The sequence below is a fragment of the Triturus cristatus genome, chromosome 7, assembly GCF_964204655.1.
Source record: "Triturus cristatus chromosome 7, aTriCri1.1, whole genome shotgun sequence".
NCBI classification, from domain to species: domain Eukaryota; kingdom Metazoa; phylum Chordata; class Amphibia; order Caudata; family Salamandridae; genus Triturus; species Triturus cristatus.
Genome location: NC_140590.1, coordinates 210,866,786 through 210,938,874, shown reverse-complemented (window position 1 = coordinate 210,938,874; position 72,089 = coordinate 210,866,786). Strand labels below are relative to the sequence as shown.

Below are 72,089 nucleotides of genomic sequence, written 5' to 3'. Positions count from 1 at the left end.
GGCACTCAGTAGCCTTGATAGTGAGCCCTGCCTTCTGCAGGACTTCCAAAACTTTCCTCAGGAGGATCAGGTGACCCTCCCAGGCGGAGCTGAAGACAGCAATATCATCTAGATATGCTGCACTAAAGTCTTCCAGGCCTGAGAGGACTTGGTTCACCAACCTTTGAAAAGTGGCAGGTGCATTTTTCAAACCAAAAGGCATTACAATAAATTGATAGTGCCCACCAGGGGTAGAAAATGTAGTCTTGGCTTTTGCAGATTCAGCTAACCTTATCTGCCAGTTGCCTGCTGTCAGATCAAATGTGCTCAGATACGTGGCTGAGGCCAATCTATCTATGAGCTCATCTGCTCTGGGAATTGGGTGTGCATCAGTCTTAGTGACTGCATTGAGTCCCCTGTAGTCAACACAGAACCTCATCTCTCTCTTACCATCCTGGGTGTGAGGTTTTGGTTCAAGGACTACTGGACTAGCCCAAAGGCTCTCTGAGGGCTCAATCACTCCTAATTCCAACATCTTTTGGACTTCTGTCCTTATGCAGTTCCTGACATGGTCAGGTTGCCTGCAGATTTTATTCTTGACAGGCAGACTGTCCCCAGTGTCCACTTCATACCCTTTAAGGTCTTGTTGAATCTCTCAGCAAGGCCATTGCATTGAGGATGGTAAGGGGTGGTGAACTTATAGTTAACCCCACACTCCTTCCACATTGCCTTGAGGTAGCTACTCATAAAGTTTGTACCTCCCTGGAAAAGACACCCAGGAGGGCCCTTGCCACCACAGGTGCTGTGATGGTCCTAAGTGGAATAGCTTCTGGGTATCTGGTGGCATGATCCACTAACACCAGAATGAACCTGTGCCCAGATGCTGTTGGTGGGTCTAGGGGACCAACAATGTCAATCCCCACCCGTTCAAAGGGCACCCCCACCACAGGCAATGGTACCAGGGGGGCCTTTGTGGACTTGCCTGCCTTGCCACTGGCTTGACAGGTAATGCAAGAGCTGCAAAAGCTCTTACAGTCCTCACTCATCTGGGGCCAAAGAAAGTGAGGGACAATTCTGTCCCACATCTTGTTTTGGCCCTGGTGTCCTGCTAAGGGAATATCATGGGCCAGTGTGAGTAGGAAGACCCTAAACTTTGTTTTCATCATATGATACTTGCGCAGTTTGAGCTTTCTCACTGCTTTATAAATGTCCAATCAGGTGGTAGTATAATCAAAATTTCTATGAGGTGCAAAGGAAAGGCCCAATTTTAATATTTTTTCCTCATTTTCTGTGAGTTCTAGCTGAGTCAGATTGACAACAGTACAACTATTGCTGTTACTTATTGTTGGTTCTTGGGTACCCATTGGCCCCTGCCCCTCCTCTTGTTTTGATAGGGAGCACCTCTTCCTCGCCCTGTGCCTCTGACGCCATTTGTAATTTGCGAGTTTTCGCTGTAATTTCTTTGAGTCCTGGGCCGAAGAGACTGCATCCGCTCGTGACATAAAAAAGCTATCTCAGCTCCTGGCGATGGTTTGGCAGACTGGCCTAGTACTTCTACATCACGGAGCTCTGATTCTGACCCACTGCTTATTGCTGAACTCAAATCTGATGTTGTTGTGTCCAATTGGTCTTTATTTCTATTAGGTATTTTCAATTTACTCTGTGTTTTTGACACCGGACCTCGTAAGACATCATACTTTCTTGAAAAAGTAAAAATGTGGCCTAACTAATAGTCATTGCGATCTCATTGGAATTTGAAAGCTTTGCGTTCCATTAAATCAACAGTAATGCACAAAAAAAAGACAACTCAATAATCCACAATGACCTCAAGCAGAGGCGGGCGCGAGGCTAGAACACTGCTAGTGAAGGGGAAAAAGACTATAGTGGCAGGAGTGCTAAGAGCGCTAAATAAACAGAAATGCACAGGAAAACATAACTCAATAATCCACAAAATAACCTGAAGCAGAGGCGGGCGCGAGGCTAGAACTCTGTTGGTGAAGGACTGAGGACGTGCGAGTAACCGTCGGAGCTGCCGGGGAGAGTGCTGCCTGGACGTCAAGGCATTACACGTGCTTCCCCGCAGCGGTAGCAATTATGTAGGGGAGGCGGGAGTAGAGGTGGAGGCGGGAGTGGGGCAGGGTTAGGGGGCTGGGCGGTAACAGATTAAGAGCGGTGGCGGGGATAACGGAGTAATGAGCAGGACACAGCATGAGAAGCGGGAAAAGACTACAGTGGGAGAAGCACTACGAGCGCTAAATCAACAGTAATGCACAAAAAAAACACAACTCAATAATCCACAATGACCTGAAGCAGAGGCGAGCGTAAGGCTCGAACTCTGCTGGTGAAGGGGAAAAGACTATAGTGGCAGGAGCGCTAAGAGCGCTAAATAAACAGAAACGCACAGGAAAACACAACTAAATAATCCACAAAATAACCTGAAGCAGAGGCGAGCATGAACCTCGAACTCTGCTGGTGAAGGACTGCGGGCATGCAAACAACCGGCGGAGCTGCCGGGGAGAGTGCTGCCTGGACCGGAGGTCAAGGCATTACATGCGCTCCCCGCAGCGTTCGCCATTATGTAGCGGAGCGGGAGTGGAGGTGGGGGCAGGAGTGGGGCAGGGTCAGGGGACATGCGGTAACAGACTAAGAGCGGCAGCGGGGACAATGGAGTAATGAGCAGGACACAGCGGAAGAAGCGGAAAAAGACTACAGTGGCAGGAGCGCTAAAAGCGCTAAATCAACAGTAATGCACAAAAAAAACACAACTCAATAATCCACAATGACCTGAAGCAGAGGCGGGCATGAGGCTCAAACTCTGCTGGTGAAGGGGAAAAAGATTATAGTGGCAGGAGCGCTAAGAGCGCTAAATAAACAGAAATGCACAGGAAAACACAACTCAATAATCCACAAACTAACCTGAAGCACAGGCGGGCGCGAGGCTCGAACTCTGCTAGTGAAGGACTGCGGGCATGCGAACAACTGGCGGAGCTGCCAGGGAGAGTACTGCCTGGACCGGCTACTCCACCCCATCCTGCCTTTTGCTCTGCAGCTTGCAGTTCTCCTCCCACAGGAATCCCTTTGTCTCTAGTCAGGTTAATTCACACCTCATCAACACAGCTTGGTTCAGTCTAGCAGAGGCTGGCCAATCAGGAGAGGGCTGCTGGATCATTGCATTTTGGCATACGGCAAATAAAGTTCTATATCTTCTTTTCTGTAATAGTTATAATAACAAAGCTAACAGTGACAACTTGTTGGATTTATCATAACTATTCTTTTAAATCCTTGATTTTTTTTTGCCCACTTCTATTAATAGCTTTACTTGAATAAAGTATTCCCATATTAGGCTATTGAGCCATTGTGCTACAATGGGGAAAAACTAAATTGGCAGTTTTCCTTTCACCAGGGGATATAGAACATATTTTGTAATGTCCCTGCTTAAAGTTACAAGGCACCCTGTCCTTGTGGAACCTAGGGGAGACCTTAGAGGTGACTTATATGTAGTTTGAGATTTTGAAAGTACCTGTATTTCCAAAGTCGAAATAATTTAAGGTTAAAAGCAACCTCCAAAGAAGTGTTGGCTTTTAGCCCCTTGTATGCCCATGACGAGCTGGACTCGTCATGGAGCACAGTCGCGCTGTGCCCATGATGAGTCCAGCTCGTCATGAGGCATACCCTAGGGAATCCCTCTGGTGCGGGCACCAGAGGAATTCCCTTTCTGCCAAAATAGCCTCGGGAGCTGGGGAAGAGCTTCCCCTGCTCTCGAGGCCCCCCCCCACCTTTCACTGTAATGACGATCGGCGCACACGTCGCGCCAACATCATTACAGTGAAAGTGAAACTGAAATGAGCCAAGAGGCTCATTTCAGTTTCACTTTCTATGTGCTCAGGGGCCTATCTCAGCCCCCTGAGCACGTAGAAAGACGGGAGAGGTATCGTTGGAAAGGGGAGAATCTCCCCTTTCCAATGGTACCCCTCCTCAGTGGATCCCTGCTTGGGGATTGCCACAGGAGGGCGATCCCCAAGCAGGGATCCAGCCACAAGACACCAGGGAGGGGGGAGCGGCCCCTTGGGCAAGGGCCTTTGCTCCCCCATGTAAATTTGGCGCAATTTAGTCTTTTTGCCCCCCCCTGGGGGGCAGATGGGGCATCAGCCCCCAATCTGCCCCCCCCGGGGGGCAAAAAGCCCACTAGACCCCAGGGAATTTTTTTATCCATAAAAATAGGGGTGGGGGCTGCCCAAAACGGGCAGGCCCATGCCCCCACCCCACCCCCCAATTACTACAGTCTTTCGGCATTGGCCCCTAATCTGCCCCTTCGGGGGGGCAGAAAGCCCACTAACTACCAGGGATTCGTTTTTACTTTTTTTTTTTAGAGTGGGGGCTGCCCGCAACGGGCACACCAATGCCCCCACCCACCCGCCACCATTACAGCCTTTCTGCCCCCCCCGGGAGGCTTTGGCCCCCAATCTGCCCCCCCGGGGGGCAAAAAGACCACTAGACACCAGGGAATTATTTTTTAAAAATGATCACAGTCTTTCTGTCGCCCCCGGGGGCAGATGGGGCATTGGCCCCTAATCTGCCCCTTCGGGGGGCAGAAAGCTCACTAAACACCAGGGTTTTTTTTTGTGCAATTGTTTTTAGGGTGTGGGCTGCCCGAAACGGGCACGCCAATGCCCCCACTCCCCCCCCACAAACATGACAGTCTTTCTGCCCCCCAGGAGGCAGATGGGAGCTGTAGCCCCCAATCTGGGCCCCCTGGGGGCGCAGAATGCCCACTAGAAACCATGGATTTTTTTGTTTTATTAGTGTAGGGGTAGGGGCTCCCCAAAACGGGCATGACAATACCCCACCCCCAGAGAAATTCCAGTCTTTCTGCCCCCCCCGGGAGGGCAGATGGTGGCAGTGGCCCCTGATCCGGGCAGAAAGCCCAGTAGGCGCCAGCGAGTATGCAGGCTTTTTTTATGCGTGGGGGTGGGGGCTGCCCAAAATGGTCATACCAATGCCCCCACCCCCACAAACAATCGCCACAGTCTTTCTGCCCCTTTAGGGGCATATCAGGATGAAACCCCCTTCCCCGATTCCCCCCCAGGGCGGCAGAAAGCCCACTGGGCTCCGATTTTTTTTTGCTCAAGTGATGCCTCAACTTTCCCACACAAAAATGTGTGAAAAAGGTGATTTTTTCAGCTAAATTTGAGGTTTGCAGGGCATTCTGGGTAAGGAAACATTGGGGGATCCACGCAAGCCATACCTCCCTGGAATCCCCCGGGTGTCTAGTTTTCAGAAATGTGTGGGTATGGTAGGTTCCCCTAGGTGGCCGCCGAGCAGGGGGCCAAAAACCCAGGTGACCCCCCTTGCAAAACCAGGTCGTTTTGAGGTAGGCAATTTTCATGTCGCCTCAATACGTTTTGGGGCCATGCCTGTCGTGGGTACTTGGGCCTCCCACACGAGTGAGGCACTGTTTTTATTGGGAGACCCGGGGGAACGCTGGGTGGTAGGAAATTTGTGTCAGCCCGGTGATGCCTCAACTTTCCCACACAAAAATGTGTGAAAAAGGTGATTTTTTCAGCTAAATTTGAGGTTTGCAGGGCATTCTGGGTAAGGAAACTTTGGGAGGTCCACGCAAGCCATACCTCCCTGGAATCCCCCGGGTATCTAGTTTTCAGAAATGTGTGGGTTTGGTAGGTTTCCCTAGATGGCCGGCGAGCACCGGGCCAAAAACCCAGGTGACCCCCCTTGCAAAACCGGGTCGTTTTGAGGTAGGCAATTTTCATGTCTCCTCAATATGTTTTGGGGCCTTGCCTGTCGCGGGTACTTGGGCCTCCCACACGAGTGAGGCATCGTTTTTATTGGGAGACCCGGGGGAACGCTGGGTGGTAGGAAATTTGTGTCAGCCCGGTGATGCCTCAACTTTCCCACACAAAAATGTGTGAAAAAGGTGATTTTTTCCAGCTAAATTTGAGGTTTGCAGGGCATTCTGGGTAAGGAAACGTTGGGGGATCCACGCAATCCATACCTCCCTGGAATCCCCTAGGTGTCTAGTTTTCAGAAATGTGTGGGTTTGGTAGGTTCCCCTAGGTGGCCGCTGAGCACCGGGCCAAAAACCCAGGTGACCCCCCTTGCAAAACCAGGTGGTTTTGAGATAGGCAATTTTGATGTCGCCTCACTGCGTTTTGGGCCCTTGCCTGTCGCGGGTACTTGGGCCTCCCACACAAGTGAGGCACCATTTTTACCGGGAGACCCGGTGGGATGCTGGGTGGTGGGAAATTTGAGTGAGCCCGGTGATGCCACAACTTTCCCACACAAAAATGTGTCAAAAAAATCTGATTTTTTCAGCTAAAATTGAGGTTTGCAGGGGATTCTGGGTAAGGAAACGTTGGGGGATCCACTCAAGCCATGCCTCCCTGGAAGCACACGGGTGTCTAGTTTTCAGAAATGTATAGGTTTGCTAGGTTTCCCAAGGTGCCCGCAGAGCTAGGGTTCAAAAACTACAGCTAGACATTTTGCCAAAAAAGGGTCATTTTTCACTGCGAAATTGAGGTGTGACCACGTTGCGTTTTGCGCCGTTTCCTGTTGCGGGCACTAGGCCGACCCACACAAGTGAGGTACAGTTTTTCTCGTAAGACTTTGGGGAACGCAGGGTGGGTGGAAATTTGTGGATCCACGCAGATTCCGATACTTTCCACCACAGAAATGTGGGGAAAATTTGTTTTTTTTGTCAATTTATTAGGTTTGCAAGGGATTCTGGGTTACAGACCCTGGTGGGAGGCAGTCAAGTCACCCCATCCTGGATTCCCCTGGGTGTCTAGTTTTCAAAATAGTATAGGTTTGCTAGGTTTCCCAAGGTGCCCGCAGAGCTTGGGTTCAAAAACTACAGCTAGACATTTTGCCAAAAAAGGGTCATTTTTCACTGCGAAATTGAGGTGTGACCACGTTGCGGTTTGCGCCGTTTCCTGTCGCGGGCACTAGGCCGACCGACACAAGTGAGGTACTGTTTTTCTCATAAGACTTTGGGAAACGCAGGGTGGGTGGAAATTTGTGGATCTGAGGAAATATGAATTTTGTGATCAGTTATGTCCCCTATCGTAGACCCCAACGGCTCCATGTGCATGCTATAAGTACATGTATGTTCCCTCCAGTTCCAGTTTTGAAGACGCAAATACATGTGCGTCCACCATCAACATGTCCTCTTTCAGATCCGCCATGAATGGGTCAGATATTCCATTCCTAAGTATGAAAGGCCACCGACGTTATGTGGTTCACTTTCCACATTTTACAGATTCAGGCGAGTAGGCCCTGAATTCTGTCATCAAGCCTTTTCCTGCCTTCTGCCTCTGAAAGCTCCAGTCTGAGCCTGCATCTGCATCCATGAACTTTGTCCTACTCCCTGCGCGGCTAACGGTGCCTGATCCAGCCTGTTGCCTGCCAAAAACTGTATTTCACCTTCAAGATTATCTGCTCCGCTCCTCATCCGATGCATTCCTGTCTAGTAGTTTAGGTAAACACTCCTCCAGCTACCGTGCAAAGGGCCAGGCCAGGCCTCGCTGTCCTCATGCAAGTAATTCATAGCCCCTGTTACCATGGAATATTCCTACCCCCCTCGCATCTCATGTAGACACTTAGACGCTTGTACACGCACTAATAGTCAGTATAGAATAGATTCTATCCTAGAGACCTTTCCTTTTGGATAACACAGTTCTTTAAACATAGGATATTAGATATGATTTGGGATTAGGTTGACATGACCCCCCAGACTTCTGTCTCCACATGTAGAGCTAAATGTCAAGTCCCCTTCACCCTCTAGTTGCACGTCAATCACACGTCATGCGGCTGCGCGCGCATCTCTGCCAAATATTTCTGCTGACATTGCAGGATTCTCTTATGGATCCACCCACTTGTGACATCATGTATAATGACGTTTACTAAGTTACGCCTATATGTCCGCCTTTTTTAGTTACGTATGCATATTTTATCTGTATTATCAGCTGTTACGCCTCCTGCATCTGTTTCACTGTAATGCATTTCCTATAAAACTGATTATCTGTCAATAATGTATGCCCTTCCTTCCTGAACTTTCGTGGTGATGGAATTTGAAGCCTGCAATTCGAATTGTATTTCCTTTGTAAAGGAATAAAGCCTTTTAGAACCTCTAATACCACGGATTCTGCCTCTTATATTTACTGAGTTATTCTTACTAGACTTTACCGCATAAAAAATAGTACCGGTAATGAAATATTTACCACATAAATTGGCGCCCGAATAGGGACACTTTCTCATCTCACGCGCCGGCGGTGCGTTGCAGGCCCGGTCTCCTGCCACAGCTGAACGGACAAAAACGCGTACCTGCAGGATTTCCTGTATCTCCCTCCGGCCAAGTGGGGGTGACTGAGGCTGCGATCAACACCCAGACGAGGCGGTGAGAAGTGCGAAGTATCCCGACCAGAGCCTAGCTGAGAGAGCAAGATCCGAGGTATACAGAGGCCCACCAGGTTCCGAAGTTCCGAGTCCAGTCGAGTCGAGTCCAGTCCGGTCCAGTTTCAGTTCCGTTCCGAGGCCTTCCGTTCCGAGCTACCCGGTGAGTACCATTACCGGGGAGGCATTTAACGTGCACATAGTCTGTGCCGGTCAAGACGGGTTTGGGTACACAAATCCGGTCTGCACTGTTTCAGCAGTGTATCTGTACTGTTTAGCAGTATATCTAGTATGTCTTGCATATAAATAAGTATTATCTAGTGTCAGTATTATGTCAGCAACTAGTTTTCTATTAGTTATCATCGTTCGTTAAAACTGTTAAGTGTTAAATGTTTTAATACGTTCTATATATTGTGGTGTGAATGACTGTTCATTATTGTGTTTATTGTATAAAGTGTGTTTTAATAAGGTCTAAAAATGCCGCTCTTTTCGAAATTAAGACAGATCAAAACTAGAAAAGGGGTACTCGAAGAAGCTGTTCCCATCCCACCTAGGGACACTCCAGGGTACTTTATGTATCATAAACATGGCCTAGATGCCGTATTGTTTCTTGATTTATGGGTGGACTACACCAAGGATTTGCCAGAAAATCAGAGATGGCCCGCAGCGGGGACCTGGGATGCAGATTGCATCATGAGAGTAGAAGAAGAATTATGGAAAAAGAAAGCCAGACAGTCACAGAAAGATGCCATTGAATTATGGCGTAAAGAATCATATAGACGTACAGAAAAAGCGCTCAGACAGGAAGAGAAAGATAGAGAGAATTCAAATAAAACCCGAGAAAATCTATTAATTGAGGAAGGTACCCGAGTAAAATCAGAACAAGTAGATAGACAAAGAAACACTCTTATGAATGGTATGTATCCTCTTCTGGCCGAAGGGTTACCTAAGGCTACCCCGGAAATACCAAAAGACTTAACTCCTCCATTACTCCCGATAAAAGCACATCCCAAAACACATCCCAAAACAGCAAAGGACGTTTTCCTTTCCTCCTATTTAGATGACGTAGCTCCCGAGTATGCTAATGCCATACCACACACACCGCTTGCCGATGGTGTTCAACACCAAGAGCATCCGTCTGTATCCACGCAACAACAGACTCCTACGCCCATTCCCACAGGTCCGTCCGTTTCTACTGTTTTTCTGGCATCTACAATTTCTATCTTACGTCCAACGAATCCTTTCTTGCCCAGCACCTCAGATGGTGCTACAGGAGGTACGACAGACATGTTTGCCACACCGCCGCGAAATAAACAGACCCTTAGAGATTGAGCACTCCAACGTACACCCCAACTAGCGACATCCGACATGTTTAAAGAACAGCTTGTTGATTGTAGATACGATCCAGTGCCAGGTAAACAGGACAAATTACTAATATCATCATTACGTATACGACGAGCTACATTGTATTTAATGACGATACCAGGAATGGTTGAACACCTAGACGATATATATCGCTTTGTCCAAACAGGGCGAGGTCCAGAGAGTATTAACGAAGCTATGGAGTACCAGAAAGTGGATGTACAAAGACAACTACTCCGTTTTTTCATAAATTGCGTAATTAGGAATCAAGACAGGCCTGGGGCAGATCATGATACCATGCAAAGACTTGCCAAATGGGGTCAGAACATATCAGAAGAGAAACATGATAGACAGGCGTGTATAATCGCCATGTATCGAAAGATCCGCAAGGAAGTAGAACGAATACATAAAGAAAGACGAGAAGCAGACAGAATTGAATCAGAGGAAGAGGAGGAGCAAGAATCAGAACAATTAGAAACGATAGCTTACGTAGGTAGAGGAAGACCCCATAATAATACTAGAGGCTTTAATGATCCGATACGTCCGATACGTCCAGAATGTAATAGACATTTTCCAAACCCTATGTTAAATACAAGATCCCCTGAACACCTATTCCAAGCCGCTGATAAATTACTCCGAGATCGAAGGGGGTACCATATGCTCGATTCCATGGACGAACAAGAATTAGCCAGGTCAGCAGTACAATGGGCTGATAGTCCCAGCGAATACAATGATGATGCACTAGCACACACGTTTCTGAATCTTGCCCCATACGAACAGCGTTTAGCTAGTATATACATGATTCAACACCTCCTTATATTATATAAAAGCCAACACTCCGATCCAGGACCCTTACCTGACATATTGACAGAACTACTCACGAATAAATGGAGAGGGTCAGGTACTGATTTGATTAAAGAAATTCTAGAATCTCGAAACCAATATTTAACTTTCGTATGCCCATAACACGTTTCAGTTCCCATTATGGGAAGAAAAATGTATCACATAGATAGACAGAATCCGTTACGCGAAGTACACCCAATCAGAGGTGAAGGTAATAACTTTACACGCGTGTTTGTGTACACGCCTATAACTAAAATTGAATTATTAGAAATGAAGAAAGTAGTACCCAGTCATGACAAGGATCCAGCAGGTTTCCACCGTGAGATAAAAGACATGTTACTCATGGGAGAGTATACCTACCCCGACATTATGAAAATATTAAAAGTCCTATTACCCGCCGGTGTTTACGAGAAACTCAAAGAAAAGGAATGGGAGGTGGGAGACCAAAAGATAGATTGGACAGCATTAGAAAACGAAGAAAGGGCCCGAGCTGCAGGAGCAGGGCTTGGGGAAAAGACTACAGCATTACCAGGATTACTAGTGCAGGTACTGCCACGTTTATTAACTACGAAAAAGGAAGACTGGGGTGCAATCTCAGCCTGTAAACAAAAGCAAGATGAAGACACTAGTGATTTCTATTCCCGATTTGAAAAATGTTTTGGTATTAATAGTGGCATAAAAGCAAGTAGCGAGTCATATCCACATCTGTTTGTGACAAAATTAGTTGAAAATTCTCTGCCGCAAGTTAAGAATAGAGTATTGAAATTCGAAAGTACCTGGCAAGGTAATACCCCGTCACAGATGTTACAGATGTTACAATATCACCACAATAGAATTAGAGAAGAACAAGAACACGAACAAAGACGTATGAAAGATACAAAAATGAAAATGCTTGTTGCTCAGTCAGTTCCAGCTGATGGTCATCAAAAGGGTGATTCCGCAGGTCCAACGAAAGGGACATGCAACTATTGTAAACAACAAGGTCATTATATACACGATTGTCCAGTCCTGAAACATAATATTGCCACAGGTAGAACCCAGGAAAGACCACGTCCACCTAGACAGGATCAGAATCAACAACAAATCCCTCAGCATGCACAACCTAGGTTAGCTCCGCAGCAACTAGCTCCGCAACAGGCAGCTCCACAACAGACCGTGGTACCACCACAAGCGCAGCCTATTGCTGCAACACAAGCAACAACACAACAGATGTATCAGTATGCACAAGCAGATTATCCCGATTATCAGCGATACACATGAAATAGCCTAGAGAGGGAAGTTGGCTTACCCCTTATTGAGGTTCCTGTAGACCAAGAGGGACCTTATGTACATAGTGAACTATTAGGGGAAGACAGAAAGTTTTTACTTGATACAGGGGCAAGCAGAACAACTATACGACACAGTGAAGTTCCAGGGGCACCCCTCTCAGGCTCACAAAATATTTCCCTTGGATTCTCAGGAAAACCTATAATTAATGATGTAACACAACCTCTTCCACTCACGGTTGGTCCATTGACACGTACTACAGATTTATTGCTTACTAAATCATGTCCAGAAAACTTGTTAGGTATAAAAACATTGAAAGCTCTGGGAGCTATAATATGTTGTTCTCCGGAAGGAGTACGATTATTTTTACGTGACTTTAAAGGTCACTACGTGTCTAGAGACATGGATCACCGGCTGCAGAATTTACCTACACATTTATGGGCACAAGGCCCCACTGATGTTGGTTGCATGAACATTACACCATATCGTGTCACACTAAAAACAGGAGTAGTACTACCACGAATGCGACAATACAAGTTACCACCAGATGCTGTTGTGGCTTTGCTGCAAATCATTGACGAGCTCATTGCACAAGGAGTGGTTGTCGAAACCGACTCCAATGTATGTAATTCCCCGATAATTCCGATTCTTAAAAGAACGGATCCGAAAGCACCACCAGTATATCGATTAGTTATTGATCTGCGCGGACTAAATAAATGCATTGTACCACAATACCCTGTGGTCCCAGATATCTCTTCATTACTAACAGCTATTGACTCGGAAGCAACGTTCTTCACTGTAATTGATCTCAAGAATGCTTTCTTTAGCGTCCCAATAGATCCGGAAAGTCAATATCTGTTCGGATTCAGTTTAAATGGACGAAGTTTCAAATTCACACGCGCACCTCAAGGATTTACAGAAAGCCCCAGCATCTATAGCCAAGCACTGAAACGAGAACTTGACAGTATCCACATGCCAGTTAACACTGCCTTGCTTCAATATGTCGATGATCTGCTGATCACCGCCCGAAGCGAACCTGAATGTGAAAAAGCGTCACTGACGGTTTTAAAATTTCTGGCCGACAAGGGGCACAAGGTGTCCCCTTCTAAGCTGCAATTCTGTGTCCAGCGAGTTGTTTACCTTGGGCACTCGCTGTCCAAGGAGGGAAGACAGCTTACACCCGACCGCATCCAGTTAATTGCTAACATGCCACCACCCAAGACACAAAAGGAGGTGCGGGCTTTTATAGGTCTCACTTCATACTGTAGGCAGTGGATCCCTCAATATGCATTTCTAGCAAAACCACTCATCCAGTTGACAACACAGGAGGCAGCCACATCGACTGTCCTCCCTTGGACTCAAGAACATACACACGCCTTTGAAAGCTTAAAGAAAGCTTTATGCCAAGCACCTGTTTTAGCAACACCATGTTACAGTAAACAGTTTACACTCTTTGTTACAGAACGCGATGGTACTGCCTTGTCAGTACTCACTCAGGAACAAGCAGGATCACACAAACCATGTGCTTATTTCTCTAGTACATTAGATCCAGTAGCTCAGGCTCTTCCTGCGTGCCTGAAATCGGTGGCAGCAACAGCTTTAGCAATCAGACAAAGCGATGCCATAGTGTTAGGACACCAATTGACAGTACAAGTACCACACGCAGTAGAGGTTCTCTTGAATCGCACACAAACACAACACTTGACTATAGCGAGACTCACTGGTTACGAATTGACATTGTTTCAGCCACACATAGAAATCAGACGTTGTAATACGTTAAATCCTGCCACACTGTTGCCAGTAGGCGGAACAGATCCATTGGCACATGATTGTGTCGAAGTCATTACTATCACGACGAAACCCAGACAAGACTTGACAGATATCCCTTTGTCAGATCCAGACTTGACATTGTATGTAGATGGGTCATGTATGAGAACAAGTACAGGAGAGTTAGTGGCCGCTTACGCAGTCACAACAGACACTGAAGTCATTGAAACGAATTGTATTAACACTTTGTCAGCTCAAGCAGCAGAGCTCATCGCTCTAACACAAGCCTGTATTCAAGCCAAAAATAAGAAAGTCAACATATACACAGATTCACGTTATGCATTCGGAGTCGTCCATGACTTCGGCGTACTGTGGCGAGAGAGAGGTTATTTAACTTCTCATGGTGCCCACATCCAACACGGACCCCTCATTCAAGCCCTATTAGACGCGATTCATCTACCTACTGCAATATCGATTATGAAATGCAAAGCCCATACAAAAGTTACCGATATCATTTCTCAGGGTAATGACCTAGCTGACAGAACAGCTAAACAGACTGCTCAGAACCAGACTCATACAACTGACGCGACAAAGACAATAGTTCCGACACCAACACATTGCATGACAGTTAAGGATCCCGCCCTTGATGTAATTGACATACAGACACATGCTACACCAGAAGAAATAAAGAAATGGACTGAATTAGGAGGGATCCAAACGGATCAAGGATGGATGACGAAGGAAAAATCTATATGGTTTCTTCCTGACTCCATGGTTCAAGTCATCATTAACACAATACATAGTCCAGCGCACCTAGGAGAAAAAGCTATGCTAGACAGCATTCAACACATTTGGTTCAACAGACACTTGCGAGCAGCAGCTAAACAAAAAGTTCGTACTTGTATGATATGTTGTCAGTTCAATCCAGGTAAAAGCATCCCCGTAGAGCAGGGTGGATTTCAACCTCCCGATCATGCTTTTGAAGCCCTCCAGATGGATTATATCCAGATGGAACGATGTCGAGGATTCAAATATGTTCTCGTAGTTGTCTGTGCTCTTTCCCGTTGGACGGAAGCCTACCCGGTTTCAGATTACACTGCCCCGACTACTGCCAAACAGTTAGTTCGAGAATTCTTCCCACGGTACGGTTTACCACGTGTTGTCTACTCAGATAACGGCCAGCCATTCTTATCCAAACTAATGAAACACGTTTCCCTTTTGTTAGGCTACCAATGGAAATTCCACTGTGTCCGACATCCCGAGGCAGCAGGTCTCGTGGAACGCCATAATCAAACTCTGAAAATTAGATTGTCCAAAATATGTAGAGAAAAAGGTGTCGATTGGATAGTAGCCTTACCAGTTGCGCTCTTTTACATGAGAATGGTAGCACATTCTCGAACAAGGCTATCCCCGTACGAGGTGATCTTCGGTAGACCACCAAATATGTGGGGGACGCCTATACCTCGCAAAATCACTGATGTTGACTGTAATATGCTGACAGATTACCTGGCTTCCTTGATGTCTGCACTACAATCTTGTCGTTCACAGGTAGCTGCAGCTTTTCCTGATAATACTGAGGTGAAGCCCCATGACGTGGTTCCAGGCGACCTGGTTCTGGTCCGGAATTTCGACCGGAAGACCCAACTGGAGCCTAGGTGGAAGTCGCCAAAGCTTGTTCTACTAACCACAAGGACAGCCGTGAAGATCGAGGGACGTAAAGGGTGGTTGCACTCGAGTCATATCAAGAAATTTTATGGACTACCATCCAGTGTGAATACTCAACCCTGCATTCCCTCACAGACAGACTCTAAGCTCCCCTTGGTTGAGCAGTCAAAAACGGAACTTTATAAACTAAAATTAAGGTCTAGCAAGTCAGACAATTTGATTGTTTAAGTCCTCTCCAAGGTGAATCGGTTGAATTTGTCTCTGACATGTATCCTCTAGACCGGAATAGAGAAAGAAATCAACAGATGCAGCTTAAAAAGCATGCGTATTGTAAATCACTTCGTAGTCACTGCACAGTAACATTATTAATTTTGTTTTTTCTAAGTCTTCTGATCATCATTTCCAGCATACTATTGCACATGTATTACCCTATTTTTAAGCGTGCTTACAATGTAACTGCAGAACATTCTTTTAGCGAATTACCTCCGCATGAGTTGTCCTATAGATTTGCGCTGCGCAACAACACATTCATTAGTATGTTACATCATTCCCATCAGACCAGCAATGCTACAAATTGTTGGATATGTGGCCGACTCCCTCCCTATCAGAACTATAAGGGAGTTTTGCCCCTCTTTCCATATCCGTTCACCCACAATGGCTCCTGTGGAGCATGGTTTAGTTTGATTAATTCCCTAGATTCAAATTCCGCAGTTTATCAAGACAATTGGGTATGGGGAAACCTGAACCTAGTTTTGCTTAAAGTCTGCTACCCTAACAAGGAGGGACTTCCCAAAAGAACAGGAACTGATCTAGAAAATGAAGTATATGGATTAGGTAATTTTACACTTAACCTCATGATTCTGAACGTTGAATCTGAAGCTACACCAATCTTGCCCGCCATGTCAGTATTCCCAGTAAAAGGGGAATTATGTGTAAGAAAGAATGGTTCCATACACATGGGCCATAGTAAATGCACCACTGTAATAAAATTCAGTGATCAAGGCAAGTCTACATTTAGAGCTTCCCGTCATTCCTACTTCATATGTGGCCAGACCGCATATATATGTCTACCTCTAGATTGGGATGGTACCTGTTACATAGCATTCCTTCTGCCATCTGTTTTCCTAGCTCCTCCTGATTATCATAGAAATACCCATTTAGTACACAATAGACAACAGAGAGATCTCCCAATTGTCGATTACACTGAAACGGCATGGGAGCAATACACAGATTTCAATAAAGGTTTCTTTCCCTATATAGGTACAGTCACTAATAGTAAGCTGATACGTAGATTAACTAGAACCCTTGAAGCAGTAGTGAACGAGACTACTTCCGCCTTAGGCAATTTAACAGAAGAGCAGTCTGCTATGCGGATTGTTGTGCTTCAAAATCGTCTTGTCCTTGACGTCATCCTGGCCGATAGGGGCGGAGCTTGTAGGGTCATCGGATCAAGTTGCTGTGTTTTCATACCAGAAAATTCGCCGTCAGTATATAAAGCCATAACTCGCCTTCATAAGATTGTGAGCCAGATACACCAGAGTCCAGGCACCTGGACTTGGTCCGGTTGGTTTTGGAGCGTGTTGTCAGCCTGGGGATGGAGAATCCTATCCTTCCTAGGTATTGGCTTTCTCATACTATTCAGTTGCTGCTTATGTCTACAATGTGGGCCAGCGATTTGTGGTCTGTGTGCCACATCGTGTATCCCACATCCAAGTTTTCGTTCAAGATCCCGGAAGAAGAAAGAAGAACAAATGATGCTATATGAACAGATCGATGGATTGATGAAGATCGATATCTCCTGAGGGTCCGTAGGGGACAAGGAGGGAATGAGGAAATATGAATTTTGTGATCAGTTATGTCCCCTATCGTAGACCCCAACGGCTCCATGTGCATGCTATAAGTACATGTATGTTCCCTCCAGTTCCAGTTTTGAAGACGCAAATACATGTGCGTCCACCGTCAACATGTCCTCTTTCAGATCCGCCATGAATGGGTCAGATATTCCATTCCTAAGTATGAAAGGCCACCGACTTCATGTGGTTCACTTTCCACATTTTACAGATTCAGGCGAGTAGGCCCTGAATTCTGTCATCAAGCCTTTTCCTGCCTTCTGCCTCTGAAAGCTTCAGTCTGAGCCTGCATCTGCATCCATGAACTTTGTCCTACTCCCTGCGCGGCTAACGGTGCCTGATCCAGCCTGTTGCCTGCCAAAAACTGTATTTCACCTTCAAGATTATCTGCTCCGCTCCTCATCCGATGCATTCCTGTCTAGTAGTTTAGGTAAACACTCCTCCAGCTACCGTGCAAAGGGCCAGGCCAGGCCTCGCTGTCCTCATGCAAGTAATTCATAGCCCCTGTTACCATGGAATATTCCTACCCCCCTCGCATCTCATGTAGACACTTAGACGCTTGTACACGCACTAATAGTCAGTATAGAATAGATTCTATCCTAGAGACCTTTCCTTTTGGATAACACAGTTCTTTAAACATAGGATATTAGATATGATTTGGGATTAGGTTGACATGACCCCCCAGACTTCTGTCTCCACATGTAGAGCTAAATGTCAAGTCCCCTTCACCCTCTAGTTGCACGTCAATCACACGTCATGCGGCTGCGCGCGCATCTCTGCCAAATATTTCTGCTGACATTGCAGGATTCTCTTATGGATCCACCCACTTGTGACATCATGTATAATGACGTTTACTAAGTTACGCCTATATGTCCGCCTTTTTTAGTTACGTATGCATATTTTATCTGTATTATCAGCTGTTACGCCTCCTGCATCTGTTTCACTGTAATGCATTTCCTATAAAACTGATTATCTGTCAATAATGTATGCCCTTCCTTCCTGAACTTTCGTGGTGATGGAATTTGAAGCCTGCAATTCGAATTGTATTTCCTTTGTAAAGGAATAAAGTCTTTTAGAACCTCTAATACCACGTATTCTGCCTCTTATATTTACTGAGTTATTCTTACTAGACTTTACCGCATACAAAATAGTACCGGTAATGAAATATTTACCACAGATCCACGCAGATTCCAGAATTTTCCACCACAGAAATGTAGGGAAAATGTGCTTTTTTTGTCAATTTTTAGGTTTGCAAGGGATTCTGGGTAACAGACTCTGGTGGAGGCAGTCAAGTCACCCCATCCTGGATTCCCCTGGGTGTCTAGTTTTCAAAAATGTATAGGTTTGCTAGGTTTCCCAAGGTGCCCGCAGAGCTAGGGTTCAAAAACTAGAGCTAGGCGTTTTGCCAAAAAAGGGTAAATTTTCACTGCGATACTGAGTTGTGACCACGTTGCGTTTTGCGCCATTTCCTGTTGCGGGCACTATTCCTACCCACACAAGTGAGTTACCATTTTTATCGAGAGACTTCGGGTAATTCAGATTTGTAAAGGAACTGTTATTATCTATTGACTTTCGATGCATTTCTGCCTTCCAAATGAAAGATATTGTGTAAAAAAGAAATCATTCTAAAAAATGACTGATAATTCTCATGCTAGTATGAGTATTCCCAATTTCAGAAATGTGCAAATATCTACTGTTTCTAAACTCTATATTTTGTTCCCATTTCAGAAATACATAGGTGTCTTTCATACCGATTTTTCCATGTACACATTTTTACAGAATAATTACTATATACCTGGTACATAATAAAAAACCATTGCAAGTTGCTGCTCAGTTTTTGGCTCTGGGTTCGTCGGGTTCTTGGTGGACCTACAAGTCCTATATATCCCCACAACCAGTAATGTCCAGCGGATGTAATGGTATATTGCTTTCAAAGAGCTGTCATAATTAGAAGAAGTTACAGGTGAAAACGTTGACACAAAAGGCTGTTTTTTTCAACTAATTTTCAATTTATCCTATATTTAACTGTTAGTTTCTATAAAAAAAAACCTTGATGGATCTACACAGATGACCCCTTGCTGAATTCAGAATTTTGTCTTCTTCTCGAAAATGTATAGCTTTCCTGGATCCATTATTGCTATTGTACCCATTTCTGCCATTAACTGGAAGGAGGTCAAAAGCACAAAAAATAGCAAAATTAGGCTATGTCCCAGAAAAATGCCAAAACTGTGTAAAAAATGTTGGGTTTCTGACAAAAGTCTGGTATCCCCAAAAAGCTGGGAAAATTTTGATTTCAACCCCACAAGCCCTTTTTTGATAACATTTGCAGGAAAAAACCCAGATGCTTTCATTTGCAGCCCGTTTTTCCAATTTTTCCGAAAAAAAACAAAATGTTGCTGTATTTTGGCTCATTTCTGTGACCCCTCTAGGAGAATCCACAAACCCTGAGTACCTTTAGAATCCCCATGATGTTGGAAGAAAAGGACGCAAATTTGGCTTGGATACCTTATGTGGTCAAAATGTTACAGGGGCCTCAGCGCGAACTACCCCAAATAGCCAAAAAAGGGCGTGGCACAGGAGGGGAAAAGGCCTGGCAGCGAAGGGGTTAAAATACCAGCGGGCACCACTGCAGTGCACACTTAAATGCATTAAAATCTACTGGGCCTCTAAACCTACATGCTCTACTATGTACTAAGGACTTAAAGGTAGGTTGTCAGTACCAATTGTAATTATACCTAATTACCATGTACTTTTTACTTTGTTCTGGTTAGCAGAGCCCAGGGCACAGTCAGAGTCAAAAAGCAAGCATCAAGTTGTCAAAATATGGGCAAAAGATCAGGGGACTCTACAAACAGGTCTTGATTTTAGGGAATGTCAGGCGACAAAGAGAAGTTGCATAGCTTAGTTAAATGAAGGATAGCACTAGACGTTCGACAGTTTAGATGTTGAAGTGGTCAGGAGGTGCGCATGAAGAGATGACAACTTTAACAGTGGGAATGAAGTCAGTGGATGATGTGTGGGAGAAGGTGCGGAGCATGACAGAAATGGTTGGAATAGTGGGTGAGGTGTAGAATGTTGTAAGTGGGGTTGGGAGAAGTGTGACTAGTCTTCCACTGATAGTTAATTTTTAACGGTTCTTTCCCGAATGATGCTAGGAAAACCCAGGGATGAATGACAGGTGAAAATAACACCAGCAATGTTTTTCTAGATTATTCCGCTAATGCTAAGGTATTTCTATTTTCCATTTATATCCCAAATAAAAAAAGGCAACTGTAGGCACACTATTGCAGAATAAACTATACACCCAACTCGATTGCTTTACATTTACAGGCCACACAAAACTGTACTTCACTGTCAACAGTAAAAGTCTGGCCATCCTGCATTTCTACAATTCTTCCAATAAAAAAGGAAATTTCATAATTTCACCAGAGGAAGTGTAATATTGTCTAGAACTAAAATAGAGCAAGTGGCAGCTATTAAAAAGGTTATACTGAGTCTAAAATGCAGGGAAAGAAAATTGATAAATAATGGTATTGATCTATCAACATAATGGATTATGGATGACAGAATGTCAGTTGCTAAACCCTACTCATGTTTAGAACGTCTACTTCCTAAACTTTTCCTCTGTGGGATTAGGACTTCTACTTAAGCCACTGCTCATCTTTTTAAGGAGATATCACCAGTAGGTGGCCTGGGCCAGGAGAGGCCGTCTGTCAGTTTACTCAGATCTGCTGGCCTTGGAAGGTGGCTGATCATTCCAACCAGTAGCACCGCTTTGAGTTTCTTCATTGTACGTCTATGCACACTAGCCGGATTTAATATTCTTCTTAATAGTATTTTCTATAATACAATGAATATCACACTCGATTTTAATTAGCACGTATAACAGATACAGTTTTATTTTGTAATCACAAAGGTTTATTGTTATTGTACTAAAATACACTTTTTAGAACTGATTGGAAGGATCCGTCGAGCTGCAAGTCTAAGCCTTGGGAGGAGGAGGGCAGTCTTTGGGAAGCACACATTTGCCAGCATTTCCAGACCTAACGTAGCCTTTGTTGCATGTGCATCCTGCCACACATGGTGCTGTGCATGCTGCTGCTGCCTGTTTATAATTCTCGCAGGTGAGCGGGCATGGAGAACCACATTCAGAATAGTGAGCATTGGCGGCGCAAGGACATGTACTCTGAGGTACACATCGATCAGAATTCAGGACATATCCTTCTTTGCAGGAACATCTTGGGACACACATTGCTGTGCACACCCTGTCACTCCCCATGTTGGTCACTTCCTTGCAGGTTTTCGGACACCTGCTGCCGCAGTCTGTGTACTCCATGTTTTTTTTGCACTTTTCTGCAATGAAAATATGAGGAGAGTTACAGGATTATTATTGACCATATATGAAATGCGACCCGTTCTGAAAGGCATCTGCAGCCATATCTTACATCATCTGAAGCAGACATACAGGGAATCCCAAAGATGTGTAGTGCAGGCCTGGGCATCATGTGAAATGAAAGTTACCAACAAGTAGACAATAACTGCCAGCAACATTAGAACAGCTGCAGTGAAAAGGCTGCATTGCTCGGTACGAGATAACTCCTGCCACTGAACTCCCTTCGGGCCGAAGGGTTCTTTGGAATGTAGAGTCCTTGCTTATATCCTAGCTTCAGAATTTGAAAAAACTTGCAACCCCCCCCCCCCCCCCCCCCCGCCCGCCTTTCCTAAAGCCAGTAGGAACGTTCCCAAGTCTTCTTTGCGAACTTCGGCGGAAGCACGGGGAAACTACCTGCAGACGGATGCTACAGAAATGAAATGCCAATAAGTCAGGCTTTAATGTGGTAATGCATGCAAACAGTATGGCTACGTGTCCGTGTTTGCCTATGTTACATCATCACGTGTGTACGTAAATACAGTCTTTACTTTGCTATCACCACCTCTCCTGACAGCACTCCGTGACGTACCTTAGCTCGGTCTGAGCATGAGGCAATTGACAAACTGGGGCTGGGATACATTTCAAAACAGATTGAGTTTATTTGCAATAGGTGGCCTGACAGATAGCCTTCGTGGTCAATTTAATATGATCCTGCAATGGGTGTATGGATCAAAGATATTGATGAGCTTTCGATTGTATCTGATATTACTTTTGTTGATGATTAAGTGATCATGTGGATACAGTACTATCTGGGAACAAAGGGTAAGCTGATTCGTAGCCATAATGCAGGGCAAACACGGCTGCTACTCTCCCTCCAAATGACTTTGAAATCCGCACTAAGAAACCCAGCAGCCTCTGAGATACATACGTCTTATGGTTGTTGTGATATCTTACATGTGTTGAATACAGTCAGTGTGTCACTCTGAGCACAGAATGCCATTGTGTTAATAGACTGTTGTCTTAGACTGTCCCAGAGTTCCATACCCTGGCAGTCGGTCTGCTGACCCCATCCAGCTGGGGTGTGCATATCATAGCTTTACCTTCAGCATCTCTTTTATCAGTTCATGTGCAGTTATGCCATCTTCGGAGCATACACTAAGGACAGATATCTGACTCTTGTTGAAACGTAGCCAGTAAGCTCCCACGAGGGTAAGAACCCAAGGGACACATGTATCAAACACTTTTGCATTCACATACGGTGCGAATCGATTATTTCGGCCATTTGAGAATGCAAAATACCCTTTCAAGCTGCATTAAAGGCTTTGTAGTCACAATTTTAGGTAATCACAAAAACAGTGATTACCTAAAATTGCGACTACGAATAGGGAATCCCAAAGCATATGTACCAAGCATTTTTTAAATGCAAACTGTGCATTTAGGAAAATGCTATTACCGTCGACTTGAAGTCAATGGTAACCATGTGCAAACTTTTAAAAATTCACAAAAATGCATTTTTCAAAGTGCCTTTTAGCGCACACATGCCCCTAGCACATGTGTGTGCTTTACATATTCACATCTTTTTTTTGGGGGGTGCTAGGGGACCTCAGTCCCCCAGGCACCCTTGGCTTTGAATAACCTAATTTGCAATTACAAATGAGCTGAAACAAAACCATTTGCACCTATGGGCCTTGAACGAATGGAGTAGTATTGCCTAATAGCAATTACCTATTTAGTGAATCGCTTTTTTGGTAATATTAAGGAATCGCAAAATCTTTGGCTATCACTTACATACAAAGGGGCAAATGTATAAGCCCCTTACGCCAGATTTGCGCCGCTGTTGCGTCACTTTTGAGACGCAGTGGTGGCGCAATGCCAGCGCCATGCTGCGGTGTATTTACAACGTGATGCATCTATGGAGATGTGTCACGTTGTAAAGCCCTGCGCCACATGTGGGCGTTGCTGCACAGGGGGAGGGGGGGCGTTCTGGCGCAGGAATGCCTCCGAAAAATGGCTGAGTGAAATCTACAAGGCGTAAGGATTGACGCAGCATGTTAGGGATAGGGGCACCCCGAGCCTAGCTGGAGCTGCGTCGCGCATGCGACGCAACTCCGGCAATGCGCCACCTTTCCGTGGGGGGTATAAAAACGCATCTGCCCATCCGTGCGCCACAGTGCCCCGCATTGTAAATGCGGCGCATCAGTGGTGGCGCACGGGTGGGCAGATGCGTCGCAACTCTTCTGGCGCATCCCTGCTGATTAGCAGAGATGCACCAGAAGTAGTAAATCTGCCCCAAAGCATTCTGCAATTACCAATTAGCGATTCAGTTAAAATCACTATTTGGCAATCGCAAAATGCTTTTGTGATACATTTGGCCCCTAGTGATGAAAAATGGGCTCTTAGTATTTAAAAAATCTAAGTGCTGCTGACTCTGAAAATTGAGCGCTCTTTCGCCAACGCAGAGCCACTGTTCTGTTTACTCAAGGTTTTCTCAATATTTATTGAGAAAATTAGAGCTTTGGAAGATGGAGAGTGGAGAGAAATATGAGTTGACAAGAGGATGTGTTGGAAAGCTACAGAACTGTAAGTGAAAAGGGGTAAAGAAAGAAATGAGGAAGACGCCGTTGGGAATAAGGGTCCAGTAATTGTAATTTGGACATTTTTCATTGGAGGGGGAGGAAATTCTGCTTACTGACCCGCTATCCCACTTCATTCTTACCCTCGGACTGTGGCTTAATATCACAGTGCACGCTGTCTGACATGGATGTTGAAGGTGAGGGGAAAATGTAGCAGTGTGGGTCAGGGTGAAAGAGCTGAGGAGGAGAGGAAGGGAGAAGAACAAGCATTCGCAAAGCCAAAAGATTTGACATGAACATGGTACAGCATGCAAGCATCATCTGTGCATGATGTTTTTGCATGCAATACCCTATCAAAGCCATACAAATTTTTTTCACCCAGTGTAGTCTAGGCAATTTATCTATCTTTTAAAGAAAGATTAGTGTGTCCGGATATGGTAAAGTTTGGTTTGTCAGCACCGAAGTCTGCATCGAGATATCTAGAGGTAGAAAGAAGTACAGGTGTCACTAGCTGCATCTGTACTTGTAATGTTCATCTCAGTCGCCCTACTCAAATGCCATACTGACTCCTCCTGTTTTCACACTTCACATGCTCCACAGAATCTTGAAATGAATCCCTAACAACACCAGAAAGACTTTACTCAGGCCCTCGTCAGCACCCGCCTCGACTACAGCAATACCCTCTACGCTGACATCTCCACCCAGTTCCTCAGAGGACTGCAAACCACACAGAACACTGATTTCATCTTTGACCTCCCCAAATGAACCCACATCGCCCCCCACCTGAGTGACCTCCTCTGGCCCCCCATCATAAGAGATGTCACTTCAAGAGCCTCATGCACCCCTTCAAAGCCTCCATGACCTAGGACCTGCTTACCTCAACCAACGACTGACCTCCACCAACACTCTAGACACCTGCGCTCCTACTTACTCGCCCTTGCACAAACACCCCACATCTGTCGCACCCGCAGCAGCAGCTGCTCCTTCTCCTACATAGCTGTCAAGACCTGGAACGACCTCCCCCTCCAGCTCCTTACAGCCCCCTTGCAGACAGACTTCAGATAGAGACTTAAGACATGGTTTTTTGATGCAGACTCAGCGCCCAAATACCGCTAGGGGTGACAGTGTTGCACTTTACAAATGCCGTTTGATTGATTGATTGATACTGATCCAATGGTGCTCATCAGAAGAGCCACAGTGTACAGTGCATCAGAACTTTTATGCTGACTGGAGTCACCGCTGGAAAACGTGTTTTAATTCATGTAAAAAATAGACAGGATGACCACTAAATGCCAGTAGGAGGCTCTTTTAAAGTTTGTTCAAGGTTTGCAAGCACTGAATCTCAAACCCTTGAAAAAAGGAACTGTTTGCAAAAAGTAGAAATTTGCCACCACATTTATATTAGAGGAGTGGATATAAACTTGTGATTCGCTGCAGAAAGTTGTACATGCTTGATGATGGTCAGAAGGGGACAGATGACCTCCAAACCAGCATCCACAGTTGCAATACCCCAGCATTGAAACCTTTGGGTCGCAAAGATAAGATAGAAAGTTGGAAGGGTAATGGGGAACTGGGCAAGACTGGTGATTTAGGTAACAAGGAGAGTGTTAGATTGGTGGATGGGACACTGGCCGTAGAGGAAGGTATTTCAAGGAGAGACAAAGAGATCGTTTGGAGGAATGAGGGACCTCAGTCTGTCGTCAATGAAGTATTGAAGGCTGGTGGTACCATGTGCCCTGTGCATCTCTTAGTAGCTAAGGCATTGAATCAGCAGAAGCTACTTGCAATTTTCTGCAGCTGTTTACTTTTCCCTGGGGGGGGGTGGGGGTCCATTTGTCAGAAAACCAATGGCAAAAAATCGTCTGACAGAAAGACAGCGTCCACTCTATTGGATGTATATTTTCTGTTATTAACTCCAGTGTGGGTATATTTTTGTAAACAGTATTTGGGACACAGTATTTTCATCTGGTATCACAACAGTGGCACTTCCGAGCTTTGGGGCAGAAAAACGTGTCTGCTTATTACAGTGTATGCTGAGCACACAAAATGCCAAGGAAGAAACATAACAGAACAGGGGCCAAATCATGCAAAATAAGCACTTTGAGCACTAAACCAGAACACTGTGAGGATCACAAAACATTTGTGACTGGCGCCATTGCATACCCTTTGTGGTAAGGTAGTGCAAGCCATAAACACATTTTAACACTATATTATGAGAACAGGACTCCCCAGGTGGTAACATGTCACAAAAATGATTGTCTCCATTTGTTGTGCGCATTTCTTGAGTGGTAATATAGACTGTTGTTTTTTGTGCTGCTGCATTTTTTACCTGGATTTTGTTGGGTTCCACAGCAGTTATGTTGCATTCTGGCTTGACTGTTTTCTTGTGACGTACCCTGTTATTTTTTAATGGTGTTGTTTTGTTACTTTATATTTGTTTTCTGTTAAGTACTGTAATTTACGTTAGATATGTCAACAAATACTGCTATGTCTACAGACAAAAGCAGCACATACTTCTAAGGTTCCTGGGGAAAGCAATCAATTATCACTGAGTAAGCTGGTAAAATAGTGCTGCTCCAGCTCTACAACTACTTAAGACGTCAGTGATCCCATGCTGTGGCATATATTTTATCTTAACTTTGTGCTCTTTGTGTTTACTTTATGTGGTACAGCCCACAGTCTCCAGAACAGGTTGGGCGGACTGGTATCTTACATAGTTGAAGAGCTCCAGCAGAGAGTGGAGGAAGAAACAGCTAGAGATGACATTGGAAGAAAGGGCAGAGAAAGGGGATGGAGAAGAGAAAAAAGAAAGAAGAGATAAGAGTTGGAATAAGGGCCCTCAGAGAGATATGTCCTGCTGACCACTCACTGTTCTTACCTCCTCTCCCTTCAGTGTGCACAGATGTGTTTGGTATTTCTGCACACGGCACTCACTTTAAAGGAGAAGGAGGTTCTGCTCTAGTGGAAGGAGACCTGGGCCATGTCACACTAAGTAACAGAATAGAACATGACACTTACAATAAGAACAAGTGTGCTACAGATTCTATCTGTTTAATGTTTATGTTGGAAAGGAATCGTTAATAAAGGTAATATCTGGTGGTCAATAGTCCTTGAAATACAACTGTAATGTTTTTTCTTCACAGGCATCGTTCCAGACTGAGATGTCGAACTCAGATGGTTTGCTAAAAGACAATGCCGGACCTCAGATGTGTTCCAACTGGTGCTGGACCTCAGATGTGTTCCAACTGGACTGTCCTTCCACAGAAGCACAGTCCACAGCTCTAATGGTCCTTGCAGCTTTGAATATGAATTTTGCATGAAAGCAGGTATGTTGCCCTAGATCCACCCCACTGGAGTACTGCAAGTCTTGCATCTTTGTCTCCTAAGCATCCACTCATCCTAAAGATTTCTGCATTTTCATTTCAATGGCTGTTCCACTCAGGGCACTCAGGGCACTCAAGCATATTTTTCTCCATTTCTCGCCAGCATGCCTTCACCACAAGAGGATTTCCCCCCACATTATCCAATGTTTTCACAAGAATATACAATACTAGCAACATCCCTTTCTGACCATGCACCAGATTATTGGCAGTCCCCTCATTCGAAATGGACTTCTCCCCTCCTCTGTATGTGGCTGGGAGAAATCCTTCTTGCTCTGTTGTTCTTTTCAGCCATCCCCCACTGTCAGGCATGGCACCAATGTCTATCGAGGGGGGCTTCACCCATTCTCTGCTGACAAATAAGAGCTGTCTCATTGTAGCAGTCATGCCCTCAGTCAAGCATCCTATCTTTTACCTGCAGCATTTATCTGCACCAGCGCTAGGGAGAGGGGAAGATAGCGTCATTCTGTAAATATGGCGCACTCCTGTTCTCTCCTTTTCATGCAGCACAATGCAGCATTTGCAGATGATGCTCTGCGTGAGCAACTAGTAAATCTGCCTCCCGTTTTTGTGTCTTTGTCAGGCTGGGATCTATGGATAGCATGTGGTTGGGCACTAAACAGATAATAGCTATATGAGGTGATTTATTGGATCTTGGATGATGTAGGAAATTTGGTTTGGAAACAGCCTTTACAACAGAAGCGTTACAACGCATACCATTACAACGCATACCGTTAGAACGCGAAAGGCTTGTTGAAATGGGTAGTAGGTGTTGGGGTTAACTTCAACACCATCCCTACTGTTGCACATGCTGGAGTTGGAATAGTAAACTATACTATTCCAACTTACCAGCACACCCATTACAGCAAGTCAGGGTAAAGGTATGCATTGTAACGGCATGCGTTGTAACGTCATACAACCAATTTGGTTATGTGATGACATATACATGTTGTAATTGCCATATAAGCAAAACCAAAGGGCATGATGGACGGAGTGTTGAACAATGCAAGCACTCACCCCCAGTCAACTGATCTGGGTTTAATCCACCATCATTCTTTAGCTCACTCCGCCACCCCAGTTCAGACATGAACATATGCAAATCAGTCTGACCCTGTGCCTCATGGGAACAGTCCAGCCCGAACTGCCAAGCCATGTCTTCCCTGGACCCGAAACAAGCATCCTGGGACCGGTTTCTGGCTAATCAGCCGTCATCAGCCAGGCTAGCTTGAATCCAGTGGCAAAGTGAGCAAGGGAGCCACGTCTGGGCATACCCTGCCAACTTAGGCTGAACAAAGCAAAACCAAAGGGGATGATGGACGGAGTGTTGAACAATGCAAGCACTCACCCCCAGTCAACTGATCTGGGTTTAATCCACCATCATTCTTTAGCTCACTCCGCCACCCCAGTTCAGACATGGCCATATGCAAATCAGTCTGACCCTGTGCCTCATGGAAACAGTCCAGCCCGAACTGCCACTGGAATCAAGCTATCCTGGCTGAAGAGGGGTGAAACCCCGAAACCGGTCCTAGGATCCTTTTTTCCAGTCCAGGTAGGATCTGGCTTGGCAGTTCGGGTTGGACTGTTCCCATGAGGCACAGGGTCAAGACTGATTTGCATATGGCTGGGTTCAAACTGAAATGGCATGGTGAGCAAAAAAAACGATGGATTTAGGCCCAGATCTCTATACTGGGGTGAATGTATGACATTGTTCTGCATTCTGTCCATCCATTGTTGTTTTTGCATTTGTCACCCCGAGTGGGACGGGTATGCTCAGACGGGAGTCCCGTGCTCTCCATGCGACTGTAATCAAGCTATCCTGGCTGAAGAGGGGTGAAATCCCAAAACCGGTCCTAGGATGCTTGTTTCCAGTCCAGGGAGGACCTGGCTTGGCAGTTCGGGCTGCACTGTTCCCATGAGGCACAGGGTCAAGACTGATTTGCATATGGCTGGATTCAAACTGGAATGGCATGGTGAGCAAAAAAAACGATGGATTTAGGCCCAGATCTCTGTACTGGGGTGAATGTATGACATTGTTCTGCATTCTGTCCATCAATTGTTGTTTTTGCATTTGTCACCCCGAGTGGGACGGGTATGCTCAGACGTGAGTCCCGTGCTCTCCATGCCACTGGAATCAAGCTATCCAGGCTGAAGAGGGGTGAAACCCCGAAACCGGTCCTAGCATGCTTGTTTCCAGTCCAGGAAGGACCTGGCTTGGCAGTTCGGGCTGGACTGTTCCCATGAGGCACAGGGTCAAGACTGATTTGCATATGGCTGGGTTCAAACTGGAATGACATGGTGAGCAAACAAAACGATGGATTTAGGCCCAGATCTCTGTACTGAGGTGAATGTATGACATTGTTCTGCATTCTGTCCATCAATTGTTGTTTTTGCATTTGTCACCCCGAGTGGGACGGGTATGCTCAGACGTGAGTCTCGTGCTCTCCATGCCACTGGAATCAAGCTATCCTGGCTGAAGAGGGGTGAAACCCCGAAACCGGTCCTAGGATGCTTATTTCCAGTCCAGGGAGGACCTGGCTAGGCAGTTCGGGCTGGACTGTTCCCATGAGGCACAGGGTCAAGACTGATTTGCATATGGCTGGGTTCAAACTGAAATGGCATGGTGAGCAAAAAAAACGATGGATTTAGGCCAAGATCTCTGTACTGGGGTGAATGTATGACATTGTTCTGCATTCTGTCCATCAATTGTTGTTTTTGTAATTGCCATCTAACCATTGTTGCAACCTCACAATTGTATATTATTATGTTATCACTGTGATAGCAGTCAATGTATATCTGTTTATATATGTCACTGTTATGATTGGCATATTTGCCTCTTTTAACTTAACCATTATTCACATTGTTTACTATTTGTAAATGTTTGGCTATGTTAAAATTCCACCAATGCATTTTATGAACGAGCCTTGAGACCTCTAAGCTGTGGTTTATGCTATGCTCCATGAAAACGTTTATGGGCCTGATTGTGAGTCTGGCGGTCCCTGGACTGCCAGACTCATTGTGGCGATCTTCCAGCAGCCCTATTAAAACTAGAGCAGTAGGGCCGCAATTGTACCACTGTAACCGCCACGGATAAGAGATCCCAAACGGTGGTGTGTCGGTCTTGAGGCTGCAATATGGTTGGAGGAACCACTGTGTCCCGCCAAGCAAATTATGAGATTCCTCTCCACCACGTGTTTCATGGTGGTTCCTACACCATGAAAACCGTGGCGGAGAGGCAACAAAGTTGGCCCTATAGGGCCCCCTGTTGCCTCAGGGCCATGGGGTGCATTCAGGGGGCTCATGATGTGCCCCCCTATGTGCTAGCACCCCAATACTTGCACGGCATGGACTGCATCAGTCCATGCCGTGCAGGTACTGACTTTAACATCCCTATTGCAATGCCTATTTCATAGTCATCGCAACGGGACCGCCAAATAACCGCCTGCCAGTGACAAAAAAAGTTGTAATGTGGCAGGCGGTGCGCACAAAACGTTGGCTGTGTGGGAGCAAGGCCGCAGCATGGCGATCAGGCCATAAGTCCTCCTGTCTGTCTGTCTTCTCTGCACAATTAATTACAAGTCTGGCCCTGATGTTCTGTGGGTCCTCTAAGGTATAATGGCTCCAACAGGACCACTGGGAAGCCTGAGTGCTGTAGGGGAATCCTTGGTTGTAGTAGACAAATATTTGAAAACACACCTAGCAGGGCAGGTGTTGCCTTGGAGCACAGAAGCACACATTTATAGAAAATACATCCATGTATCTATTCAGAACTTAATGAATTGCTTATCTTCTTACCAACACAGTTTCCAATTGAAAGCGCCGCAGCCAACACTGAGAAGAGAACAGAATTGAAATATGAGCATAATCGGTATTAACACTCTTACACAGTTGATGGCATAATTTACAGATTCTCTTTCACTACATGTTATGCAAGCACATTAAATGTTTCATAGCTAATGGACATCTTTAGCAACAAGCAAAAGGAATTATACACGTAGAACAGATAAACCTGGCACATGACATACATTCACTCAAAACAAACATCTGTTTAATAATCTCAAGACTAATCCACCAATTTGCAGCACATGTTTGTTTGTGTACTTTGTTTTTCTGTTTCCCCGTCAGTAGAACAGGAAGGCTGCTGTTTGAAAACATTCATAGAGAAAATGAGAATCAAAAAAGCACAAATAACCGAAGCAGAAGTGGAAGGGACAATTTATGAGGCCCCGATCAGGAATTGAAGGGCTACACTGTTTAAATGAAGGCCATTGTGAAGTGGAAAACCACTGCCTTTGAAAATTATAGGTCCCAATGTTCACCCAAAAGCCTGAATCCTTGCCCGATTATCAGGTTATCCACGTGGGATACTTTTTGAAACAATTAATCTAAATGGGAATCATGTATACTTTCTTAAGGTTACACCAAAAGTAGGACATATGTCCTGCCCACAGTCACAGTTATTAAACAACAACATAATTAGGCAAATTCTCTTGAACCAGCAAATCAATTCTTCGAGTCCACAACTTAATTCTTAGTAGTCCATCATGTAAATGATACCGGATCTGGTGTTTCACGCCCTGAGTTATCGCATCAATGGGAATCATCTCCACTTGCACTTTGTAGGACTCCTCATACCAACTCAGGTATCTAGGGCAGGGAAGCAAATACAATCTGGTGATTGGTCAAGACTGGAGCATGATCAAAGCTGAACCTCAATGTCCATCATCCTGTCACTATAGGCATCCTTGGTTTGCTCCTATAGAAACAGTCAAACCTGAAATGCCAGTCGATATCCCAAGTGAACCGGAACATGACCAACTCCAGACGAGTTTTACCCTCAATGAGTGTTGGAAAATAAAAATAAATTGTGGTGTCCCCCCAGATGTTTGCAACCTGCTTTTAAGCCTATTTTTGTTGGCCATATGACTGTGCACTTAATTGCTACCAACTCGTGATAAAGGGTCTGTACTGTCTTTTTTTTTAATTGTAAAATTGGCATACACCTAATTTAATTTGCTTGCAGATCCCTAGCATATGGTACCATGAGTACCAAGGGCTTTTATAATTAAATCCTAAAAGAGAACTACTGCACTCGCGTGTCATGCACAAAAGTAGCACTGTACAACATGTCTACAGGCCTGCCTTGGCAGCCTGTGTGTGCAGTTTAAAACTGCTGTTTCGGCATGGCAAATTAAACCTTTTTCCAGGGCAAATCCTTCCTGTTTAATATTTATAAGTCACTCCGAAGGTAGGCTATAAGTGCCAGTAGGGCAGGGTATATGGTAGGTTAAAAGTAGGACATTTATGATTAACATTTTATATGTCCTTGCAATGAAAAATCTTCAAAGTAGCTTTTCACTGTGGTAAGGATGAATCTCCAATAGAAAATAACTGAGTTACATTATAACATAATGTATCATGCATAACTTAAGTATAGGACTGAGTAGAAAAATAAATCAAGGACTCTATTTAATAGTAACTTAGAATCCAACCTAATGGTCAAGTCGAATTTTAAATTACTATTTTTAAAATGCCAGCTTTAGAAGTTGAAATTTTTCTGCTTAAGCCAAATGTGCCTGTGTTCAGTGTCACCTGACTGTTAATGGCTCTCCAGTGGTGAGATGTGTAGTACTGTTACACGTGGGCAAAGGGCCTTAGGTGTTGGTAGGGGTGTTTCTCTCATGCACAAGATGGCCTGTGGGTTGCACTCAGCCCTTGATTTCATTTTAAAGGGGAACCCGGGGTATGTACCTAGCCCCTTTCTAGCTTCAGAGGAATCCTACCCTATGACTGACAGATGCAACATGTGCCTTGGCATGCCTGCCCTTTGTCTCTCTAGTTAGATTGGCACCAAAGCCAGTGGGGGGTACAGGAATTGACCAGAACTACTTTAGGGGATGGAACAGTGAGTGCTTCCTTGCTTGCCTTAATTAATTTACCAAGTCTTATAAAGTGCACAGCTGTTTCAAGGAGTGTCCTGATGCTAGAAAAGTAATTGGTAGGACATATCACAACAATGCCTGCGCAAAGATCCAAGTCTTGAGCTTTTTTCTGAAAGAAGACTCAGAAGAATATGATTGAAGCCCAAACAGGAGCTTGTTCTATGCATGAGCAGCTAGAAGGGAGAAAGGGTGGCCTTCCCTTCCAGCCTTCCTTAGTCTCTGCACCAAGGCAAATGAAGCCTGAGCAGAACACAAAGCTATAGAGGGACTATAGTGTTGCAATCTAACTACCAAATATTGAGGTGCAGTCAAAAAAGGCCCTAAGGGCCAGAACCAGTGAATTGTAAAGAATGCACCACTTTACATATAGCCAATGCAAAGAGCTTAAATAAGAGGAGAGTCATGTCTAAAAAGGACGTTTGAGAATGAGTCGAGCAGCGCACTCTTATCAATCTGGGGGGATATTTTCAAGAACATGTAAAAACTACCGCAAACTTAGCTTAAGAATTGCAGGAAGAAGAGGTTCAGTCCGTAGGAAAACATGATCCTGATAACCGAGGTGATAGAACACCTTAAACTACTGCTCGTCACCTCCACTGTGTCACTGGCAACTAAAAATGGAATATGGTGGACCATCGTGGACAAGGTGAATGCATTTGGATTGCTGAAGAGGACAATGGAAGAGGTCAAGAGGCCTTGAGAATATGCCCCCTGGAGTCTCTCAATGAAGTAATCAGTGAGGCCCAGGAAAGGAGTGTTGGCAGAGTTTAGCCTAGAAGGAATGAGGGACTGGACCACCATTTTCTGCACAAAGGAAGAAAAATGTATTAAAACAGCGTAGCAGACCAAAACAGGTTCCAACCACTGTGGACACCTGTGGTTGAAAATATTACTGATTATCATATATTACCCAATGGTTTTTAACTACCACAGATGGCAAAGATGGAGAAGAAGCTCTATTAGCTCAACAGCTAGACCACCAGCCAGGTTGAAATGTCCCAAATAAGAGGACCTCCATCTGGCCCATGTTGCACATAAGGTGATTCAAGTGCAGCCATTAAAAGACAGCAGAAAGACAAGACTTAACAGGCTGCAGTCTATATCCACCCCTTCTGGGAAGGAGAAAATAAGCTGAGTTGTTCAGTGTACAAGATCACATAGGCACCAAAGAATTCCACCAAAGTTGCAAGGGGAGCACAATAGACATTATAAAGAGTTGGACTCGAAGAGGAACCCTGAGGCATTCCCACCAAAAGGAATTTTTAATCAGATGAGAGGGGGTTTCGCCAGACAGATTGAACTCTGTTCTAGAAAGAATGTAATTCAATCTAGCACTAGCCCTCTCACCCCAAAGGAATGCAAATGCTGGAGGTGCAATGTATGTAACACAATGTCAAATGTCACAGGAAGATCTAATAAAATCAGAACCACCTTCCAACCCTAGTTGAAGGAAAGGCAGGACCCCAGAAGTGCCTCCAAAGGTAAATTGGCTGACTGTGTGTCTGAGCTACAGTGACACAACAATAATCCAAAGGCCTCTTCTTGCAACTGCCCAACTGACCATCCCAACTGGACGTGCCTTCTACTCTGCTGCTGGCCTCTGCTAGAGTGAGTCCTGAATCCCAAGTGGTGCCCCTCTGGTCTTGGATCCTTGGATTAGTGTAAGAGTGTACTCCTCCTGTCTAACCTCAGATATTGGGACTTTAAAACTTTTCTGCAAACTTCTGCTCTGAGAACTGGAGCGGGACTGGGGTCTACCAGCAAGCCACTCACTGAGGGTGCATCGCCGGTGGGATTGACATCGGTGCAAATGTTGTTGTGGTGTTATGCGCAGCAGCAATTCCTCTTTAGCTGAACCTCCTGAACGCAGTATGCAGCCTTGTGGAGCCCTTGTAATCTACAGCCTGCATCTTTCCCTTGCCTGAGGAAGTCTAAGCTCCCCAAAAAATTTTCAAGGTAGAAATTTTCACCAGGCCCACCGTCACGCAGTACCCCATCAACTACAGCCTCCTTAGTGTGAAATCTTGACTTTTCTCTCAATTAGCTTTTTTTACATTTACTGGCTTCACTAAGACATTGTCCAGCGGCTCCCAATCACCGTTGACGGCATCTTTGGATCCAGTCAGTGCTTTGCCCCACAGAAGCGTTTACCTTCTCAGAATTTCTTCCAAGTTTGAAGGTGACTCTGAGACAGGATCCAACTTGGATCTTCTATGTGACCCACGCTCCATCACAGTTAGCCTTAGCTTTTGACTTTGACTGGTCATGCATGGCCAGATAACCTAGTAGGCCCTTTGTTCTTTTTGGCACTATTTTTCAATTAAAAATATAGAAAATCATATCTCTGAATCTTCTGATTGTATCTTTGCTGTTTTGGTGCCATTTTATTCATTGCATTTTCTCTATTTTACTATATTGGTTTACGTTTTCTTTTGTGTTGTGTTTTCACTTTATTACTGTTTGAGTGCTGCATTAATTTTTACACTTTTTCTTTAAGTTAAGCCTTTTGTTTCAAGCTGTCTTGGGGTTAAGCACAGGTTTACTGAGGGACTTTTGGTTCACCCAGACAAGAGTTGTGATTATTATTTGAAGTGGGTTCTGAGCTCCCACAACTAATACTCCAATTTTTTTGATGCTTCTCAAATGTGAGTTGTATCTTGAGTCCTAGGTACAGTGAGACTGACTTGTAGGCATACCCAAATACTTAGGGTTTCTCACTTACAAAAACTAAAACGTAGATAGAATATTTGTATTAATCAGAGGCCTTTATAATTATTTGGGTCACATTCCAGTCCATTTTCTTTTTGCTCACCATGCCACTACAGACAGAGACCAATGATATACAAATCAGACAGGTGTCTGCTCCAAGAACAATAGTCCAAATCAAACTGCCTGGGAAGACAAGTATTACCTAACTGGTTTTAACATTTTTGAGCCTTGTCAGTGAGGTTCAGCTTAGGTTCTAGTCGCAATGAGCTAAAACATCCATGTCATGGAAACTACCTACATTTCTTTCATGGTGTTTGTGCCAAAGGTGGGGCACATGATAACAGTCTAGTATGTCATTGACAGATTTCCCTAGAAAGTAATAATCCTTTAAGAGACATCAGGAGATATTGTATCACGTTTAAAGGTATAAACCTTTGGAAACATTCCTCCAGTTGCTGGTACTTGTGAAGTGAACTTGGCCTTGGAGTTTTCCTAACCAAAAAATGTATTCATATTTGATCTATGTTTTAAATGAATCTTCAGTGTTGACATTGGTGCTTTAGTTTATGCATTCTTTTGTTTTAATTGTCATGCTCCCTCAGATTTTTTCCACTTTAGTCTACATTTCACATTTAGTTATTTTGCCCAATCATTTGAAATTTATTCTATCATTTGTTGCTGAATATTTAGTATGCATGTACACACACTTGTGCACAAAAACACACACACACAACTTAAATGAGAACTGCTTTGATCCTGGCCGCCTACCAAAAATGATGACGTAAGTGGACCTAAGTAAGTTGTGGTCCATTTAGTGGGTGGATTGGAATTGCACTCATCTGTACTCTTAACTTTACTTACCTTTTACCAACGACATCAGTAGATTCTAATTCCTTGAATGCAGAAGATGGACGATCAAAATACTAAAGTTGTGAAGAAGAAACCAGCTAATTTACATCAAATTCAAAAGTACTTTCCTTAATGAATGCATTCATATAATTTGAGTTATCAGGAAGGATCTACAATCACTTATTTTTCATAGATTTTAGGTTACCCCTACTTTATGCAAACTCATTAATCTAAACCTTTACTTGGGTGATGAGTTTGATTTGCCAGGCATTTGAGACATGCATAGTTCTAATACTATTAGCTAAGTGTGAAATGGACAGGAATATCTCAGTTTTATCTTCTCTTTATTTGTGGTACTCACCTACTGCCAGCATTGGAATTAGAGTCATGATTTTCAACATTTTGATAATCAAAAGCCCTGAAATAAGAAGATACAAGAGTAAAACACTGATGCAAAAGAGATATGTTGATGACATTAAACTGGATGGCAACACATATGTTTTTAAAAGTCAAGTATTGATTTTGTTATTTGGTATTTTATTTAAATATTTGTTGCATTTGCACTGTACAGGCTTAGCTATGTCGGCAACAGACAGAGTGCTGTACAAACATATATATAACAGAAGATGCATTTGATTATAGGCTGAGAATGGCAATTGTACTTGTTTGTATATTTTGGAATTGTTTTGCAAGTATAATCGGAAGAGAGAAGTACAGAATTCTTTCTGGCAAAACAATAGTTCAGGGCTGAGCTTGCTTTCCTATAGAATTTGGGCCAGAGAACACCTAAAGCTTTGCTGGTTAGTCATTGTATGCTCTAGAAGTACGCATATTCTGCCTCATGTCTTTAGTTTGCCTCATGTGGTATGAAGTTTGTCCTTGAGGCAGGTAGGTAAACTGGATTACACACATTTGTATTTTGTGAAGTTTATTTTAAAGAGTTTTTTGACCCAACACCAAAAACACCCTCAACATCCTCAACCCTTAGAAACACCATTACCTAATCCCTAATATACTATATAGAAAAAGATGACCCACAGATTCAGGGACAGGGGCTACCCTTACAAGGTCCTCAAAACTACTAGCAAGAAAGTCAGCAGTCTGACCAGGGACAGTCTCCTTACTAAGAAGAGGAGACACACAAAAATAAGACTCATCACCACTTACAGCAGTGAGTCAAAGAAAAACAAATGCATGATCACAAGACTGACATTTGGGAATGTCAGACCCAGTGATAGTAGGCAAAGTGTCTCTCCACCCCCTGTAATATATTGCAAATCAAAATCCATTGGGGACATTTTGGGACATAGCTACACAGGGACACAAGGCAGGAAGGAGGGTTGGGTGAAAGAGGAACAGGGTTTCTACAAATGTGGAAATTGCAAAACTTGCAAGGGTAGTAAAAGCAAGAAAATATACTAGTTACTCACTGGTAAGACAGCCAACATTGTGTGTATGTCTTGGTATACCCATGTGGCTACCAAAATGTGTGCAGTACCATATTTCCAGTAAAGAAGAGAATAGTGGAGCATTTCAGGGTGATGAAGAATTGTGATGTGAATTATCCTATAGCAAGCCATTGGTCAAAAGAATATACACAGAACTCTGCCATTCTTTTGCCATTTCTACAGAAAAGTCTTTAAGCATAGGACAAATATTGTGCTGTCCCTGCTCTGCTGTAAAACGACAAAAGCCATTTATTTCACTCTCTTTAGAGCTCTTCAAGGAAGTATAGCTTTGTCCAGACACAAGGGAGCACTCAGTATAAGTCAAAACAATACCCTTTAAACTGGGTGCTCCCTTGTGTCAGGACAAAGCTAAACCTCTCCAAAGAGCTCTAATGAGAGCTAAACAGTGTGTCAGGGGTTGCTTTTACTCATTTCAGGTTGGCTTGGTTGGAATTTTACCAATTCAAAGCTGTAATACTGTGCCTGGAGTGGTACATTTTACAGCTGGGCAGGGACTGCACTATGCTGGTCCTCTGCTTAAAGAATTTTTCTGTAGCAATGGCAGAAGACGTTGTCCTCTTTCTATCTCGGCGTGGATGGCACTGTTCTAATCCTATGCTTAAAGACTAAGATAGTATAGCAGACATTTGAGGTGAGCAGATCTAGAGTATGGCTGGTGTTGAGAGTGCTCTATACAGGAGTTGCTTTCCACCTAAACTTGAGAACTACCAAGAGTTCCCCGCTTCTTTTTTTGCATAATTTATGTGTCAATCTGTGCCAGAAAGGGTATTGTTTTAATGGAAAGCAGCTCCTGTGTAGAGCACCCTCAGCTAGATTAATTGAGGCTAAGAAACTGTAAGGCCATAAGATTCTGTATAGGCTTAAAAAACCAATGTGCAAAGTCTGCAGCGTTTAGACTATTGCCACAAAGTACTGTATGGGTGGCAAGAACAAATGTGCAAAATTGACAGCATATAAACTCATAATACAGATAGCAAAAGCAAAAACACGTAAAAATGATTCTTCAGAAGTAAAACCTGATGTTAGCAGTTAAAATATTTGAGGTTCAGAGTCCGTAAGACCATGAGATTCTGTGTGAGCTGCAAAAGTAAATGTGTAAAGTCATCAGGATTTAGGGCCATATGTAGGTAGCCTAATACCGGTCGGCAACGGACGATTTTCGGTAAATATCCTGTTACCGACCGGTATTTAGGCTTGTGCTATGTAGGGGGAACATTTCAGGATTCGGTAATTTACCGAATCAGTAAAATTACCGAATCGGTAATTTTACAGATTCGGTAAATACCGAATCCTGAAATGAGATGTAGGTGACACTCAAATGAGTGATGTGTAGGGAAAATAATTCGGTATTTAGCACCAAATATATGTTGGTGCTAAATACCGAATTCATTGCAAAAAGCAATATTTTGCTGGACTAACAGTGCCATGTGGCAGACATACATGCCCTTAGGGCATGTATGTGCGCCACATGTGCACACATGCAGGAATCAGGGGTGCAACAGGGTGTCAATGTGACACCCTGCCACCCTTGAATGTGCTCCCCCCATTACCGAATCGGTATTTACCGATTCGGTAATGAGGCATACCTTCCCATTGATTCCTATGGGCCTCCAGGCCCATAGGAATCAATGGGAAGGTATGCCTCATTACCGAATCGATAAATACCGATTCGGTAATTACCGAATTTCTCCGATTCGGTAATATTTACCAAATAATTACCTACATACGAGTTACCACTTCTTAAATACCGAATCGGTAAAGTTCGGTATTTAAGAAGTGGTAACTTGTATGCTACCTACATATGGCCCTTAGTCTCTATCTACAGATGGCAGGAACCGTTGCACAAACACAAGCAGTTTATAACGTCCAGGTATATGTGCAAATAAGCAGTAGTTAAGGAGCTCCTTTAGTCTGCAAATCATTCTCCTTTCCAAGTTATTTTAGCCTCTTGGGGTGTCAGTATGCTGGCCAAGAGAAATATCCATACTTATTTATCGGTTGTCAATCTATTGCTGCTGGTGTTGAGGTTTTTTTCAGCAATGCTCAGGAACAGTACAGGGCAGCAGTTTAACTCAACATCTCTGTCAGCAAAGCATGCTTTCACTGCTTGACTGCAAGTTCTTAATCCCTGGGCATTAAAGGGAACTCTGAATTCATGTATAAGCTTTCCTTGTATGCATAGCAAGTGAATCATGTCCTCTTTTGGTGCCCCACACAAACTGCAACTAAACGTTGTCTGAGGGTGTTTCTATGGTGGTAAGTGGAGCAGAGATGGAAGGATGCCAAGTAGGTGCCATAGGTATTTTTCTTTAGTTATTTTGTTGAACCCTGCACCTAGGTAAGGTTGTGAAACTGCCTTGGGTTAACTGTGCAGAGTAAACTATTTGTGCACTCTCCCAGACAGCAGAGTTTTATCCTTTGCCAAGGAAACCCTTTTGACACTTCTGTTGACAAGCTGTTTGAAGCTGTTGTATTCTTCTGATGCCTCCCAGAGACCATGTACGCCCAGTTGTTCTATTAACTCTTGCAAATAGGATTTCACTGCACTGGTATTTTTAGACAGCAATTGAAACCATAAATGAACATTTAGTAAGCCGGGCTCAGCTCGCTTGATCTTATACCAGCTTTTGACATAAGCGGCTCTGCGTGCAAATTGTTGCAATTGCAACCAGAATTCCAGTCTTATCTGAGCCGGTGATGTATATTTTGGTAAGTTAAAAATCATTCTAAGTGCTCATGTTACTATACCATCCAGCGTGATAGCATCCCGACCCCTCATACACTCGCTCCCATAGGCGGTAGTTGTAATGAGATTTGCCTGTATCAGCTGGTTCAAGGAGTAAAGCTTGGACCGGCAATTTTGTTCTTGAGATTTTTTAGTGCTACTGCCATTGTAAGTCCTCTTCTTTTTAATGCCTCTTTTTGAGCCATAAATGTACCTTTGCTATCTTTTATGACCCCCACATATTTATATTCATTGACTGTTTCTAGCTATTGTCTGTCAGATGCCAGTGATGTTTTAAGGTAATCTTTTTTTGGTTCAATTCCATGCTTTTAGATTTGTCTATGTTTATTTTCAGCCCGTTTTCATCAGAATAACTTTTGGTGGTGTCCAGTTAGATTTGGAGGCCAACCGGAGTTTGGTTGATGAGCACAAGGTCATCAGGGTATAACAGATTTAAAAGGGCAAGACTGCCAGTCTTGTCCCATTTGTCCCATTTGTTTGATAGATCTAACAAAAAGAGATTGAAAAAATTCAGGGCTATTACGCAGCCTTGTTTCAGCCCCTTTGTGGTTGAAGTCCTTCTTGATAGATGGTCGCCGGCTCCCAGCTTCGCTTGGACTCAAGTATCAATGTGTCAAAGAATCAGCTGATTCAAAAGACTGGATGGTATATTTCTTTTGGTTGGTTTGTCCCACAGCTTCTTTCTGTCCCTGTGATCAATGGCTGAGGAATAATCAATGAAGCAGGAGTATAATGGTAGGTTGTCATCTTATACAGCGTCTATCAGCAGGGAGAGAGTTAATATGTTTGTGGTTGTCCCCATGTGCTTGCTAAAACCTGTTTGATTAAGGGGTGGGGGGGATGTCTGCATTTGTTGATGCCCAATCTCTTAGTTCTTCTGGAATGAGTCCAACATGGTATTTAACGTTGTTGTCTGTGAAGGTGACCAGCCTATGATGTTTTGCTTCATTCTTGTCACCTGTCTTATGGATTGGGAAAAGGATTAAGCCCTCCAAAAAGCTGGGATTGTTTGTTTGTGAAGAATCTGCGCAAAGACTGGTTTCAATGCTTCTGCCCAGTAATCTGGGTCTAGCTTAAACAGAACTGGGGCGATCCCATTTGGACCCGGTGCTCCTTCCCTCCTTTCTTTGGGTTTGGCTGTAATTGCATTTGTCAATGTCGTCTGAGCATTTTTAGATCAAGAGTTTTTCCTGTGTTTGTATAACATGCTATCTTCCCTTTGTTTATACTGCTGGAGGATTCTGTATTAACATGATGACACAGAAAACTTGCCCAGGCTTCTTTTGTCAAGAGAGAGGTAACTCTGTGAACTGTGGGATTCTGTAATCTGTTTCCTGTGTGCCATAATCTTGTTCTGTTGAGGCTTTTGATGTCATGGAGTAATTTGCCTCAGAGCGTCTATACTGAGTTCCTGTTTGCTTGACAGATTAAGTTTTTCTTGGTCACTTGTATTTGTCTGAACTCCTTTAGGGCATTATTAACAGGGCTATATAGGCAGTGGTATATTTATTGCTTTCTTGGCGCATTGAATTTGCCTATTTTGTAAGATGGAGAGGTGATTGGCTAGCATGATTTGGGATGTGGGAGATTCCCATGTCAAGGCTTTTCTCTTGTCATTGATGGTGCCCTTTGTTTGCTGAGTGAGCCTCTCCTGATAGTTTAGTGAAGTTTTCCTAGCTGACAGGCTTATGGGCCTGTCATTTGATGGAGCCTTCACCAAAGCCAACTGTCATTCTGGATGGTAGGTTCTGCATTTGATCCTTTTGTTATTTACAGTGTGTATGGAGTTAGGATGCCCAATTGGCCGGTGTGGATTTGCACATTGCACACTCATTGGGCGATGATCATTATGATCCTATGCTCGTGGATGACAGGTTATGAGATAGGGTTAGCACAATATCTGATAATTTGAAAGAGTGATCTATGGCTTTTAGCATCCTTATAGAGATGATTCATGAATAGATTGACTTATTGAGTTGTGCAATCTATATATAATATTATTTTTTAAGGCATTTTATGGTTGGTTCTGTTGCTTATTTCTTTTACTATGCCTGTGATGCTGCTTTTTTGCTCAAATCAGCCATATGCCCTGTTCTTTATTTTAGTGGCTTCTATTTCATCATTTCCTTTTGTAAGTGTCATTTTCCTTCAGTGATTACACCCATTAGGTTGGTGATCATGCAGTCACTTTACTGTGTGTCCTGTATTGACAGATTACATTGGCAAAGACGGATTTGGTATTAAGTATTAAACAGCAGGTGGTGGTGATTTTGGGCCTTATGGTCAAAGCTAATTGGGGGGGTCACAAAGACTGTGATCCCCCAAAATCAGAACATTTGTGACCTTAAAAAAGTATTTGGGTAGGTTCAAAACTCCAACTATATACCGAATCACAAATTGAAAAGGGCATGTTTAGGGTTCCCTTCAAATTTGTGATTTATTAAGGTATGTACCTATGGTTTACGACAGAAATTGTGGTTGCAAATCATTTATAGGTTACTGATACCTCAAAGAAGGTGGACTCACACTAGCACATAGGAAGCGGTCCCCTAAATGCCTGTTCCTCTTTGTCAATGTTATAATAAACATTTTTTGAAGTAGGCTTGTAAAAGACTTTAGAAGTTTTTCTTTTTCAGTTTTTTAAGTGCTCCCTGTTTTCCTTTAAATAGTTGTAGACCTAACCCTTTACTCTGCCCAAAAACATTGTTTCAATTCAATTAATATATCAAGTATGTATATGAGTTCCGGGTGCCTAGGGGCAGCAAATGAGACCCCGACACTGCTCTTGCTGCCAACAAATTCAGGCATCAACTTAGACAGGAAAATAAAGATGTCTCCAAGACCCGTATTTACTCTCTGTACCGTTCAGTTAAAGGAAAACCGGATGCATTAAAAAAAAGACAATTTTTTAAACTAAAAGCAATCAGAGAAATTGTGGTTTGCTGATCCCAGCAGGCCACGGTCCATGTGATGGCAGCGATTTGTAGTGGGTCGCAATATACAACCTACCTGATGCATAATAATGAAGAAGGTCAAATTACGACCACTTACGACTCAGACTTTTGCGAGCCAATACGTTTCAACATATGTTAGTTTGCAAAAAAAAACAAGCACTTAGTAAAAGTAGGTGGACAAATTGTGACCGCTTTTACCCAAAGCATTGTACGTACGTTAGGCCCTTGATCACTTTGATGGGCATAAAAACTACATGTTCCAAGGGTTTTTCTCGCTTCATATTACTAGCAATAAATATACAAAGTTTCCAGAATTTCCTTCAGTATAATCAACATGATTTCTTCTGTTTTCTGCTTTAGATATCTTTTCTTCGTCATGAAGTGTGGTACTTCAAGGTCCATATTCATTTACATTCTCATCATTGTAGGAGCCTGTCTCTCACTCGCTTCTCCTTTAGAGGGAGCTGCAACCTCACAATGCAGTCACCAATGAGCACATCTGTGTATGGCAGTCCAGAGATATTCTTAAGGAAAGGTACAGTACACAGCAGGCCGTACGCAGGAGTAAAGAGAGATGGGCAAAATAACAACTAAAGAACATATGATGAAATAGAAAGAGCTTTCACTTTCAATAATCTGCTTCACTTCTCATGGTGACTCGATGGCTGTCTTATGCATGAACTCTCCAGCCTGCCCACACCATCGCCGCCACCACTTTACATTCTGGGACACATAGTTTCACTTGTCCACTTTTAGGTAAAAACTGAAAAGGCTCAGAATGCAAAGAATTGTGGGATGTAGACATTGTGAATGGCTCAGTGAGATTGGTTATTAAGCACCTAGAAGAGCCTTATGGACAAGAGATCATGGGCACTTTTTGACCAGCTGAAGAGGAGTGGCAGAGGTAAGACCATGCAAACTGTATCGTCAATGAATACAAGATTGACTCCTTGTCTCACCATTGCACCCTCCGTGTCCCCCTTTTCACCCCAGCATTGCTAGGAGAAGGACTTGAACTGAAATGTACAGAGAGTAAATACGGGTCTGCAAGACACCTTTATCCTCCGGCCTAGCTTGATGTCCGGATTTAATGGTAGCAGGAGCTGCGTCTGCTGCCCCTGCGAACCCAGGACAGATATCGATAGGTTTTATACAGTACTTTAAACAATGTGTTGGGCACAGTAAATGGTTAGCTCTACAAATAATAGTTCTCAGTACCTGCATCTTTTATAAGTAACCCAAAATACAAAACAAAGAATAGATATTGAAACATACCTGCTTTCAATTCAGCTGCGGTCAAAGTTTATATCTCAGAGACTGGATGTAAGTGGGCACGTCAAAGCACAGCGGTTTATATATCCTGGCATAATTCACCGAGGTATCACTGTGGCACATTTGCATAACTCTGTGAATAAACGAGGCACTCCAGATTAGGGTGCGGCCCACTCATGAATGTTCCTGCAAGTCTCATACTCCCTGGAAATAAACTGTGTGAATCAGGCACCGGGTCACGAAATTGCACCTTTCCTAAAAGCACAGATAGTGTTACACCTGCTGGGAGTTGAAATTAATACCTGCTTGCAGCTTCTCTTGATGACCTAATCTAAACTATGTTTGTCTTTCACATAATTTAGGGAAGATCAATTTAATATTTCACAAAGACAAATTTGCCTGCTGTTGTAATAGTTCAAGGGCGTTCTCTTATTTTACAAGACATGTTGCCTATTCAACCATTATATGTACTTTTAATTGTAGATGCGCTCTCGCGTTTCTGCAACAACAAGGGTGACGTCCTACAACATCTCAAGTTAACCCTGTTGTTGGACTTGGCCCTATTTGATGGGTCATCCCTGAAATTATTTCCTTCCTCTTGTACTTTTTCTGACCTGTTGTTGGCTATTCTATGACTCTGGGCACTTAACCACTGCTGATCAGTGCTAAAGGGCATATGCTCTCCCTATGTAAAATGTATATGTTGGTTGGATTCCATGATTGGCTTATTTGGTTTACTGTCAGACCCCAGTAGAGTGCACCAGGAGTGCCCAGGACTTGTAAATACAAATGCTGCTGGTGGGCTTGCAGCACTGGTTGTGCCACCCACAGAAGCGGCCTGGTAAAATGTATCTAAGGTCTGCCATTGCAGAACCTGCGTGCAGTCTGGTACTGTCATGCCGACTGGGCAAGTGCACCCACTTCCCAGTCCCTAAACCTTCCCTTAACTTCATATTAGTCACCCCTATGGTAGGCCCAAGGGCAGGGTGCATTGTAAGCATAAGGTAGGACAAGCCCTGATGTGTGTGGCATGTCATAATAGTGAATTACAGCCATTTTCGTTTTCACTATTGTAAGGCCACCTGTTCTCCATAGGCCAGAATGGGCTGCTAGAATTGTTACATTCTATGATCCTAACAGACCCACAGAACATGGTAGAAATTCGAGTTTAGTATGCCTGAACTCAGAATAATAAAATACATCTTTTAGTAAAGTTTATTTTAATATTCTGTGTTTGCAAATACCACTTTTAGAAAGTTGGTATTTGCTTGCCTGACCATTTCAGGCCGCATCTGCTATGTTGTGTATCTGCCTGTCTGGATGTGTGAGTGACAGGGCTGGGAAAACCCAGAGGGGCAGGACTAGGTAGCCTGGTGGTGAATATGAAGATTGGCAGCCAGATGGGTGGGAGGAGTTCACCTGGGCTCTGAATAGGGTTGTGCTCTGCTACCACAATGCTGGCTCCACCCCCTGTGGAGCGGCTGATGTCTCTGCCCTGCACCCTGAATAGAAAGGCAGAGTCATGTCAACAGAGTGCTCAAGAACTGGTTTGGACTGGGCAAAGGCCCCTCTACCCCAGAGGAACAAAGGAATTAGGGGTATAAGTATTGGGACCCTGCTCCCAAGAAATTAGATCCTGCTGAAACAAGAAGAACCTCTGGCAGAGGAGAAGGAACTGGGAAAGCTGTAGGAGGAGTACTGTCCCTGACCTGGGGGATTGGCCTGCAGTGGTTGCCTTGCTGCTGAAGGAGAGGAGAAAGACTACTAAAGACTTTGCTTCAACTTGTGCTTTAAACAGATCTCCAAGGGCTTGAACTGAGCTTGCCCCCTGAACGAAGTCCCAGGACCAGTGGACTTCACCCCCAGCTCCCCAGAGTCTTTTGGAAGTGCCTGCAGCTGTGTTGGGCCTTCTGAGGGACTGCGTGTCGCACGGAGCTGGAAGCGCGATGCAAGGAAGAGAAGCATGCCGCCGTCGGAGCTGTTGCCGTCGCATCTCGCAAAAGGCGTCGCCACTGATGCATCGCGTCGAGCGGAAGCGTCTCGCATCATTCCGGAAGTGTCTTGCAACGCCGAAGAAGCGTGTCGCCATCGCAGCCATCGTAGCTGTCGCATTGCACCGCATCGAGAGAAGAGTCTCGCATCGAGGAAGAAGCGTGTCGCCATCGCAGCCATCGTAGTTGTCGCATTGCACCGCATCCAGAAAAGCGCCTCGCATCCACGGAGAAGCGTGCCGCCGTCGGAGCCGCTGTCGTCGCATCTCGCAGAAGGGGTGTCGCCGCCGCAGCATCGCATCGAGCGGAAGCGTCTCGCAACATCGGAGAAGAGTGCCGCTGCCAAGGCCGCTGTTGTTGCATCTCGCCAAAGGTGACACCGCTGTAGCTGACGCATCGAGTCGAGCCTTCTCGCAACATTGGAGAAGCGTAACGCATCTGGAAGATCCCGTCTTTATTTCTTTTGCACCAAGAACTTAAACGCATGTGCATCGCTGCAACACTTTCGTTGCCCTGCGTGTCGCATCTAAGGTACATTGACTTAAAGTGTCGCATTTAAGAACTTAAGATAAACTAAGCAATCTTCTACCAACTAAGCAACCGTATTATGTATTTTTAATCGTTTAATGGTCTTGTGATAATCCTATATAAAAAATCCTTATTTTTAATATAAATACCTGTGTGGTGTCCATCTGTAGTGTCACTTGGTTACTGTATGTGTTCACAAATGCTTAACCTATAACGCTCTGAGATAAGCCTTGTCTGCTCGCGCCAAGCTACCTAGAGGGTGAGCAGGGGTTATTTTAGGAGTGTAACCCCTTACCCTGACTAGAGGAAAGGTTCCCTGCTTGTCACCAGTACCTACCTGTGCCAACCAGAGGACCCGGATTCTAACATTGGTGGCAGCGGTGGGATTATGTATTTGCATTTGTGACTCATGTACAGTAATTGGTGAACACTACTTAGTGAGTGCAGACCTTAAACGCAACCAATACTTGTTGGTAGATTTCTTTTTGGGACTTTCTATTTTTGAGTACTGCCAAACTTAACCATGGTGGAGAAAGCAGCATCCATAGTCTCTGTGAATACTGAGTTAGAATGGGAAGAAGAGAAATTGGATAGCTACACTGCAAAGCAGCTGAAATCCTTCTGCAGGAAATTTAATGTTTCTACAACTGGATGTAAAAACAAGCCAGAGGTCTACAAGGCGCTGAGGGTCTGGGTAGAAGCAAGGAATGCCACTGATGATAAGAATGAAGAGGAGCAGCTGGATGGGCCAGTGGGTCCAAGAGGAAGGAGAACCCCTTCCCCTGCCGGTAGCAGTGTTTCTGGTAAAAGTCTATCTCCAGAGGAGCTGGCAGATAGAAGAGAGTGTAGGATGCACGAAATGGAGCTGACCAAGCTCAAGTTAAAAGGGCAGTTAGAATTGGAATGGCAAATTAGAAAGTTAGCCCTAGAAGAAAAGAAAATAGAAATGGAGCATGAGTTGATTATGAGGAAGCTTGACTTAGAGCTCGAGAGGCTTGAGACCATGAGTGTCTCAGCCCAGCAACAAGAAATGTGTGTAGCTCAGAGATTGAGCTTTGCTGAGTGGGCAGAGGAATCCAGCTCAGATGGTGGCAGCAATATTGAATTTTCTAGTGCTGAGAGAGTAGTACACATACCCAGAGATGTGGCGCCTGACTCGAAGGAGGGGGTTAACTTACACCAGGAGGTTCAAGCACATGAGGTAGCTCCAGTAGTGTGCAGTGTCCCTGAGAGGAATAGGGTACCTGGCACAGGGGTTCATGGTCCTAGTGGTGGGAGGGATTCCCCCATGGTTGAGATCCTGGTATGTGAGTGTGAAGACCGCCCAGAAGAGTGTGGGTTGAGTGACAGAGACAGTCAGATACTGTCTCGCCAATCTCAGGAGAGTGGTGTGGAGTACGTGTGCAAGGCACTGGATGGGAAGGTGAAGGATAGTTTGGTAAACCCTGCTAGGGGGCTGTGTGATCCAATTGTGGGAGAGCATATTGTAAGTCCCTGTATTCCAGAGCTATGCCAACACCTGCGGGAGAGTGAGTTCTCTGACCGCAGGGAGCTCACATTGGAGGCAGACCGTTTGGTGGCGTCCAAAGGGTCTGGAAAGGCATTGGGGAATGATCCCAAGATGAGTGGTTCAGGTATCTTCACACCCAGTGTGGTGGAAGTGGCTCAGAGTAGCCCAACTAGGTCCTGTAGTAGTGAGAGGGGTGTAGGGCCTCACGTCCTGTATTTAAGGGGAAGGAGTGAGAATGGGTTATGTCCCGGTAGTGCCCAACCTCAGTCTCAGAGCCTGGATGGTTCTTTAAGGGAACACCAGGTGGGGAGCCTAGTATGCCCATTATGTGGGACCCCTAGTGTCTGGTGAACGGGGATTGTCTGTAAGCAGGCCTCCATCAGTTCTGGTGTCTGGCAGTACCGCTCCAGTTGGGAGGGTGCAGAAGTCCAGAGTGAGGGGTGAGAGGGGGAAGGAGCCCCCAGTGGAAGAACCAGTGGGTCAGGGGCCATCCAGAAGGGCTGCGTCCCCCGTGAATGACCATGGTGACACCACTTCTGTCCTGGGGGATCTTCGCGCACTGTCAGATGGACAGGGGTTGGGAGATCTACGCCAGGCAGACTGTCACACGACACAGGAGTTATGTGTCACCCTCAGGGGGGGCATGCGTGCTCCCCGGGAAGTCCGGGTGCGCCAGGCGAGCGTTCAAGCGCATGGGTTGGTCCCAGGTTGGGAAGCCAGGTTCAGGTGTTGTCTGACCTGGAGGGTGGGACAACTGTAATCAGTATCCTGACCCCTGTTGCTTCTAGGGGTACCACGCCAGTTGGGAGTGTGCAGTACTCTGGAAGGGGGTGCAGAAGGAGGGAGTCCTCGCCTCTGACCCCGGTGCAGCCTGAGGGCTTAGACCCTAGGTTGGAGAGCCAGGTTCAGGTGTTGTCTGACCTGGAGGGAGGGACATCTGTAATCAGTGTCCCTACCAGTCTGTCTTCTTGGTGTACCACTCCAGGTGGGAGGGTACAGCCATCTGGAAGGGGGTGCAGAGGGAGGGAGTCCTCGCCTCTGACCCCCGCTCAACTGAAGGGTTTAGACCCTAGGTTGGAGGGCCAGGTTCAGGGTGTCCCCCCTGACCTGGATGCCCAGTTGCAGGATAGAACCCCTGAACTGGTGGGCGAATTGCGCAGGACACCTACCACAGGTGCCCTGGCAATTCTGGAAGGGGGTATCACTCCAAGTGGGAGGGTACAGAGCCCCAAGGAGGAGGACCGGGTACGGGAGAGGCCACCCCAGTCTTTGGTCCAGCCGCCGGGTACGGGCCTGGGGCTGGTGGGTCAGTGCCAGGATGTCATACCTGACCTGACAGGAGGGAGAGTGGACCAAGGGCGCCAAGCACCTGGGGCTACTGCCCCCCGCTTCCTGGCGCCACAGAGGTTTGAGAGCCCTGAGAGGCATACGGCCTGGGTCTCATCCCTGACTACTGTCAGTGGCCACTGTAGCATTTTGCTGTCTGTCTGTTGGGACACACCTGTGAGCCAGTTAAGGTTAGGTGCTGCACAGATGGTGTCCACAGGTGAGGAGAAGGGTTCCCCAGGGATTGGCTTGGTGGGCCCTGAGTGTATGGACAGAGGGTTTCCAATAGGTTCAGATTGGCGTAGAACTGGAGTCTGCCCCTGCAGTTGCGGGCCCGGTCCTTGTTCTATCGCCCCAAGCAGGGAAGACCATCACGGTGGTGATTGGTCTGCCTTGCGTTTTGGCTGGAAGAGGGTCGTGTTGGACTTGGCTCTTTTTGCAGGGTCATCCCTGAAATTTTTACCTTCCTCTTGTACTTTTTCTGACCTGTTGTTGGCTATTCTATGACTCTGGGCACTTTACCACTGCTGATCAGTGCTAAAGTGCATATGCTCTCCCTATGTAAAATGTATATGTTGGTTGGATTCCATGATTGGCTTATTTGGTTTACTGTCAGACCCCTGTAAAGTGCACCAGGAGTGCCCAGGGCTTGTAAATACAAATGCTGCTGGTGGGCTTGCAGCACTGGTTGTGCCACCCACAGAAGCGGCCTGGTAAAATGTATCTAAGGTCTGCCATTGCAGAACCTGCGTGCAGTCTGGTACTGTCATGCTGACTGGGCAAGTGCACCCACTTCCCAGTCCCTAAACCTTCCCTTAACTTCATATTAGTCACCCCTATGGTAGGCCCAAGAGAAGGGTGCATTGTAAGCATAAGGTAGGACAAGCCCTGATGTGTGTGGCATGTCATAATAGTGAATTACAGCCATTTTCGTTTTCACTATTGTAAGGCTACCTGTTCTCCATAGGCCAGAATGGTCTGCTAGAATTGTTACATTCTATGATCCTAGCAGACCCAGAGAACATGGTAGAAATTCAAGTTTAGTATGCCTAAACTCAGAATAATAAAATACATCTTTTAGTAAAGTTTATTTTAATATTCTGTGTTTGCAAATACCACTTTTAGAAAGTTGGTATTTGCTTGCCTGACCATTTCAGCCCGCCTCTGCTATGATGTGTATCTGCCTGTCTGGATGTGTGAGTGACAGGGCTGGGAAAACCCAGAGGGGCAGGGCTAGGTAGCCTGGTGGTGAATAGGAAGATTGTCAGCCAGATGGGTGGGAGGAGTGCACCTGGGCTCTGAATAGGGTTGTGCTCTGCTACCACAATGCTGGCTCCACCCCCTGTGGAGCGGCTGATGTCTCTGCCCTGCACCCTGAACAGAAAGGCAGAGTCATGTCAACAGAGTGCTCAAGAACTGGTTTGGACTGGGCAAAGGCCCCTCTACCCCAGAGGAACAAAGGAATTAGGGGTATAAGTATTGGGACCCTGCTCCCAAGAAATTAGATCCTGCTGAAACAAGAAGAACCTCTGCCAGAGCAGAAGGAACTGGGAAAGCTGTAGGAGGAGTACTGTCCCTGACCTGGGGGATTGGCCTGCAGTGGTTGCCTTGCTGCTGAAGGAGAGGAGAAAGACTACTAAAGACTTTGCTTCAACTTGTGCTTTAAACAGATCTCCAAGGGCTAGAACTGAGCTTGCCCCCTGAACGAAGTTCCAGGACCAGTGGACTTCACCCCCAGCTCCCTAGATTCTTTTAGAAGTGCCTGCTGCTGTGTTGGGCCTTCTGAGGGACTGCGTGTCGCAAGGAGCTGGAAGCGCGGCGCAAGGAAGAGAAGCGTGCCGCCGTCGGAGCTGTTGCCGTCGCATCTCACAAAAGGTGTTGCCGCTGCAGCATCGCATCGAGCTGAAGCGTCTCGCATCATTCCGGAAGTGTCTCGCAACGCCGAAGAAGCGTGTCGCCGTCGCAGCCATTGTAGCTGTTGCATTGCACCGCATCGAGAGAAGAGTCTCGCATCGAGGAGGAAGCGTGTCGCCATCGCAGCCATCATAGTTGTCGCATTGCACCGCATCCAGAAAAGTGCCTCGCATCCACGGAGAAGCGTGCCGCCGTCGGAGCCGCTGTCGTCGCATCCCGCAGAAGGGGTGTCGCCGCCACAGCATCGCATCGAGCGGAAGCGTCTAGCAACGTCGGAGAAGAGTGCCGCTGCCAAGGCCGCTGTGGTCGCATGTCGCCAAAGGTAACGCCGCTGTAGCTGACGCATCGAGTCGAGCCTTCTCGCAACATTGGAGAAGCGTAACGCATCTGGAAGATCCCGTCTTTATTTCTTTTGCACCAAGAACTTCAACGCATCTGCATCGCTGCAACACTTTCGTTGCCCTGCGTGTTGCATCTAAGGTACATTGACTTAAAGTGTTGCATTTAAGAACTTAAGAGAAACTAAGCAATCTTCTACCAACTAAGCAACCGTATTGTGTATTTTTAATTGTTTAATGGTCTTGTGTTAATCCTATATAAAGAATCCTTATTGTTAATATAAATACCTGTGTGGTGTCCATCTGTAGTGTTGTCACTTGGTTACTGTATGTGTTCACAAATGCTTAACCTATAACGCTCTGAGATAAGCCTTGTCTGCTCGCGCCAAGCTACCTAGAGGGTGAGCAGGGGTTATTTTAGGAGTGTAACCCCTTACCCTGACTAGAAGAAAGGTTCCCTGCTTGTCACAAGTACCTACCTGTGCCAACCAGAGAACCCGGATTCTAACAACTGTTAATTGTATGAAACCATGGTGTGTATGTTTTTTGCATAAATGTGATGTAACTTGTTTTAGAAAGGTTTTACACGGAAGCAGCACACTGGCAATGGTTGCATCGGATCCTTGAAAGTTCTGATCAATCCTCATCTAAAAAAATAGATTTCTGCACAAACCTGAAAATGGATTGCTCCGCATTTTCAAAAACTCTTGGACATCATCAGAGACTGTAAAGGCGACATTTTCTTAATACCTCAGGGCATCACATCCGATAGAATATAATTTCTTTTTCTACGTCATACTGAGCGGGTAATTTTTTATTGGGAAATAATGAGTGCATTTTTGGTAACCAGATTCATCATCTGGTAAAAGTAGCATGTGGGGATTATAGTCTATCATGGCACAGAGGGGCTGGTATGTCACACTGTCATTCTTGTCACTAATATTGACAGAACGTTTTGCAATTACATGAAGATGTGACATGTGCAGCCATGACGGTTTTCCTTTTTTTGCTTTCCAGATTAAAACTTTTTTTTAAATTTAGCGCAAAAATATAAAGCCGTCTTGAGACAGATGTTAAGTTGGAAAAATGTATTAACTTCTCTTAACATTTCACATATTGAAGTGTCTCATAGGATTATGTACTGGAATGTTGTCAATAAAGTACAAAACCAATGGCGAGTAGGATGCACCCACCTTTTCTCTATAATGACCTCACCCGCAATGAAATATATTTAAATACTGTTTACCTGTCAGCCTTTGGGTGGTCTTCCCCCAAAAGGTTTGCCTCACTCCTCCAATTTGCTAATCTTGTTTTTGTTGGCAATATGACTGTGCACTTTACCACTGCTAAAAAGCGCTAAAGTGTGTGTGCTCACCCCATAAAACATGGTAACATTAGCTCACACCCAATTGGCAGATTTATTTTACTTATATGTCCCTAGTACATTTGCACTTCATGTACCCAGGGTATGTAAATTAAATGTTACCAGTGGGCCTTCAGCCCCAGCTCCAACACCAACGACATCCCGACGTCTCAAGCCCTGTGCGACTCCCTCACCACTTTCTTCCACCACAAGATAGCAGACATCCACGACAGCTTCAACACCCAGACAGCCCCAACAGACAGCAACACAACAGTCTCTCCACACACCATCGACCACAACCCCCTGCTAGCCTGGACCAGCGTGATCTATCTTGGAAGACATCTCACTCGTCGTGCTCCCGCCAGGACGTATGCCGCCAGCTTGCCTGATTATCGCTGTACCGAAGCAATTCGGGCTTGACCATCCTTTCCGCCGATATCCCCTTCTCCTGACGTGGTCCTTCGCATTGAGGATGTCATCGAGCGGCTAGCCGCTGCCTTGCCTAAAAGGAATACCTCTCTCATTGGATGACCAAACTCGATGTTATTCGGGTTTTCCCACTTTCATAGACGTTGGTTATTTCTGTGAAGAAACCCCGCTACTGCTGGCCGGCATTTGATCATCGTATCGCCAGACCTTGGCTACTACTTTTAGCCTGAGACCCACTGACCGCTAGGTGTGCTTGTCCCACCATCCCTGCCCTCCTTCGCCCTGACGAAGGTGCAGCCCCTGTTGGGGCTTGTTCACCGAAACGCGCGTCGGCACTCTGTCACCACATTTCTTGTTATTGTAAACGTACCTATTGGTGCTTTTTAGCTGCATGGGCTGCATAAAGTCCATCTTTTCCAATTTGATATGTTAAAATGACTATCTCTATTTTGTACATGTTTTTAATCTACATGCATTTATGTTGTCTGTTGTTTGTTGATATTGTTGGATGTGAGAGAATCTGAGTGTAAGGTTGTCTGAAGGAGTGGTTCTTGGGACTGTTATTGATTTGTTATTTGGAAATTGTATTATCCCAATTATCCTCTTTACCTCTTTGTTGAATTTACTTTGTTAACTTTCTCTAATCCTCTCTATAAACTCTCTCCAAAAAAATGAATTCTATATGCACACAACGAATTACGATGAAATAAAAAGACTCTTTTCTAAAAATATCCTAACCTGTTTAGACTCTGTCTGCTTGTTCTTCTTGTGTCCTGGTTTTGCCCTTTGGTTGAAGCTCTTAAGTATCCGGACCCCCCGTAGGGCCGTACCCACTATTTATTTGTGGCAGGTACTCTGTTTTCTTTGGTACTTGTTTATTCCCCTGGTATACCTGCCCGTATCTGTTTTCAGGGGTCCCCCTTCTTAGTGGAACATGAGCACAAACCACTCCGGCTCCCCATCAGACCTATTCCCGCACCACATCTTCAACAAAGCCAGCAGCTCCATCGCACCCCACCTGCGCAACATCATCAATCTCTCCCTCGAGACCGCGAGCTTCCCAGAGAGCTGGAAACATGCCGAGATCAATGCCCTACTCAAAAAACCCAAGGCAGACCTTAAAGACCTCAAGAACTTCCGGCCCATCTCACTGCTCCCGTTCTTGGCCAATGTCATCGAGAAGATCGTCAACAGACAGCTAACCGATACCTCGAAGAAAACAGTATCCTGTACCCTTCCCAGTCAGGGTTCCGCAACAACCACAACACCGAGACCGCCCTCATCGCTGCCACCGACGACATCAGGACACTGCTGGACAACGGTGAGACTGCAGCCCTCATCCTCTTGGACCTCTCCGCCGCCTTCAACACCGTCTGCCACCGCACACTACGCGCATGCCTCCATGCCGTAGGGATCTGAGACAAAGCCCTGGAATGGACCGCCTCCTTCCTCATCAGCAGAACCCAGAGCATCCACCTCCCCCCATTCTGATCCAAAGCCTCCAAGATCATCTGCGGCGTACCCCAGGGTTCCTCCCTCAGCCCGACACTGTCAAACATTTACATAGCCCCGCTCGCACAAGTCGCCCGACAGCACAACCTTAACATAATCTCCAATGCCGACGACACTCAACTGATCCTCTCCCTCACCAATGACCCCATCACAGCCAAAGCCAACCTCCACGAAGGAATGAAGGCTGTAACCGACTGGATGAAGTCCAGCCAACTGAAGCTGAACACGGACAAAACGGAGGTCCTCATCTCCAACCATTCAGCCTGGGATGACTCCTGGTGGCCGCCGGCACTGGGGGCAGCCCCAACACCCACCGACCATGCACGCAACCTGGGAATCATCCTCGACTCAACACTCTCCATGACCAAGCAAGTCAACGCCATCTCCTCCTCCTGCTTCAACACCCTCCGCATGCTCCGCAAGATCTACAGGTGAATCCCGACAGATACAAGAACAGTCACCCAGGCCCTCGTCAGCAGCAGACTCGACTACGGAAATGCCCTCTACGTGGGAGCCCCGACCAAGCTCATCAAACGACTGCAATGCATCCAAAACGCCTCGGCATGACTGATCCTCGACGTACCATGCCACGGCCACATCACCTGGGAAACCTGCCCTGGCTGCCCGTCAACAAGAGGATATCCTGCAAGCTCCTCATCCACGCACACAAGGCACTCCACAAGACCGGCCCAGCCTATCTCAACAAAAGACTTTCCTTCTACATCCCCAACCGCCAGACCTTCAGGAGGCTACTAAAGACCTGGCTGTTCGATCAGTAGCGACCCCCCCAGCGCCTTGAGACCCTCACGGGTATGTAGTGTGCTCTACAAATGTTTGATTGATTGATTGATTCGGTTTAGGAAAACAAGGCGACCCTGATATTTCAACCTGGGGTAATGATCAATATTTAGCGAACCATGGTTCAGATGTGGCCTGAAAAGATCCAGAGATACGAGGGGTTACCCAGAGAGGGACCCTGCTTTCTTTTTAAAAAAAGGTGATGAAATCAATTCAGTAGGGAACAAAAAGATGAATCTGTAGATGGTAACTCAACGGCCAGCTCCAGCAGCAACAGGACATCGTCCCCTGCTCGGCTTCAGGCACCCATTCACTGCCCTGTTGCCCCGTGACTAAATCACGTAAATCACTGTGGCGGTCTCCCGAACTGCCCAGTTGCTTCTAATTGATCAGGATTAAGTTCACTACGATCTCTAACCCGGAGCTCCTGACTAACCTTCTCCCTGACTGATGAAGTGGAATTGTTCTTCTTAAGAGTGTTCACATTAATTTCTCGCACACGACTTGCTCACTTTGTCCTGAAGATGAACCCCAATAATTAAGGGGCTTCGAAACACCGTCGACCATTTCACAACATGAATTCCGTTAAAAATGGCATAAATCACTTAAGGAATTCAACTGTTTTTTGTTGTCAATGCGATGTCTTTTTAAAAACCCACCATCACTATTTCACACCATGCTTTCTATGTAGGTGAGCACTCTATAATTGATTTTGTGGAAATAAATACTCGTCATGATTGATTGATTCAGCATTAATTGTACCACCCATTCAAATATGTCTCTAGCCTATCATTGCAGTCAGTGTGTGCAGTTTAACTGGCATTTAGATCTGGTAATGTAAACCTTTACCAAGGCTAAAGCATCCTTTTTTTATCACCACTAAGGTAGGCCCTAAACAACCTATAGTGCAGGGTGCAGTGCATTTAGAATGTTGGACAAGTATTTTAACATTTACATGTGTTGGTAATTAAAACATTTTAATTTGTTTTTCAATACTGAAGGCCAAATTCTCCCTTAGGATAACATTGGGTTACTCTTTACATGTAATAAGATATAACTTAAAATTGGGAGCAAGTACAAATGTTCAGTTTGATGTCTAATAGATTGCAATTTAAAAGTTGGATTTTAAGTTATTATTCCAAAATCTTTAGAAAGTTGGCATTTTCTTTTCTCATCCATTTGTTGCCTGTTTCCTGGATCACACGACTAAGTGTAGCTGGCAGTTCGTCTTTGTCTATTGCTCTCAGACTCTGAGATAAAGGGGGAATAGATGTTGCCAGGATGGGACATCTCAGAGTTGATTGTGGGAGGGGCTGTCATCTACCACACTTGCACATCTCAAAGGCTCTGCTGTTGCACCTTCATGAAGGTTTTTTGCACCAGTCTGTTGTGCCACCAGACAAGCTGGGGCCAGTGCAGGGGGTGCCGGAAATTCCAAGCGTCTCTGGGGTCTAGGGGTGAAAATCTCCAGGACCCTCTCCTATTTCAATGCTGGCACCAAGTATGAATATTGGACCCTCAGACTCATCTCTTCAGTATGGATGTATGATGGAACGGGGCGTGGCCTGCAGGGGCAACATGGCGGAAGTGTTCTGAGCTCCCTCTGCCACTGATACCCTTTATCCGATAAATTTCTCTGGCACAGACATAACATCCACAGTGCGGAGCACTGGCGGATCTATGCGCAAGCCCCCAGGAACCAGTTTGTGTTTGCGGTAGAGCGGCAATTGCCTAAATGTTTGGAACCAGACATCAGACCAGGGCTGGAGTCTGGAGCCTGCTGACCCACCCGTGAGGCAGCTGTCGCCGCTCCGTGAGCGGGAACCGACAACAAAGGGAAGCACAAGTGACGACCCACCACTCAGAGTGGAGACGCAAACCTGTGGATGATGCCACGAGCGGACCACCCGATGTGAGATGGGGTGAGTGGCACTGCATCCTGAGGCCTTCGGAGTGCCCGGCATTGGGGTCCGATCTGTCGCAAGGACAAGACAGTGTGGATGGGGGCACCTGCCCCAGCATTAAAGACTAGTGGTGGTGCCGCCCGAGTGAGTGTGGTGATGGGAGGCACTGCTGCTCCAATCGGATCTTGCCTCTGGGAGCGGCCTCGATCTGGGCCTGCTCGGGCTGTTGATGCGACGTGCATTGGGAACTGCAAACAGTGGTTGCCGATGGGCCCCATATCGCGCCTCTGAATGAAGGAAGGAGAGTGTCGCTGCTGGAAGCGCGGACTGGTGAGGGAAGAGAAGGGCCACGATGAGGTCTGACCACTGATGTGGAGCAGTGTGTGGCCCACTTAAAATACTTGGAGGAGCAGTGCGTGCAAGGACCTTCAGGCGTGCAGTGGTAGACCTTGTTTACAGCAAAGCTTGCTATGGGAAGAAGCGGGTGGCAAAGGACCTGATTGTGACCTCAGGAGAGGCCGGGCTGAGGCCTGATAGTTTTGATGACACAGTTGCGTGTACCCCTTTCAGCACCAACTACTAAACAAGAAAAGTGAGAAGACTGTGGTGGTTGTCTGGGGGCCCCCCCTTGTAGGACATTGCCATAATAGGTGCCTGACCCTGAGGAAAAGTAACTGCAACAGGTGCCGCCTGCAAAAGAAAAGGAAAGATGGCACGGCAGAGTGCGTCCTAGGTGGGACATTGGCGGGCACTGGGCCTGTGTCTTGCCTGTTTTGACAACAGCATACATAGGAGAACACTGCAGATCCAGGAAGGGGGACAAAGATCGCCCGAAGGACCCGTCGGAAGGAGTTGCGTTGTTGCAGGAGGTTGGGGGTGCAACCTCCTGCTTAGTGCCTAGTTCCTTTTCCAATCGATATAGGCTTTGAGAATAAAGTTCCAAAACGGACTTGTACCTTGGGTGTTTTGTATAACAGTTTAACTAAACTTAAGAAGTACGGCCCGAACCCAAAGTGTCGTAGCACTGAAGGGGAACAACCTTTACAACGCAACTTTTACAACGCACTACCTTTACAACGCATTTTTTACAACGCATAATCCATTACAACGCATGACATTACAACGCATGACACTACAACGCATTTTTAAAAACTACCTTTACAACGCATTCCATTACAACGCATACTACCATTACAACGCATACCATTACAACGCATAATATTACACTACACTATCCAACACTTACCCTACTGTTGCACCCCCTGGAGTTAGAATAGTAATTTTTACCCCTATACTATCCAACACTTACCCTACTGTTGCACCCCCTGGAGTTAGAATAGTAATTTTTACCCCTATACTATCCAACACTTACCCTACTGTTGCACCCCCTGGAGTTAGAATAGTAATTTTTACCCCTATACTATCCAACACTTACCCTACTGTTGCACCCCCTGGAGTTAGAATAGTAATTTTTACCCCTATACTATCCAACACTTACCCTACTGTTGCACCCCCTGGAGTTAGAATAGTAATTTTTACCCCTATACTATCCAACACTTACCCTACTGTTGCACCCCCTGGAGTTAGAATAGTAATTTTTACCCCTATACTATCCAACACTTACCCTACTGTTGCACCCCCTGGAGTTAGAATAGTAATTTTTACCCCTATACTATCCAACACTTACCCTACTGTTGCACCCCCTGGAGTTAGAATAGTAATTTTTACCCCTATACTATCCAACACTTACCCTACTGTTGCACCCCCTGGAGTTAGAATAGTAATTTTTACCCCTATACTATCCAACACTTACCCCACTGTTGCACCCCCTGGAGTTAGAATAGTAATTTTTACCCCTATACTATCCAACACTTACCCTACTGTTGCAACCCCTGGAGTTAGAAAAGTAACTTTTACCCCTATACTATCTAATACTTACCTTAAATGTAATTTAATATTATGCGTTGTAATGGTATGCGTTGTAAAGGTAGTATGCGTTGTAATGGAAATGCGTTGTAAAGGTATTTTTTAAAAATGCGTTGTAGTGTCATGCGTTGTAATGTCATGCGTTGTAATGGATTATGCGTTGTAAAAAATGCGTTGTAAGTGCATGCGTTGTAAAAGTGTGCGTTGTAACGTCATACATCCAGCACTGAAAACATGTACAGCCATTACACAGTATCAAAGGCCTTCTCCAGATCTAAAACCAAACAGCCCACTGTTGGGCAAGTCGTTACAGCGCTGCGCATTACCCGAAAAAGCCTCCAAATATTTAGTGAGGTGCTGTGGGCCTGCATAATGCCATTCCGATCCTGATGAACCAGGTGTGGAGTGACCAGAACCACTCAACACACCAGTATCTTGTAATCTCCATTTAGCAGTGACAAGGGTCGGTAGGCGCTTGTGTCCATGGGATCCCTGTCTGGCTTCAGAAGGGTAATCAGTGTGGCCTCTGTCAAAGAGGCTGGAAGAGCGACCCCCTCTATTGCTTCAATGTATACTCGCAATAGCTGTGGACCTAAACGATCAGCATAAGTCTTATAAAATTCATGGGGGAAGCCATCTGGTCCTGGGACCTTGCCAGTAGGCAGTGCATGCATCATGTCTTTTACATCCTCCAGTGCATCTAGTTACCTGCGCTGCTCCAGTATGAGTGTAGGAAAGGTGAGACCATCCAGGAAGGAGTGAATGTTTGTGTCAAAGAAGCTCAGGGCAGAGCTAAATGGGTGAGTGAAGTGCGTGGTCAGTTCTCTATGGATCTCATGCTGTGTATATTTAAGTCCGCCATCGAGCGCCTAAAGTGCAGTAATGAGGCTCGTGGACTGGTCCTGCCTGATTAACCAGGCCAGTAATGCCCCAGATCGATCAGTTTTAGCATTTGCTGTCCCTGAATGTGCCACATAATTCAAACACCTCTGGCGTTCTAGGAATTCTGTGTGTTTTTTACGCGCCTCTAGCAGAGGTGCAGAATCCAGGGTGGTTTTATTGCTCGAGATTCTAGAATTAGTAAATCCTTTTCCACTGCAAGTAACTTCGATTCCACTTGTCTCTTCATACCGCAACCCAGCCCCCCACATTTCCCAAGTATTGTAACCTTCATGGCAGCCCCCTCCACCATGCTAGATGAAGCCATCCCCGTGTTGTGTGTGAATTACTCACTGAGGGCTTCCCCTATTGTGTCTTTAAACAGTGGGCCCTCCAGTGCCGACGGCTGTAACCGCCACGTAGGGATGTTAGGACGCCCGTTTTCGTATGCCAGTGTAACATAATGTGGGTTGTGGCCGGAATGTGTACGACCCCGGTAGTCGGAACCCATTACATATGGGAGTAGGAAAGGTGAGCTGAGGAATCCGTCTAATGGAAGGTGTAAATCATGAGGCACAGAGTAGAAGGAATATAGCCTCACTTCACGGTTCCCAAGTCTCCAAACACCAACCAGATCCCACCCATGCACCTAACCACCTAGTATCACAGATTTAGCTGTGGCCGCTGTGTTTTTAAGGGTGGGAAAGGATCTATCTAATCCGGTATGCATGACGCTATTGAAACCCCCTCCAATCAGCCACAGTATGCTGCCCCATTTAGTTCATATTTGGGAGAGTAATCCAAATAATTGACGTTTGTCTGTATTGGGGCGTACACATTACCGAGCAGTATATAACGCCCGTGTAGCCTACCCTTCAAAAAAACATGTCTACCTTCTTTGTTGACCAGTACCTCTGCACTGTAAAGGGTGTGCCTGGGCGAACCCAAATTAAGGCCCCTCGTGCATATAATGAGTAATCAGTAGCATACACCTTACCCCTCCACTTTCTCTGTAACCTGACCATTTCAAAGCTATTTAAATGCGTCTCTCGCAAAAGGTAATGTGCTCGTTGTGTCTCTTAAGATGTGAATAGACCGCATATCTGCGCGAAGGTGTGCGGAGAACCCTCACCTCCATGTAAGCATCATGTGATCAGTTATGATGATGAAGTCAAGTGTGTGAATCGGCAAGGGGGGCTTGGGGGAGGGAGCCGACCGAAGGGAGGTCTCCTCCCCCGGGCGGTTTGGGAGGGCTGCGAGGGGTTATTTCCAGAAGTTGCCAGAAGGTTCTAGTTTTGGGCTGGTCTAGTAGGACCAGCCAGCCCAAGTATAAATTCCACCGTTCCCGCTAACCGCCACCATTTTAGGTTTGGTGACCTGGTGGCTAGGTGCTTTAACTTTTTGTGAGAGTATCTTGTGTGTGTGCGTTTCTTTTTCATTCTTTACCAATGTAGCGATATTACTTTGAGGTTAGTAATGGAAGACGCACGAGTTCTGGAGGCGATGCGCTTATTGGCTGATGCCGGTCGCTTGGATCTGCTCGCGGGAGGCGGACAGGCTAGGCCTCACCGCCAGGCCTCCGCCGGTGTCGGGGCCGCAGTAATAGCATGTTCTTCGCCGAAGAGGAGACGGCCGAGTCAGGTAAGCGAGAGGGGCCGCTCCCGGTCTAGGAAGCCGGCCCCACAACGGTCGTCTCGGGGGCAGCCCGGTGCTTCGGAGGCTCCGGAGGCCCCGGGCATGTTGAGCGGGGGGAAGGGTGTACCTTCACAGTTCCCGCCGCTTCAACTGCACGTTGCTTCTGATACCGGGGATTTTCCGTTAATGGCGGGCCGGGGGCATGGGTCAAAGAAAGGGGGCAAGAGTGGACGGGGAGGCAGCAAGAAACGCTCCGCCTCGGATCCGCTTTTTGAGCGGCGGGGACAGTCTGAGGATGGTGTCCCTGTGCGCGGAGGTCGTAGGAGCTCGGTGCAATTTGCGTTACAGGACTCCGAGCGTGAACAGGTTGCCCTTGGGGCCCAGGAGGACATTTTGGTTGTTGGTGAGACTCAGTTCGCCCCTGACGATGGTCAGCGATTGTTAACTCCTTTAGGTCGTTTTCCGATCAATGTTCGAGTTGGGGAGGGCCAGGAAGGGGGTTTGGTGGGGTCCAGGACTGTTTCATCATCTGGTGTACAGGTTGTGGCTCAAGGGGCCGCCGTGGGAGCGGTTGATTTTGGAGGCAATGTTGGGAGTCCGTTATTGTTCTCTACCCCGGGATCGGCGACTGGCGAAGTGGTTTCTGGGGGCGGTGGCTCTCGAGGTGAGGGTGAATGGGCCCAAATGGGCGTCAATGTTTCGTCTGGTGGTGCTATTACTGGTTTGCAACAGGGTGAAGGTTTTCGATCGGAAGATGGGGGTGTTCCATTTTTGAGGGGGGGGCCTTTTCCATCGGAATTACAGAACCGTCAGCCTGTTTTTGGTGTGGGTCATGCGGTTGCTGGCTCGGCCGGAATGGGTACGGTTGGCTTTCCGGCTCCTGGGGCTTTGAATGCGGGGGGGTTTAGCTTCCAGGGCACGTTGTTAGGCCCCGATAGAGGTTTTGGTCAGGTGAGTGGCGGGCCTATGCAAGGACCCAGGAGTACAGCTCCGCACTTATCTGGGGCTTCTGGGGGTCCGTTTTTCATGTGTGGTTCTCCAGGCTGGGAACATTTTGGCGCGGCGGGCCTGGCTCACCGTACTTTTCAGAAGGATTTAGCAGGCCAGGACTCAGCCCCTAGAGTTGTTAGTCGCGCTTCCTTTTCGGCACCTGATAATTTGGATCATAGTGACGACGAGGAGGTGATAGGTGGTTCGCAGATTCAGGTGGTTCCATTGAGGCATGACGCGCGAGGCCGTTCTTTGGAGAGAGGTCAGGGGAGGTTTGTTGATTCTACTCGAAGGAAGAATGTGTGTGGTTGGTCTGTGGATGGTAGGAACACTAGCACACCAGTCCAAACTTTTTCTTTTCAGGACGAGGTTAGGCGCGGCGTTCCAGACTTGGCAGGGCGCAGTCCAGTCCATTTTCGCCAAGGGGAAGTGAGGAGAGTGCCTAGCGCGGCCCTCTCTGTTCCACCGAGGGAACCCGACGCGGCCAGCACACGAGGGTCTGGCGTGATCCCGCTGGCCCCAACGAGTAGCAGGTATAGGTGGCAGGCCTTGCCGGCGGCTATGGAGCAACAGAGTCAGCGCCCAGGGACGTACAGGCGTGTACAGTCTGCTCCCCCACCTGGAGTTTCGAAATCATTGAAATGTACAGTGGTTGATACCGGGTTAGGTAAGACCCGGGGTGATATGATGTATACTAGTGTGGACTCGGTGATGTTGGACTATGACGATGAGAGTCCCGAACTGCGGGATCTTGAGGGGGGGGTGCCCTCTCATTCCTCTCATAGTGTTTTACAGGCTCCAGTGGTCCAGAGGCAACTGCAAGGGAGAAGAGAGCGCGGCCCATCGGGTAGGGCACCTCGGAGACCGGATGCATTGTCTTCGGCGCCACGGGCGGAGCCATCGAGAGCTGTCTCTCTGTTACAAGGTGAGCAAACGGTCCCACAGGCCAAACCTATTATGGTGTCAGTGGGTACCGGTGGTGAACTTGATGTGGTCATTACGGATGGCCGGTTGGTTAAAGGTCGTTATGTCAAAGACACTGCAGTGGGTACTGACGATATGTTTTTACAAAGTAAAGGGGACTGTGGTATAGCTGGTGCTTCCAGCAAAGTTACACAACAAGGGGACAGTGGTGTAATAGCTGGTGCCTCCAGCAAAGTTACTCATCAAGGGGACAGTGGTGTTATAGCTGGTGCTTCCAGCAAAGTTCCTTATCAAGGGGACAGTGGTGTTATAGCTGGTGCTTCCAGCAACGTTACAGACAAAGTAGACAGTGGAGTTATGGCTGGTGCTTCCAGCAACGTTACAGTAACGGTGGACAGTGGTGTTATGGCTGGTGCTTCCAGCAAGGTTTCAGACAAATCGGACAGTGGTGTTATAGCTGGTGCTTCCAGCACTGTTAAAGAGCCTGTGGCTAGTAAAGAGTTAAAAATCAAAAAATTACCATATATGGGGGTGACGAAGCCTCTGGGTGCCCACTTGATGCTTAGTACTAAAGAAAGAATTTGGAATGGTGAGTATGTGGAGCTCCTTAAGCTTCTCCATCGAGAAGTCCGGTCTAAGGAGGGCTCTAAAGAGGAAGAATTTGAGTTGGCCAAACGCCCGAAGGTCCCTTTAAATATTGAAAATTGGACGGCTGCGTTTTTGATTTATGCCAGTGTGTACTGTGAAAAGTTCCCTGAGCGCAGCGTTTCCCTGTTTAAGTACATGGATGTGATTCGTAAAGCTCAGATCACCGGGGGTGGTTTTGCCTGGTCTCAATACGACGAGGAATTTAGGGCCAGGATGGCGTGGGACCCTGAGGCAAAATGGGGTGAACTTGATAATGATTTATGGCAACACACAATGGGGTCATCAGCTGGGGGGAAGACTGTTTTCACGGCCAGTGGGTTACCTCTAGTGTACCGGCCCTTTCAGGGGAAGCCCACCTGGGGAGGGGTGGGGTCCAGCTCTAACACTCACTCAGAGTCAGGTTTCTGTTGGGAATTCAATAGGGGTTCCTGTATTAGGGAATACTGTAAATTCAGGCATGAGTGTTCAGGTTGCGGGAGGAAACACCCGTTATCTAAATGTTGGGACAACGAGCCTTCGGGCAGCCACCAGGGGAAACAGTCAGGTTCAGGTACTTCCAACTCAAGGGGTCGGGGATCCAGAGGTAATAAGGGTTCTGGGGCCAAAGGCTCGTACTCCGGTTAAACTGGACAAGCTACGGATTGCCTTACAGGGTTATGACGACGAGTCTGCAAAAATCAAGTTATTAGATGGTTTTCAGTTTGGTTTCCGACTGGGTTACCTAGGGTCCAGGGAACGGAGGTGGTCTGCCAATTTAAAATCAGCTTTGGAACATCCCGCAGTTGTCCAGAACAAACTTACTAAGGAGGTTCAGGAGGGTAGGATGGCTGGCCCGTTCACAGAGTGGCCGTTACTCAATTTGATTGTCTCTCCAGTCGGTGTCGTTCCTAAGAAAGAGGCAGGTCAGTTCAGACTCATACAACATCTCTCATGGCCGGAAGGATCCTCAGTTAACGATTTTATTGCCCCGGAGGATGTGTCGGTATCATACTCTTCTGTGGATGTGGCCATGTCACTAGTTGTGACAGCGGGTGCAGCCGCTGAAATGGCCAAGTGTGACATAAAATCTGCTTTCCGACTGTTGCCGGTACACCCTGACGATTGGTGCCTCCTTGGTATCCAATTCGGTGGTCAATGGTATGTGGACAAAGCTCTACCTATGGGCTGCTCAAGCTCATGTGCGCTGTTTGAATGTTTTAGCACTTTCTTACAGTGGTATTTTTCAAATCAGACTGGTCATTCCCTGGTGACACATTACCTTGACGACTTTTTCTTTGTTGGATCCCCGGGCTCCGCGGAGTGCCAGGCAGCTCTGGACACATTCCATGGGCTCATGGAAGATCTAGGAGTTCCTTTAGCTCCGGAAAAGACAGTGGGCCCCAGTACGGTCCTTTCCTTCTTGGGTATCGAAATTGATTCTGTACTCATGTCTGCTCGCTTGCCTGAGGATAAAAGGAGCAACATGGTGCAACTGCTAGAGACAATGTTGGCCAAAAGGAAAGTTTTGGTAAAAGAAATTCAAGTGCTATTGGGTCATTTGAATTTCGCTTGTAGGGTGGTGAGAGCAGGTAGGACTTTTTGTAGGAGACTAGGTAGGGCTTTAGCAGGACACCACTTGCCTCATCATCGTGTGCGCCTGTCTGTCGGTGTAAAGGAGGATTTGAGAATGTGGAAGTTCTTTTTGACCTCTTTCAATGGTGTTCCCTTGGTCAGGGATGTGGATTTCCAGTGGGACGTACAGATGTTCTCTGACGCGGCTGGCAGTGATGGTTTTGGCCTTTTCTGGAACGGCAGATGGTGTGCGGAACGTTGGCCGGATGAATGGTTGAATGGTGGTCGCAGCATCACCTTCTTGGAATTGTTCCCTCTTTTGGTGGCCTTGACACTATGGGGGGAGGAATTGGCACACAAGAAGGTTTTGTTTCGTGTGGATAACATGGCTGTTGTGGAGATGGTGAACCGACAGTCTGCCAGAGACGACCAGGTTTTGAAATTGATGAGAGTTTTCGTTCTGGGTTGTTTGAAACACGACATTCATTTTCGTGCTTTACACATTCCTGGCGTGGACAATGACATTGCGGATGCTTTGTCTCGTTCACAGTGGGGGAGATTCCGTGGACTGGCGAGGGAGGCAGACAGATCCCCGACTCGGATGCCGACTCATCTGTGGCGTGTAGGAGAAGTAGGGTCGTACAATTGGTGGTAGGTTCTTTATCGGTGTCCACACGTACTGCCTATTCCTTGGCCTGGAGGGAATTCTTGGCTTCTGGAGCTGTCAGACGGGAGGATCTGTCGCAGCGGTCAGAGGATGTTGTTAATTTTATACTAGACCTCATGGATAAGGGCCTCACTAAAGTGACTATAGCGGGGAAACTAGCGGGTATTGCTTTTATGGGACAGTTATTATGGGGTTACACCCCGTCAGCCGGGGAAATAGGCAGGAGAATGCTTGAGGGATGGGCCAGGGAACAGGGTCATGTTGTTCGATCTCGGGCTCCATTATCCTGGCAAATACTGGCTAGGTTAATTACAGTCTTACCTTTGGTATGTTCAGATGATTTTGAGGCGTGTGTTTTTTCCATGCTCATGGCGTTTATGTTTTTTGGAGCTTTTAGGGTCTCAGAGTTGTTGGGGACCAAGCATAAGGGTGGTTTACACTGGAGGGATGTTTTTTGTTATGACGAAGGTGTTCATGTTTGGTTATCCAGCTCCAAAACTGATCAAACGGGTAAAGGTAAAGGGGTTTGGTTACAAGCGCGCGTCCCAAAGCTCACTTGCCCTTTATTGCTGGCGCGGCGCTGGCGTTCATTGTGCGGGGGTGGGGATGAAGCCCTCGTATTCCAACACATTAATGGTTTACCTGTCACATCTTATCAGTTACGGATGGTTCTCCGTAAAGCCCTGCAACACATTGGGCTTGATAGTAGTTTATATGGTACTCATTCTTTTCGTATAGGTGCAGCCACGGAGGCCTTTCACAGAGGTTGGACGGAGATGGATATTATGAGGTTGGGGCGCTGGTCTTCTAATTGTTTCAGGCGCTATGTGCGGAGCCCGGCAGAAGACGCGCAGGCGTTCTCAGCCTAGACATGTGTTCTAATTGTGTTTTCTTTTTCAGGATCCGTTGCTGGACCTCGATCGCCAGTGGTCACGGTCTGGATAGTGGGGCATTCCTTCGTTAAATGGGCCAGAGTCCAGGCGGCACGGAGCTACTTTGGAGAACAACTCGGCTTTAATGATCGTATGTTTAATATTGTATGGAAGGGTAAAGGTGGGATGCTCTGGAGAGAGTTAATCCCTTGTTTAAACAGTAACATGGTGGGCGGTTTATGCCCGGATATTTTGGTCATTCATTTGGGTGAAAATGATCTTTGTGCCACGAAAGGGGTTGTCTTACTGCGGGCTATGAAACGGGATTTAGGCCTCATTAAGGAACTCTGGTCTGGGTGCCATGTGTTTTGGACAGAGTTGATACCGCGTAGGACATGGAGAGGGGCTGTGAACCCCAGGGCTGTGGATCGGGCGAGGAAGAAGGTGAATTCGGAGGTGTCTCGTTGCTGCAGGGGCCTCGGTTTCAGTAGGATATCGCACAGGGAAATAAAATTTGAATCGGTAGAGTTTTTCCGAGATGACGGAGTACATTTGTCACGCGTGGGTATGGACCTTTACCTTTTAGAGCTTCGTGAGGTGTTAGCACGGGCTTTGGCCATGCAGCGTTGATTACCATTATCTTTCCGTTCGCTACGCGGTTGGGGGGCAGAAAGGAAGGCTCCGTGTGTTCAACCCCCCCCCCCTCACTCGCCTGCCTTTCTGGGTGGCGGGGTCGTGGTGTATCAGTTCGGTTTCAGGTTGATTGTTGGTTGTAATTTCGTTAGAATTTTCTTGGACTGGGGCCGGGGCAGGTTGGTCATGGTTTGACCGTTCAGTTTTAAAAGGGGTATTCTGCAGGAGTGCAGGGTCAGGCAGGATCGATGATTACGGGGGACATGACAAATGTTAATTCAGTTGTGGTTTGATGAATAAAGTTTATTGATGACGTATGTTTTTATATATATGACGTAATGCTGATTGATGATGTAATGTTTTTCTCATGACGTAATGTATAATGATGTTAATGTGTATTGATGTATTGTGGGGAGGGCCCAAACATGTAGGGGTGGGGGTTTGGGGGCCCGTTTGGTTAGTTATTTATTTATTTAGTGAGGTTTAGTTTTGTAAGGCGTTTGCCGAGGTTGTATTTTGTAATGTGCACCTGTTTCCTAATAAAGCGGCCTTTTACACACACATAAACAATTTTTGGTCTACTTTTCTCTCACCCCTCGCCCTCCCTCCCAAGGGGGGCTTGGGGGAGGGAGCCGACCGAAGGGAGGTCTCCTCCCCCGGGCGGTTTGGGAGGGCTGCGAGGGGTTATTTCCAGAAGTTGCCAGAAGGTTCTAGTTTTGGGCTGGTCTAGTAGGACCAGCCAGCCCAAGTATAAATTCCACCGTTCCCGCTAACCGCCACCATTTTAGGTTTGGTGACCTGGTGGCTAGGTGCTTTAACTTTTTGTCCCACCCTCCCTCCCTGTTTTCTGTAGTATTTTTCTTTCCCCTCGCTCCCTCGTTTTTTCTCACTTTTGGTGAACATTTTTCTTTTTCGAAAGGCTGTTTTATGGGTTTCCGGTGTGCAGGGGTTGTTTCTTGTATTTGTATTTGTCGCTAGGAGCAGGTGCTGTGCGGGGTCGTGGTGTATCAGTTCGGTTTCAGGTTGATTGTTGGTTGTAATTTCGTTAGAATTTTCTTGGACTGGGGCCGGGGCAGGTTGGTCATGGTTTGACCGTTCAGTTTTAAAAGGGGTATTCTGCAGGAGTGCAGGGTCAGGCAGGATCTATGATTACGGGGGACATGACAAATGTTAATTCAGTTGTGGTTTGATGAATAAAGTTTATTGATGACGTATGTTTTTATATATATGACGTACTGCTGATTGATGATGTAATGTTTTTCTCATGACGTAATGTATAATGATGTTAATGTGTATTGATGTATTGTGGGGAGGGCCCAAACATGTAGGGGTGGGGGTTTGGGGGCCCGTTTGGTTAGTTATTTATTTATTTAGTGAGGTTTAGTTTTGTAAGGCGTTTGCCGAGGTTGTATTTTGTAATGTGCACCTGTTTCCTAATAAAGCGGCCTTTTACACACACATAAACAATTTTTGGTCTACTTTTCTCTCACCCCTCGCCCTCCCTCCCAAAGCGCTGTAGCTTCGCGCTCTCCAGACAAGGGAACCTCTGTGATTAAAAGGGAAGATGAATACGCCAACATGGCGATAGAGGAACTTTACTAGGGAGGCCCCCATAAACAAGAGGTGCTGCTCAAACCCTGACGGAATGAAAAACTATCTGTAGAACCAACTGATTACCTATATAAGGAAAAACATAGGGGGTGTGTGGCAGTTCAAGACATGCCACTGTATGATCCCCAAACGTCACACATCTATAGGTATAGAGTTACAGACAGCTGAAATAACCTGTAAGCGCTATGTGTTAACCTGTATGCAAAGTCAGTTGTATATACTCCCCCACCCAACCAAGAATACATGAGTATCAATACCAAGCGTCACTGGAATGCAGCGTGACTTCTGGCATACGCAGTGATACCACATCTGATAGGCTAGCTGCCGATGAGTCCTCGTCTTCCAAAGAGTGAGGTGAAGTACCCTCCTTACTGACCGTCTCTGCAGCCTCCTCTATCCACGCCGCTTCACAAACTGCTGCCTGCCTTTCTTGTCTGATTTGATCCTAGCCAGGTGCTCCTGAGAGGCCAGGGTTCAGCCTCTTGGATTTTAATCGCCCGTTCCTTATTCCTCCCACCTAGTGGAGAAGTGTGGCTCAATGATTAGAGCGGCAGACCCTGATGCAGAGGTCTAGCCCGGGACCAGGGTTCAATTCCCCGCCTCGGCGGGTCTTGGGCTCAAAAATTCCACGGACCTGATAATTCTCGCCTCGGTGCCATTCCAATCATGGAGTCCCACTCTGCAACTCTGGGCAATAGCTTGCTTAATCTCTACAACGGCCCCCACAACGCTAAGGATG

The 72,089-nt window shown here is 46.0% G+C and overlaps 1 protein-coding gene across 1 annotated transcript; it reads right to left on the bottom strand.

Moving 5' to 3' along the window:
* Window positions 1-21,005: 21,005 nt before the first annotated feature.
* LOC146809237 (inducible metalloproteinase inhibitor protein-like) lies at window positions 21,006-45,503 on the bottom strand. Its single transcript, XM_085616049.1, has 4 exons — window positions 45,405-45,503; window positions 37,322-37,378; window positions 31,256-31,291; window positions 21,006-21,491 (listed from the first exon to the last, which is right to left on the bottom strand). Exons 2-4 carry the CDS (start codon window positions 37,359-37,361, stop codon window positions 21,121-21,123), a joined length of 447 nt encoding a protein of 148 aa, XP_085472175.1. The 5' UTR covers window positions 37,362-37,378; window positions 45,405-45,503; the 3' UTR covers window positions 21,006-21,120.
* Between the last annotated feature and the right edge of the window lie 26,586 nt (window positions 45,504-72,089).

Coding starts and splice junctions, on each gene's coding strand:
- LOC146809237 (XM_085616049.1), bottom strand. CDS start 37,361: ATGTTGAAAATCATGACTCTAATTCCAATGCTGGCAGTAG. Junction 31,292..37,321: donor AATTCCAATGCTGGCAGTAG/GTGAGTACCACA, acceptor TTCTCTTCTCAG/TGTTGGCTGCGGCGCTTTCA. Junction 21,492..31,255: donor TTCAATTGGAAACTGTGTTG/GTAAGAAGATAA, acceptor TTTTCATTGCAG/AAAAGTGCAAAAAAAACATG.